Source organism: Xenopus tropicalis, chromosome 3 (genome assembly GCF_000004195.4).
Source record: "Xenopus tropicalis strain Nigerian chromosome 3, UCB_Xtro_10.0, whole genome shotgun sequence".
NCBI lineage: Eukaryota > Metazoa > Chordata > Amphibia > Anura > Pipidae > Xenopus > Xenopus tropicalis.
This window is the reverse complement of record NC_030679.2, coordinates 151,970,402-152,031,349: the sequence shown is the minus strand read 5'-3', so window position 1 is coordinate 152,031,349 and position 60,948 is coordinate 151,970,402. Positions and strand designations below refer to the sequence as shown.

Here is a 60,948-nt window from a genome sequence, read left to right as displayed (position 1 = left end):
CAGATACTCAGCAGTACTATATGGGAGCAGTATATATACAGATACTCAGCAGTACTATATGGGAGCAGTATATATACAGATACTCAGCAGTACTATATGGGAGCAGTATATATACAGATACTCAGCAGTACTATATGGGAGCAGTATATATACAGATACTCAGCAGTACTATATGGGAGCAGTATATATACAGATACTCAGCAGTACTATATGGGAGAAGTATATATATACAGATACTCAGCAGTACTATATGGGAGCAGTATATATACAGATACTCAGCAGTACTATATGGGAGCAGTATATATACAGATACTCAGCAGTACTATATGGGAGCAGTATATATACAGATACTCAGCAGTACTATATGGGAGCAGTATATATACAGATACTCAGCAGTACTATATGGGAGCAGTATATATACAGACCTGGGTACAGTAATGAGTAGAATGGAAGAGCAGGGAAGGGGGCGGGGCGTGGGTCACATGACAGTCACATGAATAGGAAGTAGAGAGGAGACTGAGGAGAGAAACACAGAGCCGGGAGCGGCAGTGAGTTACAATGAAATCCTTATATACTGTCAGTGGGGGTATCTATATACTGTCAGTGGGGGTATCTATATACTGTCAGTGGGGGTATCTATATACTGTCAGTGGGGGTATCTATATACTGTCAGTGGGGGTATCTATATACTGTCAGTGGGGTATCTATATACTGTCAGTGGGGGTATCTATATACTGTCAGTGGGGGTATCTATATACTGTCAGTGGGGGTATCTATATACTGTCAGTGGGGTATCTATATACTGTCAGTGGGGGTATCTATATACTGTCAGTGGGGGTATCTATATACTGTCAGTGGGGTATCTATATACTGTCAGTGGGGGTATCTATATACTGTCAGTGGGGGTATCTATATACTGTCAGTGGGGGTATCTATATACTGTCAGTGGGGGTATCTATATACTGTCAGTGGGGGTATCTATATACTGTCAGTGGGGTATCTATATACTGTCAGTGGGGGTATCTATAATACTGTCAGTGGGGGTATCTATATACTGTCAGTGGGGGTATCTATATACTGTCAGTGGGGGTATCTATATACTGTCAGTGGGGGTATCTATATACTGTCAGTGGGGGTATCTATATACTGTCAGTGGGGGTATCTATATACTGTCAGTGGGGGTATCTATATACTGTCAGTGGGGTATCTATATACTGTCAGTGGGGGTATCTATATACTGTCAGTGGGGTATCTATATACTGTCAGTGGGGGTATCTATATACTGTCAGTGGGGGTATCTATATACTGTCAGTGGGGGTATCTATATACTGTCAGTGGGGTATCTATATACTGTCAGTGGGGTATCTATATACTTGTCAGTGGGGTATCTATATACTGTCAGTGGGGTATCTATATACTGTCAGTGGGGGTATCTATATACTGTCAGTGGGGTATCTATATACTGTCAGTGGGGGTAATCTATATACTGTCAGTGGGGTATCTAATACTGTCAGTGGGGGTATCTATATACTGTCAGTGGGGTATATACTGGGGGTATCTATATACTGTCAGTGGGGGTATCTATATACTGTCAGTGGGGGTATCTATATAACTGTCAGTGGGGGTATCTATATACTGTCAGTGGGGGTATATACTGGGGGTATCTATATACTGTCAGTGGGGGTATCTATATACTGTCAGTGGGGGTATCTATATACTGTCAGTGGGGGTATAACTGGGGTATCTAATATACTGTCAGTGGGGGTATCTATATACTGTCAGTGGGGGTATCTATATACTGTCAGTGGGGGTATCTATATACTGTCAGTGGGGGTATATACTGGGGGTATCTATATACTGTCAGTGGGGGTATCTATATACTGTCAGTGGGGTATCTATATACTGTCAGTGGGGGTATATACTGGGGGTATCTATATACTGTCAGTGGGGGTATCTATATACTGTCAGTGGGGGTATCTATATACTGTCAGTGGGGGTATCTATAATACTGTCAGTGGGGGTATCTATATATTGTCAGTGGGGGTATCTAATACTGTCAGTGGGGGTATCTATATACTGTCAGTGGGGGTATCTATATACTGTCAGTGGGGGTATATACTGGGGGTATCTATATACTGTCAGTGGGGGTATATACTTGGGGTATCTATATACTGTCAGTGGGGGTATCTATATACTGTCAGTGGGGGTATCTATATACTGTCAGTGGGGGTATCTATATACTGTCAGTGGGGGTATCTATATACTGTCAGTGGGGGTATCTATATACTGTCAGTGGGGTATCTATATACTGTCAGTGGGGGTTATCCTATATACTGTCAGTGGGGTATCTATATACTGTCAGTGGGGTATCTATATACTGTCAGTGGGGGTATCTTACCTATACTGTCAGTGGGGTATCTATATACTGTCAGTGGGGTATCTATATACTGTCAGTGGGGTATCTATATACTGTCAGTGGGGGTATCTATATACTGTCAGTGGGGTATCTATATACTGTCAGTGGGGTTATCTATATACTGTCAGTGGGGTATCTATATACTGTCAGTGGGGGTATCTATATACTGTCAGTGGGGGTAATACTGGGGGTATCTATATACTGTCAGTGGGGGTATCTATATACTGTCAGTGGGGGTATCTATATACTGTCAGTGGGGGTATCTATATACTGTCGTGGGTATACTGGGGTATTAACTGTCAGTGGGGGTATCTATATACTGTCAGTGGGGGTATCTATATACTGTCAGTGGGGGTATATACTGGGGGTATCTATATACTGTCAGTGGGGGTATCTATATACTGTCAGTGGGGGTATCTATATACTGTCAGTGGGGGTATCTATATACTGTCAGTGGGGGTATATACTGGGGGTATCTATATACTGTCAGTGGGGGTATCTATATACTGTCAGTGGGGTATCTATATACTGTCAGTGGGGGTATATACTGGGGGTATCTATATACTGTCAGTGGGGGTATCTATATACTGTCAGTGGGGGTATCTATATACTGTCAGTGGGGGTATCTATATACTGTCAGTGGGGGTATCTATATATTGTCAGTGGGGGTATCTATATACTGTCAGTGGGGGTATCTATATACTGTCAGTGGGGGTATCTATATACTGTCAGTGGGGGTATATACTGGGGGTATCTATATACTGTCAGTGGGGGTATATACTTGGGTATCTATATACTGTCAGTGGGGGTATCTATATACTGTCAGTGGGGGTATCTATATACTTGTCAGTGGGGGGTATCTATATACTGTCAGTGGGGGTATCTATATACTGTCAGTGGGGGTATCTATATACTGTCAGTGGGGGTATCTATATACTGTCAGTGGGGGTATCTATATACTGTCAGTGGGGGTATCTATATACTGTCAGTGGGGGTATCTATATACTGTCAGTGGGGTATCTATATACTGTCAGTGGGGGTATCTATATACTGTCAGTGGGGGTATATACTGGGGGTATCTATATACTGTCAGTGGGGGTATCTATATACTGTCAGTGGGGGTATCTATATACTGTCAGTGGGGGTATATACTGGGGTATCTATATACTGTCAGTGGGGGTATATACTTGGGTATCTATATACTGTCGGTGGGGGTATATACTGGGGGTGTCTATATATTGTCAGTGGGGGTATATACTGGGGTATCTATATACTGTCAGTGGGGGTATATACTGGGGGTATCTATATACTGTCAGTGGGGTATATACTGGGGGTATCTATATACTGTCAGTGGGGGTATATACTGGGGGTATCTATATACTGTCAGTGGGGGTATATACTGGGGGTATCTATATACTGTCAGTGGGGGTATATACTGGGGGTATCTATATACTGTCAGTGGGGGTATATACTGGGGGTATCTATAAACTGTCAGTGGGGGTATATACTGGGGGTATCTATATACTGTCAGTGGGGGTATATACTGGGGGTATCTATATACTGTCAGTGGGGGGTATATACTGGGGGTATCTATATACTGTCAGTGGGGGTATATACTGGGGGTATCTATATACTGTCAGTGGGGGTATATACTGGGGGTATCTATATACTGTCAGTGGGGGTATATACTGGGGGTATCTATAAACTGTCAGTGGGGGTATATACTGGGGGTATCTATATACTGTCAGTGGGGGTATATACTTGGGTATCTATATACTGTCAGTGGGGGTATCTATATACTGTCAGTGGGGGTATCTATATACTGTCAGTGGGGGTATCTATATACTGTCAGTGGGGGTATCTATATACTGTCAGTGGGGGTATCTATATACTGTCAGTGGGGGTATCTATATACTGTCAGTGGGGGTATCTATATACTGTCAGTGGGGGTATCTATATACTGTCAGTGGGGGTATCTATATACTGTCAGTGGGGGTATCTATATACTGTCAGTGGGGGTATCTATATACTGTCAGTGGGGTATCCTATATACTGTCAGTGGGGGTATCTATATACTGTCAGTGGGGGTATCTATATACCTGTCAGTGGGGGTATATACTGGGGGTATCTATATACTGTCAGTGGGGGTATATACTTGGGTATCTATATACTGTCGGTGGGGGTATATACTGGGGGTGTCTATATATTGTCAGTGGGGGTATATACTGGGGTATCTATATACTGTCAGTGGGGGTATATACTGGGGGTATCTATATACTGTCAGTGGGGGTATATACTGGGGGTATCTATATACTGTCAGTGGGGGTATATACTGGGGGTATCTATATACTGTCAGTGGGGGTATATACTGGGGGTATCTATATACTGTCAGTGGGGGTATATACTGGGGGTATCTATATACTGTCAGTGGGGGTATATACTGGGGGTATCTATAAACTGTCAGTGGGGGTATATACTGGGGTATCTATATACTGTCAGTGGGGGTATATACTGGGGGTATCTATATACTGTCAGTGGGGGTATATACTGGGGGTATCTATATACTGTCAGTGGGGGTATATACTGGGGGTATCTATATACTGTCAGTGGGGGTATATACTGGGGGTATCTATATACTGTCAGTGGGGGTATATACTGGGGGTATCTATAAACTGTCAGTGGGGGTATATACTGGGGGTATCTATATACTGTCAGTGGGGGTATATACTGGGGGTAAAACCCTCTCTCCTCTTTCCCTTTAGTGATGACCTCAGAAAGTTCCCCGCTGCTGCATTACCGGCTGTTTAGTGTGTCGGATGGGGCTCTGGGCCCCCCGGATTCCTCCCCCTGTGGGACTGATGCTGTTGCCGTGGGGACTGGGACCAACCCACGCAAACTCTCCACGTTTTTTGGAGTTGTTGTTCCCACTGTCTTGTCCATGTTTAGCATTGTGGTCTTTATGAGAATAGGTGAGCCCCCCACCCCTGCTCTCTCTTTGCTTGTCTGTTACCCCCACAAAAGCCTTCTCCCCCACTTGGCCTCCTTCCTCTGGCCTCTACCTTCTCACCTACCCTCCCCCAGGTTCCTTCACTCACTCACCCCCAGCATGGCCAGTCCTACACTCACTCACCCCCGGTCTGGCCAGTCCTACACTCACTCACCCCCGGTCTGGCCAGTCCTACACTCACTCACCCCCGGTCTGGCCAGTCCTACACTCACTCACCCCCAGCATGGCCAGTCCTACACTCACTCACCCCCGGTCTGGCCAGTCCTACACTCACTCACCCCCGGTCTGGCCAGTCCTACACTCACTCACCCCCGGTCTGGCCTGTCCTACACTCACTCACCCTCAGCATGGCCAGTCCTACACTCACTCACCCCCGGTCTGGCCAGTCCTACACTCACTCACCCCCAGTCTGGCCTGTCCTAACACTCACTCACCCCCGGTCTGGCCAGTCCTACACTCACTCACCCCCGGTCTGGCCAGTCCTACACTCACTCACCCCCGGTCTGGCCTGTCCTACACTCACTCACCCCCCGGTCTGGCCAGTCCTACACTCACTCACCCCCGGTCTGGCCAGTCCTACACTCACTCACCCCCGGTCTGGCCAGTCCTACACTCACTCACCCCCGGTCTGGCCAGTCCTACACTCACTCACCCTCGGTCTGGCCTGTCCTACACTCACTCACCCCCAGCATGGCCAGTCCTACACTCACTCACCCCCGGTCTAGCCAGTCCTACACTCACTCACCCCGGTCTGGCCAGTCCTACACTCACTCACCCTCGGTCTGGCCTGTCCTACACTCACTCACCCTCGGTCTGGCCAGTCCTACACTCACTCACCCTTGGTCTGGCCTGTCCTACACTCACTCACCCCCGGTCTGGCCTGTCCTACACTCACTCACCCCCGGTCTGGCCAGTCCTACACTCACTCACTCTCGGTCTGGCCTGTCCTACGCTCACTCACCCCCGGTCCTGGCCAGTCCTACACTCACTCACCCTCGGTCTGGCCAGTCCTACACTCACTCACCCCCGGTCTGGCCAGTCCTACACTCACTCACCCCCGGTCTGGCCAGTCCTACACTCACTCACCCCCGGTCTGGCCAGTCCTACATTCACTCACCCCTGGTCTGGCCAGTCCTGTCCTACACTCACTCACCCCTGGTCTGGCCAGTCCTACACTCACTCACCCTCGGTCTGGCCTGTCCTACACTCACTCACCCCCGGTCTGGCCAGTCCTACACTCACTCACCCCCGGTCTGGCCAGTCCTACACTCACTCACCCCCGGTCTGGCCAGTCCTACATTCACTCACCCCTGGTCTGGCCAGTCCTTTCCTACACTCACTCACCCCCGGTCTGGCCAGTCCTACATTCACTCACCCCCGGTCTGGCCAGTCCTACATTCACTCACCCCTGGTCTGGCCAGTCCTTTCCTACACTCACTCACCCCCGGTCTGGCCAGTCCTACATTCACTCACCCCTGGTCTGGCCAGTCCTTTCCTACACTCACTCACCCCCGGTCTGGCCAGTCCTACATTCACTCACCCCTGGTCTGGCCAGTCCTGTCCTACACTCACTCACCCCTGGTCTGGCCAGTCCTACACTCACTCACCCCCGGTCTGGCCAGTCCTACACTCACTCACCCCCGGTCTGGCCAGTCCTACACTCACTCACCCACAGACTCTGCCCTTTCCTTGCCCATTGCCAGATTCTGCCCTTTCCTTGCCCATTGCCAGATTCTGCCCTTTCCTTGTCCATTGCCAGATTCTGCCCTTTCCTTTCCCATTGCCAGACTCTGCCCTATCCTTGCCTGTGGCCAGACTCTGCCCTTTCCTTGCCCGTTGCCAGACTCTGCCCATTCCTTGCCCATGGCCAGACTCTGCCCTTTCCTTGCCCATGGCCAGACTCTGCCCTTCCTTGCCCATGGCCAGACTCTGCCCTTTCCTTGCCCATTGCCAGACTCTGCCCTTTCCTTGCCCATTGCCAGACTCTGCCCTTTCCTTGCCCATTGCCAGACTCTGCCCTTTCCTGCCCATTGCCAGACTCTGCCCTTTCCTTGCCATTGCCAGACTCTGCCCTTTCCTTGCCCATGGCCAGACTCTGCCCTTTCCTTGCCCATGGCCAGACTCTGCCCTTTCCTTGCCCATGGCCAGACTCTGCCCTTTCCTTGCCCATGGCCAGACTCTGCCCTTTCCTTGCCCATGGCCAGACTCTGCCCTTTCCTTGCCATGGCCAGACTCTGCCCTTTCCTTGCCCATGGCCAGACTCTGCCCTTTTCCTTGCCCATGGCCAGACTCTGCCCTTTCCTTGCCCATGGCCAGACTCTGCCCTTTCCTTGCCCATGGCCAGACTCTGCCCTTTCCTTGCCCATGGCCAGACTCTGCCCTTTCCTTGCCCATGGCCAGACTCTGCCCTTTCCTTGCCCATGGCCAGACCTCTGCCCTTTCCTTGCCCATGGCCAGACTCTGCCCTTTCCTTGCCATGGGCCAGACTCTGCCCTTTCCTTGCCCATGGCCAGACTCTGCCCTTTCCTTGCCCATGGCCAGACTCTGCCCTTTCCTTGCCCATGGCCAGACTCTGCCCTTTCCTTGCCCATGGCCAGACTCTGCCCTTTCCTTGCCCATGGCCAGGACTCTGCCCTTTCCTTGCCCATTGGCCCAGACCTGCCTTTGCCCTGGCCCTTCCCATTCCTTGCCCATTGCCAGACTCTGCCTTTCCTTGCCCATGGCCAGACTCTGCCCTTTCCTTGCCCATGGCCAGACTCTGCCCTTTCCTTGCCCATGGCCAGACTCTGCCCTTTCCTTGCCCATGGCCAGGCTCTGCCCTTTCCTGCCCATTGCCAGGCTCTGCCCTTTCCTTGCCCATTGCCAGACTCTGCCCTTTCCTTGCCCATGGCCAGACTCTGCCCTTTCCTTGCCCATGGCCAGACTCTGCCCTTTCCTTGCCCATTGCCAGACTCTGCCCTTTCCTTGCCCATGGCCAGACTCTGCCCTTTCCTTGCCCATGGCCAGACTCTGCCCTTTCCTTGCCCATTGCCAGACTCTGCCCTTTCCTTGCCCATGGCCAGACTCTGCCCTTTCCTTGCCCATGGCCAGACTCTGCCCTTTCCTTGCCCATGGCCAGACTCTGCCCTTTCCTTGCCCATGGCCAGACTCTGCCCTTTCCTTGCCCATGGCCAGACTCTGCCCTTTCCTTGCCCATGGCCAGACTCTGCCCTTTCCTTGCCCATGGCCAGACTCTGCCCTTTCCCTTGCCCATTGCCAGACTCTGCCCTTTCCTTGCCCATTGCCAGACTCTGCCCTTTCCTTGCCCATGGCCAGACTCTGCCCTTTCCTTGCCCATGGCCAGACTCTGCCCTTTCCTTGCCCATTGCCAGACTCTGCCCTTTCCTTGCCCATTGCCAGACTCTGCCCTTTCCTTGCCCATGGCCAGACTCTGCCCTTTCCTTGCCCATTGCCAGACTCTGCCCTTTCCTTGCCCATGGCCAGACTCTGCCCTTTCCTTGCCCATGGCCAGACTCTGCCCTTTCCTTGCCCATGGCCAGACTCTGCCCTTTCCTTGCCCATGGCCAGCCAAGTGAGTCTTTCTGTGTCTGTTGCAGGATTTGTGGTGGGACACGCCGGGCTCCTTCAGTCGCTTGTGATGCTCTTTGTGGCTTACGCTATTATCTGGCTCACTGTGCTCAGTGTCTGTGCCATATCGACCAATGGAGCTGTCCAGGGGGGTGGAGCCTACTGTATCCTATTGGTATGTGACGAGGATGAGACAGGGAATGTGTAAGGCAGAGAATGAGACCATTGGGACTGGTTCCTATTTAGACCAGTGTTGTTTGCCCCTGCCCCGTCCCTCCCTACCCCTGACCCCTCCCTCCCTACCCCAACCCTCCCTCCCTACCCCATCCCTCCTCCCTACCCCATCCCTCCCTACCCCTGCCCCCTCCCTCCCTACCCCTGACCCCTCCCTCCCTACCCCATCCCTCCCTCCCTACCCCATCCCTCCCTGCCCCCTCCCTCCCTACCCCTGACCCCTCCCTACCCCATCCCTCCCTGCCCCGTCCCTCCATACCCCTGCCCCGTCCCTCCCTGCCCCATCCCTCCCTACCCCATCCCTCCCTGCCCCGTCCCTCCCTACCCCAGCCCCATCCCTCCCTACCCCATCCCTCCCTACCCCAGCCCCATCCCTCCCTACCCCATCCCCTCCCTACCCCATCCCTCCCTACCCCAGCCCCATCCCTCCCCTACCCCATCCCTCCCTACCCCAGCCCCATCCCTCCCTACCCCTGCCCCGTCCCTCCCTACCCCATCCCTCCCTACCCCATCCCTCCCTACCCCATCCCTCCCTACCCCAGCCCCATCCCTCCCTACCCCATCCCTCCCTACCCCAGCCCCATCCCTCCCTACCCCAGCCCCATCCCTCCCTACCCCAGCCCCATCCCTCCCTACCCCTACCCCATCCCTCCCTACCCCATCCCTCCCTACCCCAGCCCCATCCCTCCCTACCCCAGCCCCATCCCTCCCTACCCCATCCCTCCCTACCCCAGCCCCGTCCCTCCCTACCCCTGCCCCGTCCCTCCCTGCCCCGTCCCTCCCAGCCCCGTCCCTCCCTACCCCAGCCCCGTCCCTCCCTACCCCATCCCTCCCTACCCCATCCCTCCCTACCCCTTGCCCCGTCCCTCCCTGCCCCATCCCTCCCTACCCCATCCCTCCCTACCCCTTGCTGCTTTTTCTCCTTGACCAAAGGCCAGTCATGATCTCGCGCACCCTGGGGCCGGAGTTTGGAGGCAGCATCGGACTCATGTTCTACCTGGCCAATGTGTTTGCCTGTGGGGTGTATGTCCTGGGGCTGGTAGAAGCAGTGCTGGATGTGTTTGGGAGAGGTAAGTGTGTCCTCACAAACTGCTTTTATATTATTTTCTATTAGTAATATGCCTCCCTCCTTTCCCTCTGCCTCTAACCCTTCCTTCCCTCTTTACTCTACCCCAATATCCCCCGTGTCTCTCTTACCCTTCCTTTCCTCATTCCTGTACCCCAATATCCCCCCTGTGTCTCTCTTACCCTTCCTTTCCTCATTCCTGTACCCCAATATCCCCACGTGTGCCTCTCGCCCTTCCTTTCCTCATTCCTGTACCCCAGTATCCCCACGTGTGCCTCTTGCCCTTCCTTCCCTCTTTCCTGTACCCCAATATCCCCACGTGTGCCTCTCGCCCTTCCTTCCCTCTTTCCTGTACCCCAATATCCCCACATGTGCCTCTCGCCCTTCCTTCCCTCTTTCCTGTACCCCAATATCCCCACGTGTGCCTCTCACCCTTCCTTCCCTCTTTCCTGTACCCCAATATCCCCACATGTGCCTCTCACCCTTCCTTCCCTCTTTCCTGTACCCCAATATCCCCACATGTGCCTCTCGCCCTTCCTTCCCTCTTTCATGTACCCCAGTATCCCCACATGTGCCTCTCACCCTTACATGCTTTCTCTTTTCCCAAATACATCCCTTGTCTCTTTCCCTGTAGGTGTCCCTTATGTACCTCTCTCCCTCCAGCCGTTCCTACACTCTTCTGCTGTCTCTTCCCAGTGCCCCCATGTTGCTTTCCCAATCACTATTCATATTCACTCTGTTTTTTCCTCTATCCGAATTCTCCTGCACCATCAGCCTTACTTTCTCCTATCCTTTTCCCATCACTACCCCCCCCACATTAGACTTGCCCCAATATCCCCTCCCCCCACATTAGACTTTCCCCATTACCCCACCCCCCATATAACACTTGCCCCCACATCCTCTCCCCCCATATAACACTTGCCCCATCATCCTCTCCCCCCATATAACACTTGCCCCGTCATCCTCTCCCCCCATATAACACTTGCCCCGTCATCCTCTCCCCCCATATAACACTTGCCCCGTCATCCTCTCCCCCCATATAACACTTGCCCCGTCATCCTCTCCCCCCATATAACACTTGCCCCGTCATCCTCTCCCCCCATATAACACTTGCCCCGTCATCCTCTCCCCCCATATAACACTTGCCCCATCCTCCTCTCCTTGTCTTACTCTTCTCATTCCATTTCTCTTCCTTCTCTCGTCTCCCCTAATCCTTTCGGTGTTGTTCCTTTGCCTCAGACCCGTCGGGCCCTACGGACTCTCTGCGCTCCCTCCCTCAGGGTTACGGTTACAACTTCCTGTACGCCAGCATCATCCTCCTCCTCTGTATGGCCATCTGTCTGGTTGGGGCCTCCATTTACTCCCAGGCCTCATTTTTCATCTTCTTGTTGGTTTTCGTGGTTCTTCTGACAATTTTGATCAGTTTTCTGGCAGTGAGGCCCCTCACTGTGACCATCCGGCATGGGGGGAATGTGACCTTCACAGGGGTGTACACAGGGATTAACAGCAGCACTCTCCATGATAACCTGCAGGGTAAGTGCCTTATTTCTGCCTCATTAGCTCAGGATTCCCGCTCTCTGTCCCTTCCGTTATCATCTGCCATTTTGCTTTCCTCTCATGTTTTCCTTATGGAGGCTGCCATTATGTGCATCAGAGATAAAGTGGGAGGAGCCTGTACACATTTCTGCAATATGTAATATAAATAATGACTAGCTAATTTCTGTTCGCCTTCCTACATATACATGCCTGAATGGTTTGTGCGCAGTCCCACACTTGTGCGACAGTGAAAGTCAATGGAATTTTAGCATTCTTAATGTCACATGCTCTGCAGGTGATCATGTGACTCGCAACTTTCTCTCTCTCCCACTCTCATTAGCTGATTATTCTCTGGATTATACCACTGGCAACCTCATGAACTTCGCTACTGTCTTTGCTGTAATGTTTAATGGCTGCACTGGCATCATGGCGGGGTGTAACTTGTCTGGTAAGTTATTGTCTCCCCATATATCCCATTTATACTATAGTTACATAGTTACATAGGTTTGAAAAAAGACCACTGTCCATCAAGTTCAACCCATCCAAGTAAACCCAGCACACCTAACCCACACCTACCAATCTATACACTCACATACATAAACTATAAATACACCCACTAGTACTAACTGTAGGTATTAGTATCACAATAGCCTTGGATATTCTGATTGATCAAGAACTCATCCAGGCCCCTCTTATAGGCATTAACAGAATCTGCCATTACCCCATCACTAGGGGCATTCCCCAACCCCCTCACTGCCCTCACCGTGAGGAACCCCCTACCCAACATCCCCCGGCAGGGCATTCCCCAACCCCCTCACTGCCCTCACCGTGAGGAACCCCCTACCCAACATCCCCCGGCAGGGCATTCCCCAACCCCCTCACTGCCCTCACCGTGAGGAACCCCCTACCCAACATCCCCCGGCAGGGCATTCCCCAACCCCTCACTGCCCTCACCGTGAGGAACCCCCTACCCAACATCCCCCGGCAGGGCATTCCCCAACCCCCTCACTGCCCTCACCGTGAGGAACCCCCTACCCAACATCCCCCGGCAGGGCATTCCCCAACCCCCTCACTGCCCTCACCGTGAGGAACCCCCTACCCAACATCCCCCGGCAGGGCATTCCCCCACCCCCTCACTGCCCTCACCATGAGGAACCCCCTACCCAACATCCCCCGGCAGGGCATTCCCCAACCCCCTCACTGCCCTCACCGTGAGGAACCCCCTACCCAACATCCCCCGGCAGGGCATTCCCCCACCCCCTCACTGCCCTCACCGTGAGGAACCCCCTACCCAACATCCCCCGGCAGGGCATTCCCCAACCCCCTCACTGCCCTCACCGTGAGAAACCCCCTACCCAACATCCCCCGGCAGGGCATTCCCCAACCCCCTCACTGCCCTCACCGTGAGGAACCCCCTACCCAACATCCCCCGGCAGGGCATTCCCCAACCCCCTCACTGCCCTCACCGTGAGGAACCCCCTACCCAACATCCCCCGGCAGGGCATTCCCCATCCCCCTCACTGCCCTCACCGTGAGGAACCCCCTACCCAACATCCCCCGGCAGGGCATTCCCCAACCCCCTCACTGCCCTCACCGTGAGGAACCCCCTACCCAACATCCCCCGGCAGGGCATTCCCCAACCCCCTCACTGCCCTCACCGTGAGGAACCCCCTACCCAACATCCCCCGGCAGGGCATTCCCCAACCCCCTCACTGCCCTCACCGTGAGGAACCCCCTACCCAACATCCCCCGGCAGGGCATTCCCCAACCCCCTCACTGCCCTCACCGTGAGGAACCCCCTACCCAACACCCCCCGGCAGGGCATTCCCCAACCCCCTCACTGCCCTCACCGTGAGGAACCCCCTACCCAACACCCCCGGCAGGGCATTCCCCAACCCCCTCACTGCCCTCACCGTGAGGAACCCCCTACCCAACATCCCCCGGCAGGGCATTCCCCAACCCCCTCACTGCCCTCACCGTGAGGAACCCCCTACCCAACATCCCCCGGCAGGGCATTCCCCAACCCCCTCACTGCCCTCACCGTGAGGAACCCCCTACCCAACATCCCCCGGCAGGGTATTCCCCAACCCCCTCACTGCCCTCACCGTGAGGAACCCCCTACCCAACATCCCCCGGCAGGGCATTCCCCAACCCCCTCACTGCCCTCACCGTGAGGAACCCCCTACCCAACATCCCCCGGCAGGGCATTCCCCAACCCCCTCACTGCCCTCACCGTGAGGAACCCCCTACCCAACATCCCCCGGTAGGGCATTCCCCAACCCCCTCACTGCCCTCACCGTGAGGAACCCCCTACCCAACAACCCCCGGCAGGGCATTCCCCAACCCCCTCACTGCCCTCACCGTGAGGAACCCCCTACCCAACATCCCCCGGCAGGGCATTCCCCAACCCCCTCACTGCCCTCACCGTGAGGAACCCCCTACCCAACATCCCCCGGCAGGGCATTCCCCAACCCCCTCACTGCCCTCACCGTGAGGAACCCCCTACCCAACATCCCCCGGCAGGGCATTCCCCAACCCCCTCACTGCCCTCACCGTGAGGAACCCCCTACCCAACATCCCCCGGCAGGGCATTCCCCAGCCCCCTCACTGCCCTCACCGTGAGGAACCCCCTACCCAACATCCCCCGGCAGGGCATTCCCCAACCCCCTCACTGCCCTCACCGTGAGGAACCCCCTACCCAACATCCCCCGGCAGGGCATTCCCCAGCCCCCTCACTGCCCTCACCGTGAGGAACCCCCTACCCAACATCCCCCGGCAGGGCATTCCCCAACCCCCTCACTGCCCTCACCGTGAGGAACCCCCTACCCAACATCCCCCGGCAGGGCATTCCCCAACCCCCTCACTGCCCTCACCGTGAGGAACCCCCTACCCAACATCCCCCGGCAGGGCATTCCCCAACCCCCTCACTGCCCTCACCGTGAGGAACCCCCTACCCAACATCCCCCGGCAGGGCATTCCCCAACCCCCTCACTGCCCTCACCGTGAGGAACCCCCTACCCAACACCCCCCGGCAGGGCATTCCCCAACCCCCTCACTGCCCTCACCGTGAGGAACCCCCTACCCAACATCCCCCGGCAGGGCATTCCCCCACCCCCTCACTGCCCTCACCGTGAGGAACCCCCTACCCAACATCCCCCGGCAGGGCATTCCCCAACCCCCTCACTGCCCTCACCGTGAGAAACCCCCTACCCAACATCCCCTGGCAGGGCATTCCCCAACCCCCTCACTGCCCTCACCGTGAGGAACCCCCTACCCAACATCCCCCGGCAGGGCATTCCCCAACCCCCTCACCGTGAGGAACCCCCTACCCAACATCCCCCGGCAGGCATTCCCCAGCCCCCTCACTGCCCTCACCGTGAGGAACCCCCTACCCAACATCCCCCGGCAGGGCATTCCCCAACCCCCTCACTGCCCTCACCGTGAGGAACCCCCTACCCAACATCCCCCGGCAGGGCATTCCCAACCCCCTCACTGCCCTCACCGTGAGGAACCCCCTACCCAACATCCCCCGGCAGGGCATTCCCCAACCCCCTCACTGCCCTCACCGTGAGGAACCCCCTACCCAACATCCCCCGGCAGGGCATTCCCCAACCCCCTCACTGCCCTCACCGTGAGGAACCCCCTACCCAACATCCCCCGGCAGGGCATTCCCCAGCCCCCTCACTGCCCTCACCGTGAGGAACCCCCTACCCAACATCCCCCGGCAGGGCATTCCCCAACCCCCTCACTGCCCTCACCGTGAGGAACCCCCTACCCAACATCCCCCGGCAGGGCATTCCCAACCCCCTCACTGCCCTCACCGTGAGGAACCCCCTACCCAACACCCCCCGGCAGGGCATTCCCAACCCCCTCACTGCCCTCACCGTGAGGAACCCCCTACCCAACATCCCCCGGCAGGGCATTCCCCAACCCCCTCACTGCCCTCACCGTGAGGAACCCCCTACCCAACATCCCCCGGCAGGGCATTCCCCAACCCCCTCACTGCCCTCACCGTGAGGAACCCCCTACGCTGCTTCAAATGGAAGCTCTGTTCCTCTAATCTATAGGGGGGGCCTCTGGTGCGCTGATTGTTTTTATGGGAAAAAAGAACATCCCCCAACTGCCTATAATCCCCTCTAATGTACTTGTACAGAGTAATCATGTCCCCTCGCAAGCGCCTCTTTTCCAGAGAAAACAACCCCAACCCTGACAGTCTCACCTCATAGTTTAACCCTTCCATCCCCTTAACCAGTTTAGTTGCAGTCTCTGCACTCTCTCCAGCTCATTAATATCCTTCTTAAGGACTGGAGCCCAAAACTGCCCCCCATACTCACTGTTACTGCCCCCCATACTCACTGTTACTGCCCCCCATACTCACTGTTACTGCCCCCCATACTCACTGTCACTGCCCCCCATACTCAAGGTGAGGCCTTACCAGGGACCTATAAAGGGGCAAAATTATGTTCTCATCCCTTGAGTCAATGCCCTTTTTTATACAAGACAGCACTTTATTTGCTTTAGTAGCCACAGAATGACACTGCCTGGAATTAGACAACTTGTTATCAACAAAAACCCCTAGATCCTTCTCCATTAAGGAAACCCCCAACTCACTCCCATTCAGTAGATAGTTTGCGTTTATATTATTTCTACCAAAGGGCATAACTTTGCACTTATCAACATTGAACCTCATTTCCCAGTTTGCTGCCCAGTTATCTAATTTTGTCAAATCGCTCTGCAAAGCGGCACATCCTGCATGGAACTTATAGTTTTGCACAATTTTGTGTCATCAGAAAAAATAGAAACAGTACTGTCTATGCCCCCCCCCAGGTCATTAATAAACAAGTTAAAAAGCAAAGGACCAAGGACTGACCCCTGCGGTACCCACTAACCACACTGGTCCAATTAGAAAATGTTCCATTTCCCCCCACTCTTTGTACTCTATCCTCTATCCAATTACATACTATAGGGCAGTTATAGGGTGTGTGTGTGTCAGTGTATAGGGCACAGTCCCCCCATATATCCCATTTATACTATAGGGCAGTTATAGGGTGTGTGTGTGTCAGTGTATAGGGCACAGTCCCCCCATATATCCCATTTATACTATAGGGCAGTTATAGGGTGTGTGTGTGTCAGTGTATAGGGCACAGTCCCCCCATATATCCCATTTATACTATAGGGCAGTTATAGGGTGTGTGTGTGTCAGTGTATAGGGCACAGTCCCCCCATATATCCCATTTATACTATAGGGCAGTTATAGGGTGTGTGTGTCAGTGTATAGGGCACAATCCCCCCATATATCCCATTTATACTATAGGGCAGTTATAGGGTGTGTGTGTCAGTGTTTAGGGCACAGTCCCCCCCATATATCCCATTTATACTATAGGGCAGTTATAGGGTGTGTGTGTCAGTGTTTAGGGCACAGTCCCCCCCATATATCCCATTTATACTATAGGGCAGTTATAGGGTGTGTGTGTCAGTGTATAGGGCACAATCCCCCCATATATCCCATTTATACTATAGGGCAGTTATAGGGTGTGTGTGTCAGTGTATAGGGCACAGTCCCCCCATATATCCCATTTATACTATAGGGCAGTTATAGGGTGTGTGTGTCAGTGTATAGGGCACAGTCCCCCCATATATCCCATTTATACTATAGGGCAGTTATAGGGTGTGTGTGTGTCAGTGTATAGGGCACAGTCCTCCCATATATCCCATTTATACTATAGGGCAGTTATAGGGTGTGTGTGTGTCAGTGTATAGGGCACAGCCCCCCCATATATCCCATTTATACTAAAGGGCAGTTATAGGGTGTGTGTGTCAGTGTATAGGGCACAGCCCCCCCATATATCCCATTTATACTATAGGGCACTTATAGGGTGTGTGTGTGTGTCAGTGTATAGGGCACAGTCCCCCCATATATCCCATTTATACTATAGGGCAGTTATAGGGTGTGTGTGTGTCAGTGTATAGGGCACAGTCCCCCCATATATCCCATTTATACTATAGGGCAGTTATAGGGTGTGTGTGTGTCAGTGTATAGGGCACAGTCCCCCCATATATCCCATTTATACTATAGGGCAGTTATAGGGTGTGTGTGTGTCAGTGTATAGGGCACAGTCCCCCCATATATCCCATTTATACTATAGGGCAGTTATAGGGTGTGTGTGTGTCAGTGTATAGGGCACAGTCCCCCCATATATCCCATTTATACTATAGGGCAGTTATAGGGTGTGTGTGTGTCAGTGTATAGGGCACAGTCCCCCCATATATCCCATTTATACTATAGGGCAGTTATAGGGTGTGTGTGTGTCAGTGTATAGGGCACAGTCCCCCCATATATCCCATTTATACTATAGGGCAGTTATAGGGTGTGTGTGTCAGTGTATAGGGCACAATCCCCCCATATATCCCATTTATACTATAGGGCAGTTATAGGGTGTGTGTGTCAGTGTTTAGGGCACAGTCCCCCCCATATATCCCATTTATACTATAGGGCAGTTATAGGGTGTGTGTGTCAGTGTTTAGGGCACAGTCCCCCCCATATATCCCATTTATACTATAGGGCAGTTATAGGGTGTGTGTGTCAGTGTATAGGGCACAATCCCCCCATATATCCCATTTATACTATAGGGCAGTTATAGGGTGTGTGTGTCAGTGTATAGGGCACAGTCCCCCATATATCCCATTTATACTATAGGGCAGTTATAGGGTGTGTGTGTCAGTGTATAGGGCACAGTCCCCCCATATATCCCATTTATACTATAGGGCAGTTATAGGGTGTGTGTGTGTCAGTGTATAGGGCACAGTCCTCCCATATATCCCATTTATACTATAGGGCAGTTATAGGGTGTGTGTGTGTCAGTGTATAGGGCACAGCCCCCCCATATATCCCATTTATACTAAAGGGCAGTTATAGGGTGTGTGTGTCAGTGTATAGGGCACAGCCCCCCCATATATCCCATTTATACTATAGGGCACTTATAGGGTGTGTGTGTGTGTCAGTGTATAGGGCACAGTCCCCCCATATATCCCATTTATACTATAGGGCAGTTATAGGGTGTGTGTGTCAGTGTATAGGGCACAGCCCCCCCATATATCCCATTTATACTATAGGGCAGTTATAGGGTGTGTGTGTGTCAGTGTATAGGGCACAGCCCCCCCATATATCCCATTTATACTATAGGGCAGTTATAGGGTGTGTGTGTGTGTGTGTGTGTCAGTGTATAGGGCACAGCCCCCCCATATATCCCATTTATACTATAGGGCAGTTATAGGGTGTGTGTGTGTCAGTGTTTAGGGCACAGCCCCCCCATATATCCCATTTATACTATAGGGCAGTTATAGGGTGTGTGTGTGTGTGTGTCAGTGTATAGGGCACAGTCCCCCCATATATCCCATTTATACTATAGGGCAGTTATAGGGTGTGTGTGTCAGTGTATAGGGCACAGTCTCCCCATATATCCCATTTATACTATAGGGCAGTTATAGGGTGTGTGTGTCAGTGTATAGGGCACAGTCCCCCCATATATCCCATTTATACTATAGGGCAGTTATAGGGTGTGTGTGTGTATGTGTGTGTGTGTGTGTCAGTGTATAGGGCACAGTCCCCCCATATATCCCATTGATACTATAGGGCAGTTATAGGGTGTGTGTGTCAGTGTATAGGGCACAGTCTCCCCATATATCCCATTTATACTATAGGGCAGTTATAGGGTGTGTGTGTCAGTGTATAGGGCACAGTCCCCCCATATATCCCATTTATACTATAGGGCAGTTATAGGGTGTGTGTGTGTGTCAGTGTATAGGGCACAGTCCCCCCCATATATCCCATTTATACTATAGGGCAGTTATAGGGTGTGTGTGTGTGTCAGTGTATAGGGCACAGTCCCCCCCATATATCCCATTTATACTATAGGGCAGTTATAGGGTGTGTGTGTCAGTGTATAGGGCACAGTCCCCCCATATATCCCATTGATACTATAGGGCAGTTATAGGGTGTGTGTGTCAGTGTATAGGGCACAGCCCCCCCATATATCCCATTTATACTATAGGGCAGTTATAGGGTGTGTGTGTGTCAGTGTTTAGGGCACAGCCCCCCCATATATCCCATTTATACTATAGGGCAGTTATAGGGTGTGTGTGTGTGTGTGTCAGTGTATAGGGCACAGTCCCCCCATATATCCCATTTATACTATAGGGCAGTTATAGGGTGTGTGTGTCAGTGTATAGGGCACAGTCTCCCCATATATCCCATTTATACTATAGGGCAGTTATAGGGTGTGTGTGTCAGTGTATAGGGCACAGTCCCCCCATATATCCCATTTATACTATAGGGCAGTTATAGGGTGTGTGTGTGTATGTGTGTGTGTGTGTGTGTCAGTGTATAGGGCACAGTCCCCCCATATATCCCATTGATACTATAGGGCAGTTATAGGGTGTGTGTGTCAGTGTATAGGGCACAGTCTCCCCATATATCCCATTTATACTATAGGGCAGTTATAGGGTGTGTGTGTCAGTGTATAGGGCACAGTCCCCCCATATATCCCATTTATACTATAGGGCAGTTATAGGGTGTGTGTGTGTCAGTGTATAGGGCACAGTCCCCCCCATATATCCCATTGATACTATAGGGCAGTTATAGGGTGTGTGTGTCAGTGTATAGGGCACAGTCTCCCCATATATCCCATTGATACTATAGGGCAGTTATAGGGTGTGTGTGTGTCAGTGTATAGGGCACAGTCCCCCCCATATATCCCATTTATACTATAGGGCAGTTATAGGGTGTGTGTGTGTCAGTGTATAGGGCACAGTCCCCCCCATATATCCCATTTATACTATAGGGCAGTTATAGGGTGTGTGTGTCAGTGTATAGGGCACAGTCCCCCCCATATATTCCCATTTATACTATAGGGCAGTTATAGGGTGTGTGTGTCAGTGTATAGGGCACAGTCCCCCCATATATCCCATTGATACTATAGGGCAGTTATAGGGTGTGTGTGTCAGTGTATAGGGCACAGTCTCCCCATATATCCCATTGATACTATAGGGCAGTTATAGGGTGTGTGTGTCAGTGTATAGGGCACAGTCCCCCCATATATCCCATTTATACTATAGGGCAGTTATAGGGTGTGTGTGTGTGTCAGTGTATAGGGCACAGTCCCCCCCATATATCCCATTTATACTATAGGGCAGTTATAGGGTGTGTGTGTCAGTGTATAGGGCACAGTCCCCCCATATATCCCATTTATACTTTAGGGCAGTTATAGGGTGTGTGTGTGTGTCAGTGTATAGGGCACAGTCTCCCCATATATCCCATTTATACTATAGGGCAGTTATAGGGTGTGTGTGTGTCAGTGTATAGGGCACAGTCCCCCCATATATCCCATTTATACTATAGGGCAGTTATAGGGTGTGTGTGTCAGTGTATAGGGCACAGCCCCCCCATATATCCAATTTATACTATAGGGCAGTTATAGGGTGTGTGTGTGTCAGTGTTTAGGGCACAGTCCCCCCATATATCCCATTTATACTATAGGGCAGTTATAGGGTGTGTGTGTCAGTGTATAGGGCACAGTCCCCCCATATATCCCATTTATACTATAGGGCAGTTATAGGGTGTGTGTGTCAGTGTATAGGGCACAGTCCCCCCATATATCCCATTTATACTATAGGGCAGTTATAGGGTGTGTGTGTCAGTGTATAGGGCACAGTCCCCCCATATATCCCATTTATACTATAGGGCAGTTATAGGGTGTGTGTGTGTCAGTGTATAGGGCACAGTCCCCCCATATATCCCATTTATACTATAGGGCAGTTATAGGGTGTGTGTGTGTCAGTGTATAGGGCACAGCCCCCCCATATATCCCATTTATACTAAAGGGCAGTTATAGGGTGTGTGTGTCAGTGTATAGGGCACAGCCCCCCCATATATCCCATTTATACTATAGGGCACTTATAGGGTGTGTGTGTGTGTGTCAGTGTATAGGGCACAGTCCCCCCATATATCCCATTTATACTATAGGGCAGTTATAGGGTGTGTGTGTGTGTCAGTGTATAGGGCACAGTCCCCCCCATATATCCCATTTATACTATAGGGCAGTTATAGGGTGTGTGTGTGTCAGTGTATAGGGCACAGTCTCCCCATATATCCCATTTATACTATAGGGCAGTTATAGGGTGTGTGTGTGTCAGTGTATAGGGTACAGTCCCCCCATATATCCCATTTATACTATAGGGCAGTTATAGGGTGTGTGTGTGTCAGTGTATAGGGCACAGTCCCCCCCATATATCCCATTTATACTATAGGGCAGTTATAGGGTGTGTGTGTCAGTGTATAGGGCACAGTCCCCCCATATATCCCATTTATACTATAGGGCAGTTATAGGGTGTGTGTGTGTCAGTGTATAGGGCACAGTCCCCCCATATATCCCATTTATACTATAGGGCAGTTATAGGGTGTGTGTGTGTCAGTGTATAGGGCACAGTCCCCCCATATATCCCATTTATACTATAGGGCAGTTATAGGGTGTGTGTGTCAGTGTATAGGGCACAGTCCCCCCCATATATCCCATTTATACTATAGGGCAGTTATAGGGTGTGTGTGTGTCAGTGTATAGGGCACAGTCCCCCCATATATCCCATTTATACTATAGGGCAGTTATAGGGTGATAGTGTATTGGGTACAGTCCCAATTTATACCAGCAGGGGGCAGTGTATCTAGATGAGTTACAGCAGTATGAAGAAATGTTGATTGTAAGTTCTGATGACACCTTCCCATACACTTTCCTGTGGACCATGATATAATTATGTTCCTACTGCTCTGATTTGACAGAACCTTTTCTCCTTACTCCTTGTGCCTATTACAGGGGAGCTGAAGCAGCCCAGTCGTTCCATCCCTATAGGAACCATTATTGCCGTTATTATCACCTTCTTTGTCTACCTGATACTCTTCATCTTCACTGCTCTGACCTGTGACAGGTAAGAGAGGGGTTCTGGTCCTTAGTCGGTTGGTCTGTCTGAAATGTTCTTTCCTTAGTGGCGCCTGTGGGGATGGAAATTCTCTGGCTCAGCCTTTGTCCAAAGGTCAGAACCACCGGTGAAGGAGAAGCCTCTATTATTTGTGGCAGGCAGTCTTGCATTCAAATCACTTCCTGGTTGCTAGGGTAAATACCACCTTAGCAACCAGCTACTGAAATACCAAACTGGTGAACTGTTGAACAAAAAGTTAATTAACTGAAAAACTACAGAAATTTTTTTAAAATAAACTGATGGTGCTTAACTGCATCACCCAGCCCATTGGGTTTAATAAGGATCCTTACAGCCACTGATTTCACCATTTCTCTTCCAGGACGCTGCTCAGGGAGGATTATGGGTTCTTCCGGCCCATAAACATCTGGCCTCCATTTGTTCTGATTGGGGTGTACGCCACGTCTCTCTCTGCCTCCATGAGCACTCTCATTGGAGCCTCTCGCATCTTGCACGCTTTAGCTAAGGATGATCTCTTCGGTGAGTGCGCACTCCCTTTCAAACTGGCAACTGACCCCCCCGGCCTCCTGCCTGCTCCCCACACACTGCCCCCCGGCCTCCTGCCTGTTCCCCACACCATGCCCCCACCGGCCTCCTGCCTGCTCACCACACCATGCCCCCCCCCTGGCCTCCTGCCTGCTCCCAACACCATGCCCCCCCCCCCCTGGCCTCCTGCCTGCTCCCCACACACTGCCCCCCCCCCCCGGCCTGCTGCCCACACCATGACCCCCCCCGGCCTCCTGCCTGCTCCCAACACCATGCCCCCCCCCCTGGCCTCTCCCCACACACTGCCCCCCCCCTGGCCTGCTGCCCACACCATGACCCCCCCCCCCCCGGCCTCCTGCCTGCTCCCAACACCATGCCCCCCCCCCCTGGCCTCCTGCCTGCTCCCCACACACTGCCCCCCCCCCTGGCCTGCTGCCCACACCATGACCCCCCCCCCGGCCTCCTGCCTGCTCACCATGCCCCCCCGGCCTCCTGCCTGCTCCCCACACCATGCCCCCACCCCCGGCCTCCTGCCTGCTGCCCACACCATGCCCCCCCGACTTCACTAGTGATCTCTGTGTTTCTATCCTGCGGTTTCTAGGGGTCCTACTGGCTCCGGCCAAACTAGTGTCCAAAGGAGGAAATCCCTGGGGAGCGGTGATCTACACCTGGGCCTTGGTGCAGGTCAGATATACAGTAGATTGTTACTTTTCATCCTCTCTATTAAACCAGCGTCCATATTCTCTCCCAGAAATGCACAGTTTCATCTTAACCTGCAGGGGGAGCTCTGCAACAGGAACATAAAGACAATTGGGTTTCATTTACGCCCACAAGTGCCCTGAGCAAAGTGCCGTTCTGAGCACAATCGTCATGTTCATACAATTCCAGTGTCACTGAGCGCACAAACAGGCGATTCTCTGCAGGCTTGGTCTAACTCACCAAAAATGGACGCAACTGCATGCGCACTTTGTTTCAACTCAGGCGCAGTTAATTACTAATGCAAGAAGCCTGACTGGTACAGTGTAAAAATAAAGTAAATATAGGGGGCTATATAAAGGAAGAAGTGATGGGGGGAAATGAGCCGCTTAAGCTTTGTGGGCGGAGCTTTTCACAGACTGTAATCAGCAGATTAATGGTAGGGGCAGCTATAGACCTCCTAATGTAAGTGAGGAAGAGGCTCAGCTCCTGTTGTAATTAAAAAAAGCTGTTAGTTTGGGGCATGTGATGATATAGAGTTTAATTACTGGAGTAACGGTACTGCCGGGGCAGTTAATGGGAACAAGTTTGTAAATCGGCAATCAGGTAGGCAAAAACAGAAAATGAGGAGCTGATTGCTGCACAGATTAAGACTAACCCCAAAAAGGTTTAACAGTAAATAATGGAAATAATGTGGAAATAACAGCTATTTGTACGTGGGTAGGAAACTGGCACAGAGGGGGGTGTCACTGGTACTGTCTCTACTGGGAGTAGGGTTCTTAGTGGGGTCCCACATGGTTCTGTATTGGGGCCACTAATTCATTAATGACATGGGGGGCACTGTTAGTAATGCATCAGTGTTTGCAGATGGCACAGAACTCTGCCGCCCAATTTATACCCCCCAAGGTGTGGCACCTTACAGCAGGCTCTGGGCAACCTGGCACTCTGGGCGGCTAAGTGGCACATGGGATTCAGTGTGGGTAAATGCACCCGGGGGTAACAATCTTCCCTCACTTATACCCTTAATGGGACTGCACTGGGCAAATCCATAATGGAGAAGGAGCCGGGAGTACTTGCGGGTAATAAACTAGACTGTAGCAAGCAATGGGTTAATGAAAATAGCTCTTAGTACAAGGTGACCCAGGGACTGGTCCAGTTGCATCTTGGAGTCAGGAGGGAATTTTCCCCCCTCTGAGGCAAATTAGAGAGGGTTTAGAAGGGGTATTTGGGCCCCTCTGGATCAGTAGCAGTTGGGCAACTGTAATTGTCTTTCCCTCGGAAATGATGTAGAACCTCCCACATTGGCTGGCTCATTGGTTGCTAGGGTCACCAACGCCAGTAACTAAGCACTGGTCTAACATGGTACAACCCACCTTGGCACTCGCGCTGGGATTTGGCATTTCTGTATTTGTCTTTCAGCTGGTGCTGCTGGCAGGGAAACTGAACACCATTGCCGGCATCGTCACCGTCTTCTACCTCATTGCCTACGCGGCAATAGACTTGGCTTGCCTGGCACTGGAGTGGGCATCGGCACCCAACTTCCGGTACGTGGTAAGAGCCCACCCATACAGGCACCCATACAGAGACCTATACAGACACCTATACAGGCACCCATACAGACACCTATACAGACACATATACAGACACCCATACAGACACCTATACAGGCACCCATACAGACACCTATACAGACACATATACAGACACATATACAGGCACCTATACAGACACCTATACAGGCACCTATACAGACACCCATACGGACGCCCATACAGACACCCATACGGACACATATACAGACACCCATACGGACACATATACAGACACCCATACAGGCACCCGTACAGACACCCATACGAACACATATACAGGCACCTATACAGGCACCCATACAGGCACCTATACAGACACATATACAGACACCCATACGGACGCCCATACGGACACATATACAGGCACCCGTACAGACACATATACAGACACCCATACAGACACATATACAGACACATATACAGGCACCCATACGGACGCCCATACAGAAACCCATACGGACACATATACAGGCACCCATACAGACACATATACAGACACCCATATGAACACATATACAGGCACCTATACAGACACATATACAGACACCCATACGGACGCCCATACAGACACCCATACGGACACATATACAGGCACCCGTACAGACACATATACAGACCCCCATACAGACACATATACAGGCACCCATACGGACGCCCATACGGACACATATACAGACACATATACAGGCACCCATACGGACGCCCATACAGAAACCCATACGGACACCCATACAGACACCCATACAGACACATATACAGACACCTATACAGGCACCTATACAGACACATATACAGACACCCATACGGACGCCCATACAGACACCCATACGGACACATATACAGGCACCCGTACAGACACATATACAGACACCCATACAGACACATATACAGGCACCCATACGGACGCCCATACGGACACATATACAGGCACCCATACGGACGCCCATACAGAAACCCATACGGACACATATACAGGCACCCGTACAGACACATATACAGGCACCCATATGGACGCCCATACGGACACATATATGGGCACCCATACAGACACATATACAGGCACCCATACGGACGCCCATACAGACGCCCATACAGACACATATACGGACACGTACACAGGCACCCATATGGACGCCCATACGGACACATATACGGGCACCCATACAGACACATATACAGGCACCCATACAGACGCCCATACGGACACATATACGGAAACCCATACAGACACGTATACAGACACATATACAGACACCCATACAGGCGCCCATACGGACACATATACGGAAACCCATACAGACACGTATACAGACACATATACAGGCACCCATACAGACGCCCATACGGACACATATACGGAAACCCATACAGACACGTATACAGACACATATACAGACACCCATACAGGCGCCCATACGGATACATGTACGGACACATATATACAGACAACCATACAGGCACCCATACGGACACATATACAGACACCCATACAAACACCCATACGGACACATATACGGACCCCCATACGGACACATATACGGACCCCCATACGGACACATATACGGACACCCATACAGACACATATACAGACGCCCATACAGACACCCATACAGACACGGGGTGACGGCCGTAACAATGACTTCTACCAATATGCCCCCCCCCCAGGCCCACCTTCCGGCTCTTCTCCTGGCACACCTGCCTACTGGGAATCCTAAGCTGCCTGGTGATGATGTTCCTGATTAACCCCGCCTATGCCTCGGGAAGCATCGTCCTCCTCCTCCTCCTGCTCGGCTCCATTCACTTCCGGAGCTCAAGTAGCAGCTGGGGGTACATAAGTCAGGCTCTGATCTTCCATCAGGTAAGTGCTTTGGGTACCTGAGACTGAGCAGGGCAAAGCTATGGGCAATATAACCCTTACAGTTACTGAACTGGGGGTCTCTCAGACTCTATAAAGGCCCTTACACAGGGGTGTTACCCGTGTAATGAACTCTTCCTTATCTCACAGCCTGCAGCTGGGGGAAGAACTCCAAGCACTGCTAATGTATGCAGATTATGCTGGCTACAAAGGGAATGTCACTTGTGATTTAGGAGGGCAGTGGGACTTAAGGAGACAAAATATAACCGAGTATTGGGGTGGAATGTGCAGTAGAATTGGGGTGCCAGTGCGGGATCGGGGTGCCAACTCCAAATAAGTTATTTGGCCCCTGTGCTAACTAAAGGGGCCCTCCCTTCTTGATTCTTTCGTTGGATGGGAAATCTCATTGGTGGATTCTGCCCCCCCCAGGTGCGTAAGTACCTCCTCCTGCTGGATGTGCGCAAAGACCACGTGAAGTTCTGGCGGCCGCAGATCCTGCTCATGGTGTCCAACCCTCGCACCTCCTGCCAACTCATCAAGTTTGTCAATGACCTGAAGAAGGGCGGCCTGTATATCCTGGGGCACGTGGAGACGGGGGACCTGGGTGAGCTTTCTCTTGCTGATATGTGGGTAACTGCCCCAGGGCCCCCCCTGCATTGTCACTGTCCCCCCCTTTCTCCGCAGACACCCTCCCCTCTGACCCGGTGCAGACCCATTACAGCTTTTGGCTCAGTCTGGTGGATAAGCTGAACGTCAAGGCCTTTGTGGATCTGACTCTGTGCCCGTCTGTCCGGCAAGGAGCTCAGCATCTCCTGCGCATCACCGGCCTGGGTAGGTTTCCTCTTCTTCTGCCCCAGCCCTTGTTGCCCCCCGGCATTGGCATTACTCACGTTCCACCTGTTCAGTTCTATTCTCCCCACACTCAATGGGTCGCATTATTATTCCTGCTACTTTTATTATGTTATAGAATGGCCTATTCCTAGCAACTTTGCAATTGGTCTTCATTATTTATCTTTTATCGTTTTTTAACTATTTACCTTCTTCTTCTAACTCTCTGCAGCTTTCAAATGGGGGTCACTGACCCCGGCAGCCAAACCCTATTGCTCTGTGAGGCTCCAGTTTTATTGTTATTGTTACTTTTTATTCCTTATCTTTCTATTCAGCCCCTCTCTATTCATATTCCCATCTCTTGCTCAAACCACTGCCTAGTTGTTAGGGTAAATAAGACCCTAGCAACCAGATAGCTGCTAAAATATCAAATGGGAAACCATCAAAAATTAAGAAATGAAGACCAATTGCAGATTGCCTCAAATTATCGATGTATGCATCATGTAATGTAAAGGGGAACTAGCCCTGTAATACCCCCCTTTTGCCCTCTCCACTCCCTATATAAATGCTTTGCCCCATCTTTTATACAGGGGGCATGAAGCCCAACACATTGGTCCTTGGTTTCTATGACGACGCCTCCCCGGATGACTACTTCCTGCAGGACCAGTTGTTCAGCCCGAGCCTGTCCCCTAAGGACGACGCATTTGGAGTGGACGCCACATCATTGCAGGCTCACTTCCCCCCGGCCCGGGACCCGGAGACCCCGCGCCTCCTTCCGGCCAATGATTACGTGGCCATGATCTGCGACGCTCTGAAGATGCACAAGAACATTGTTCTGGCCCGGAACTTCCCTCTCTTAGTGCGACCCGAAGCCTCAAGCCCCGCCATGTACATCGACGTGTGGCCCCTGGACCTGCTTCGGCCCCAGGCTTCGGCCTACGTCGACGTCTGCAGCCTTTTCCTCCTACAAATGGCGTGTATTCTGAACATGGCCGCCTCGTGGCGCCGCTTCCAGCTGCGGGTCTTTCTGTGCGTGGAGTCCAGAGGCGGAGGCGGCAGCGACGGGGCGAGCGGCTGGATCGCGGCCGAGGCCAAGTTCCGGGAGCTGCTGAGCAAGCTGCGGATTCGGGCGCTGATCCGAGTGGTGGCCTGGGACAGGGTCGCGGCGCTCCGTGGGCCCAATGCTGAAGGGCAGGCCCTGAACCGCGAGCCCATCTCGTGTGAATACCTCAAGGCGGCCAACCGCGCGGTGGAGGAGGAAGGAGGGGCGGAGACAGGGGTGCGGTTCCTCTATCTGCCCCGGCCCCCGGCCGACCCCGCCCTGCACCAACGGTACCTGGAGGAACTGGACACCCTGACGGGCGGACTGGGCCCGACGTTACTCATTCACGGCCTGACTCCCGTTACCTGCACCGAGCTCTAACGGCCCCCCTGTGGCGCTCAGACTGCTACGTTACTATGGCAACCCCAACTAACCTCAGTCACCCCCCCCCCCCACCTTGTTCTGCACTCAGACTTGCACCCCTCTAGGGCATTATTAACCACTAATGTTCCGCACTGCTCCGCCGCGTCCTCCATTGGGCCACACTTCCAGCACCATTCCCAGAATCCTTTGCCACACTCCACCAATCGGTGCCAAGGTTTGCTTCCTTTTTGGGTAATGCACTCGTCACATTCCCAGAATCCTTTGGGACCCTCGTTTATTTCCTTTTTTTTCCACCAATGAATGAGCTGAATGTGTCGCTGCTTTTGCATTTAAACACAAACGGATGGCCTTTGTGCCCCCCCACCTTCCCAGAATCCTTTGGGGGGGGCATCTTACTAACACTTTACTGCTCTCCTAACGAAGTTCCATAATGTAGCGAGAAGGGCAAATGAGTTTCTAATTGACATGTTTTATTATTCAGCGATATCCTTATGTTATATAGAAGGGGTTGTGGGGCCAATACTGTGCTTTTTGCTGTTATTTATTAACAAGTTGGAGTTCCCATTAACCAATTGCCCCGTGTTTGGCACACGATGCCCCTCCCTGGGGCAGAAAGCTCTTCCTATGTGCGGAGGGAAATGCCCGGCCTTTATTATAAGGATCACTGGGGGGATATTTATTTAGTAAATAATATAACGAGTAGATAACAATAACCCCTCCCTCACTCACACTCACTCCCTCACTCACACTCACTATGGAACTGGTGACTATAGAGAGGTTGATGTTGTAGAAGATTCCGCCAGGTTGCTTTGTATCCACTTGTTCTTCCGGTACCTTCTCCCTCCCAGGGGCACAAGCTTCTCTAGGGGGGGGCGGGGCCTGCGGCCAAAAGAAGGTTCCTCATTGGTCCTTATCCTCCCTCCTGCGGGAGCTGCACTTTAGCCGTTGCTATGGGATTTGCCTTATACATTGCGCCTGTGGGAGGGTCGCCAATGATCTTCTCGTGACTGTTACGTTCTTTTATGTCTCGCGTTTCTCTTTTAAATGCTTTTTTTTAATATGTAAGATTTGGACACTTAATAAAAGGAATAAACCGCCCAAGTGGTGATGTCTGTGCGTTGGCTGCGCGGCGCTGCCCGACTGAACCAGAACCAGACAGGAACCAGCTGCAGCCTCAGTCCCACCTCAATAACCTTCCCCTCCACTCTCAGCCATCAGAGTTCTCCAGTCCCACCCACTGCGTGAGTCAGACTCCCTGCCCCTCCCCCTGTAAGCTTCCATCAGAGTGCTCCAGTCCCACCCACTGCGTGAGTCACAGACTCCCTGCCCCTCCCCTATAAGCTTCCATCAGAGTGCTCCAGTCCCACCCACTGCGTGAGTCACAGACTCCCTGCCCCTCCCCTATAAGCTTCCATCAGAGTGCTCCAGGCCCACCCACTGCGTGAGTCAGACTCCCTGCCCCTCCCCCTGTAAGCTTCCATCAGAGTGTTCTAGTCCCACCCGCTGCTTGAGCCACAAACTCCCTGCCCCTCCCCTATAAGCTGCCATCAGAGTGTTCTAGTCCCACCCACTGCCTGAGTCACAGACTCCCTGCCCCTCCCCTATAAGCTGCCATCAGAGTGCTCCAGTCCCACCCACTGCTTGAGTCACAGACTCCCTGCCCTTCCCCCTATAAGCTGCCATCAGAGTGCTCCAGGCCCACCCACTGCTTGAGCCACAAACTCCCTGCCCCTCCCCTATAAGCTGCCATCAGAGTGTTCCATTCCCACCCACTGCTTGAGCCACAAACTCCCTTCCCCTCCCCTATAAGCTGCCATCAGTGTGTTCTAGTCCCACCCACTGCTTGAGCCACAGACTCCCTGCCCCTCCCCCCTATAAGCTTCCATCAGAGTGCTCCTGTCCCACCCACTGCGTGAGTCACAGACTCCCTGCCCCTCCCCTATAAGCTTCCATCAGAGTGCTCCAGTCCCACCCGCTGCTTGAGCCACAGACTCCCTGCCCCTCCCCCTATAACTGCCATCAAAGTGCTCCAGTCCCACCCACTGCTTGAGTCACAGACTCCCTGCCCCTCCCCCTATAAGCTGCCATCAGTGTGTTCTAGTCCCACACACTGCTTGAAACACACACTCCCTGCCCCTCCCCCTGTAAGCTGCCATCAGAGTGCTCCAGTCCCACCCACTGCCTGAGTCACAGACTCCCTGCCCCTCCCCTATAAGCTGCCATCAGTGTGTTCTAGTCCCACCCACTGCTTGAGCCACACACTCCATGCCCCTCCCCCTATAAGCTGCCATCAGAGTGTTCTAGTTCCACCAACTGCTTGAGTTACACACTTCCTGCCCCTCCCACTATAAGCTGCCATCAGAGTGTTCCAGTCCCACCCATTGCTTGAGTCACAGACTCCCTGCCCCTCCCTCCTCTAAGCTGCCATCAGACTGTTCTAGTCCCACCCAATGCTTGAGTCACAGACTCCCTGCCCCTCCCCCTATAAGCTGCCATCAGAGTGTTCTAGTCCCACCCACTGCGTGAGTCACAGACTCCCTGCCCCTCCCCCTATAAGCTGCCATTGAGTGTTCTAGTCCCCCCAACTGCTTGAGTCACAGACTCCCTTCCCCTCCCCCTATAAGCTGCCATCAGAGTGTTCTAGTCCCACCCACTGCTTGAGCCACAGACTCCCTGCCCCTCCCCTATAAGCTGCCATCAGTGTGTTCTAGTCCCACCCACTGCGTGAGTCACAGATTCCCTGCCCCTCCCCTATAAGCTGCCATCAGTGTGTTCTAGTCCCACCCACTGCTTGAGCCACACACTCCATGCCCCTCCCCCTATAAGCTGCCATCAGAGTGTTCTAGTCCCACCAACTGCTTAAGCCTCAGACTCCCTGCCCCTCCCCCTGTAAGCTGCCATCAGAGTGCTCCAGTCCCACCCACTGCGTGAGTCACAGACTCCCTGCCCCTCCCCCTATAAACTGCCATCAGAGTGTTCTAGTTCCACCAACTGCTTGAGTTACACACTTCCTGCCCCTCCCACTATAAGCTGCCATCAGAGTGTTCCAGTCCCACCCATTGCTTGAGCCACAGACTCCCTGCCCCTCCCTCCTCTAAGCTGCCATCAGACTGTTCTAGTCCCACCCAATGCTTGAGTCACAGACTCCCTGCCCCTCCCCCTATAAGCTGCCATCAGAGTGTTCTAGTTCCACCAACTGCTTGAGTTACACACTTCCTGCCCCTCCCACTATAAGCTGCCATCAGAGTGTTCCAGTCCCACCCATTGCTTGAGTCACAGACTCCCTGCCCCTCCCTCCTCTAAGCTGCCATCAGACTGTTCTAGTCCCACCCAATGCTTGAGTCACAGACTCCCTGCCCCTCCCCCTATAAGCTGCCATCAGAGTGTTCTAGTCCCACCCACTGGTTGAGCCACAGACTCCCTGCCCCTCCCCCTATAAGCTGCCATCAGAGTGTTCTAGTCCCACCCACTGCGTGAGTCACAGACTCCCTGCCCCTCCCCCTATAAGCTGCCATTGAGTGTTCTAGTCCCCCCAACTGCTTGAGTCACAGACTCCCTTCCCCTCCCCCTATAAGCTGCCATCAGAGTGTTCTAGTCCCACCCACTGCTTGAGCCACAGACTCCCTGCCCCTCCCCCTATAAGCTGCCATCAGAGTGTTCTAGTCCCACCCATTGCTTGAGCCACAGACTCCCTGCCCCTCCCCCTATAAGCTGCCATCAGAGTGTTCTAGTCCCACCCACTGTGTGAGCCACAGACTCCCTGCCCCTCCCCCTATAAACTTCCATCAGAGTGTTCCAGTCCCACCCACTGTGTGAGCCACAGACTCCCTGCCCCTCCCCCTATAAACTGCCATCAGAGTGTTCCAGTCCCACCCACTGTGTGAGCCACAGACTCCCTGCCCCTCCCCCTATAAACTGCCATCAGAGTGTTCCAGTCCCACCCACTGTGTAAGCCACAGACTCCCTGCCCCTCCCCCTATAAACTGCCATCAGAGTGTTCCAGTCCCACCCACTGTGTGAGCCACAGACTCCCTGCCCCTCCCCCTATAAACTGCCATCAGACTGTTCTAGTCCCACCCACTGCGTGAGCCACAGACTCCCTGCCCCTCCCCCTATAAACTGCCATCAGAGTGTTCCAGTCCCACCCACTGCGTGAGCCACAGACTCCCTGCCCCTCCCCCTATAAACTGCCATTAGAGTGTTCCAGTCCCACCCACTGTGTGAGCCACAGGCTCCCTGCCCCTCCCCCTATAAACTGCCATCAGAGTGTTCCAGTCCCACCCACTGTGTGAGCCACAGACTCCCTGCCCCTCCCCTATAAACTGCCATCAGAGTGTTCCAGTCCCACCCACTGCGTGAGCCACAGACTCCCTGCCCCTCCCCCTATAAACTGCCATCAGACTGTTCTAGTCCCACCCACTGCGTGAGCCACAGACTCCCTGCCCCTCCCCCTATAAACTGCCATCAGAGTGTTCCAGTCCCACCCACTGTGTGAGCCACAGACTCCCTGCCCCTCCCCCTATAAACCGCCATCAGAGTGTTCCAGTCCCACCCACTGTGTGAGCCACAGACTCCCTGCCCCCTCCCCCTATAAACTGCCATCAGACTGTTCTAGTCCCACCCACTGCGTGAGCCACAGACTCCCTGCCCCTCCCCCTATAAACTGCCATCAGACTGTTCCAGTCCCACCCACTGCGTGAGCCACAGACTCCCTGCCCCTCCCCCTATAAACTGCCATCAGAGTTTTCTAGTCCCACCCACTGCGTGAGCCACAGACTCCCTGCCCCTCCCCCTATAAACTGCCATCAGAGTGTTCCAGTCCCACCCACTGCGTGAGCCACAGACTCCCTGCCCCTCCCCCTATAAACTGCCATCAGACTGTTCTAGTCCCACCCACTGCGTGAGCCACAGACTCCCTGCCCCTCCCCCTATAAACTGCCATCAGAGTGTTCCAGTCCCACCCACTGCGTGAGCCACAGACTCCCTGCCCCTCCCCCTATAAACTGCCATCAGAGTTTTCTAGTCCCACCCACTGCGTGAGCCACAGACTCCCTGCCCCTCCCCCTATAAACTGCCATCAGAGTGTTCTAGTCCCACCCACTGCGTGAGCCACAGACTCCCTGCCCCTCCCCCTATAAACTGCCATCAGAGTTTTCTAGTCCCACCCACTGCGTGAGCCACAGACTCCCTGCCCCTCCCCCTATAAACTGCCATCAGAGTGTTCTAGTCCCACCCACTGCGTGAGCCACAGACTCCCTGCCCCTCTGGGGCATTTGGGCCGTTACGCACCAGGCTTCAGGCTGACAGCTGCTCCTGCCCATTTGCTTTACTTTTCTTTTTTTCTTTATAAAGGTTTCCGTTTTATGTGTCTGTGGCTTCCTGTTGTGTCGGGGGGGGCGGGGGGGGGAGGGGAAGTTCTTGTGGGTTCTGGGTGTAAGGGGTCCGGCTGCTCAGGTCAGTACATTCTCTCTATTCGCTGTGTTGCCTTAGATCAGATAATATACTGTATGTTTCCGGGCCTGTTATACTCGGTACCGGAAGGTTCCTATTGGATAATATACAGTATGTTTCCGGGCCTGTTATACTCGGTACCGGATGGTTCCTATTGGATAATATACAGTATGTTTCCGGGCCTGTTATACTCGGTACCGGATGGTTCCTATTGGATAATATACAGTATGTTTCCGGGCCTGTTATACTCGGTACCGGATGGTTCCTATTGGATAATATACAGTATGTTTCCGGGCATGTTATACTCGGTACCGGATGGTTCTTATTGGATAATATACAGTATGTTTCCGGGCCTGTTATACTCGGTACCGGATGGTTCCTATTGGATAATATACAGTATGTTTCCGGGCATGTTATACTCGGTACCGGATGGTTCTTATTGGATAATATACAGTATGTTTCCGGGCCTGTTATACTCGGTACCGGATGGTTCCTATTGGATAATATACAGTATGTTTCCGGGCCTGTTATACTCGGTACCGGATGGTTCTTATTGGATAATATACAGTATGTTTCCGGGCCTGTTATACTCGGTACCGGATGGTTCTTATTGGATAATATACAGTATGTTTCCGGCCTGTTATACTCGGTACCGGATGGTTCTTATTGGATAATATACAGTATGTTTCCGGCCTGTTATACTCGGTACCGGATGGTTCTTATTGGATAATATACAGTATGTTTCCGGCCTGTTATACTCGGTACCGGATGGTTCTTATTGGATAATATACAGTATGTTTCCGGGCCTGTTATACTCGGTACCGGATGGTTCTTATTGGATAATATACAGTATGTTTCCGGCCTGTTATACTCGGTACCGGATGGTTCTTATTGGATAATATACAGTATGTTTCCGGGCCTGTTATACTCGTTTCCGGATGGTTCTTATTGGATAATATACAGTATGTTTCCGGGCCTGTTATACTCGGTACCGGATGGTTCCTATTGGATAATATACAGTATGTTTCTGGGCCTGTTATACTCGGTACCGGATGGTTCTTATTGGATAATATACAGTATGTTTCTGGGCCTGTTATACTCGGTACCGGATGGTTCTTATTGGATAATATACAGTATGTTTCCGGGCCTGTTATACTCGGTACCGTATGGTTCCTATTGGATAATATACAGTATGTTTCTGGGCCTGTTATACTTGGTACCGGATGGTTCTTATTGGATAATATACAGTATGTTTCCGGGCCTGTTATACTCGGTACCGGATGGTTCCTATTGGATAATATACAGTATGTTTCTGGGCCTGTTATACTCGGTACCGGATGGTTCCTATTGGATAATATACAGTATGTTTCTGGGCCTGTTATACTCGGTACCGGATGGTTCCTATTGGATAATATACAGTATGTTTCTGGGCCTGTTATACTCGGTACCGGATGGTTCCTATTGGATAATATACAGTATGTTTCCGGGCCTGTTATACTCGGTACCGGATGGTTCTTATTGGATAATATACAGTATGTTTCCGGGCCTGTTATACTTGGTACCGGATGGTTCTTATTGGATAATATACAGTATGTTTCCGGGCCTGTTATACTTGGTACCGGATGGTTCTTATTGGATAATATACAGTATGTTTCCGGGCCTGTTATACTTGGTACTGGATGGTTCTTATTGGATAATACATAGTATGTTTCTGGGCCTGTTATAATTGGTACCGGATGGTTCCTATTGGATAATATACAGTATGTTTCTGGGCCTGTTATACTCGGTACCGGATGGTTCCTATTGGATAATATACAGTATGTTTCCGGGCCTGTTATACTCGGTACCGGATGGTTCTTATTGGATAATATACAGTATGTTTCCGGGCCTGTTATACTTGGTACCGGATGGTTCTTATTGGATAATATACAGTATGTTTCCGGGCCTGTTATACTTGGTACCGGATGGTTCTTATTGGATAATATACAGTATGTTTCCGGGCCTGTTATACTTGGTACTGGATGGTTCTTATTGGATAATACATAGTATGTTTCTGGGCCTGTTATAATTGGTACCGGATGGTTCCTATTGGATAATATACAGTATGTTTCCGGGCATGTTATACTCAGTACCGGATGGTTCCTATTGGATAATATACAGTATGTTTCCGGGCCTGTTATACTCAGTACCGGATGGTTCCAATTGGATAATACATAGTATGTTTCTGGGCCTGTTATACTTGGTACCGGATGGTTCCTATTGGATAATATACAGTATGTTTCCGGGCCTGTTATACTCGGTACCGGATGGTTCCTATTGGATAATATACAGTATGTTTCAGGGCCTGTTATACTCGGTACCGGATGGTTCCTATTGGATAATATACAGTATGTTTCCGGGCCTGTTATACTCGGTACCGGATGGTTCTTATTGGATAATATACAGTATGTTTCTGGGCCTGTTATACTCGGTACCGGATGGTTCCTATTGGATAATATACAGTATGTTTCCGGGCCTGTCATACTCGGTACCGGATGGTTCCTATTGGATAATATACAGTATGTTTCCGGGCCTGTTATACTCGGTACCAGATGGTTCTTATTGGATAATATACAGTATGTTTCAGGGCCTCTTATACTCGGTACCGGATGGTTCCTATTGGATAATATACTGTATGTTTCCGGGCCTGTTATACTCGGTACCGGATGGTTCCTATTGGATAATATACAGTATGTTTCCGGGCCTGTTATACTCGGTACCGGATGGTTCTTATTGGATAATACACAGTATGTTTCCGGGCCTGTTATACTCGGTACCAGAAGCTTCTTATTGGATAATATACAGTATGTTTCCGGGACTGTTATACTCGGTACCGGAGGGTTCCTATTGGGTAATATATAGTATGTTTCCGGGCCTGTTATACTCGGTACCGGAAGGTTCTTATTGGATAATATACAGTATGTTTCCGGGCCTGTTATACTCGGTACCGGAAGGTTCTTATTGGATAATATACTGTATGTTTCCGGGCCTGTTATACTCGGTACCGGAAGGTTCTTATTGGATAATATACAGTATGTTTCCGGGCCTGTTATACTTGGTACCGAATGGTTCCTATTGGATAATATACAGTATGTTTCTGGACCTGTTATACTTGGTACTGGATGGTTCTTATTGGATAATATACAGTATGTTTCCGGGCCTGTTATACTCGGTACCGGATGGTTCCTATTGGATAATATACAGTATGTTTCCGGGCCTGCTATACTCGGTACCGGAGGGTTCCTATTGGATAATATATAGTATGTTTCCGGGCCTGTTATACTCGGTACCGGAAGGTTCTTATTGGATAATATACAGTATGTTTCCGGGCCTGTTATACTCGGTACCGGAAGGTTCTTATTGGATAATATACAGTATGTTTCCGGGCCTGTTATACTCGGTACCGGAAGGTTCTTATTGGATAATATACAGTATGTTTCCGGGCCTGCTATACTCGGTACCGGATGGTTCCTATTGGATAATATACAGTATGTTTCCGGGCCTGTTATACTCGGTACCGGAAGGTTCTTATTGGATAATATACAGTATGTTTCCGGGCCTGCTATACTCGGTACCGGATGGTTCCTATTGGATAATATACAGTATGTTTCCGGGCCTGTTATACTCGGTACCGGAAGGTTCTTATTGGATAATATACAGTATGTTTCCGGGCCTGTTATACTCGGTACCGGAAGGTTCTTATTGGATAATATACAGTATGTTTCCGGGCCTGTTATACTCGGTACCGGAAGGTTCTTATTGGATAATATACAGTATGTTTCCGGGCCTGTTATACTCGGTACCGGATGGTTCTTATTGGATAATATACAGTATGTTTCCGGGCCTGTTATACTCGGTACCGGAAGGTTCTTATTGGATAATATACAGTATGTTTCCGGGCCTGTTATACTCGGTACCGGATGGTTCCTATTGGATAATATATAGTATGTTTCCGGGCCTGTTATACTCGGTACCGGATGGTTCTTATTGGATAATATACAGTATGTTTCCGGGCCTGTTATACTCGGTACCGGATGGTTCCTATTGGATAATATACAGTATGTTTCCGGGCCTGCTATACTCGGTACCGGAAGGTTCTTATTGGATAATATACAGAATGTTCCGTTATATACAGAAGCCTTGGATAACCCTTCACTTGCCTGAAACTGACACTGTCGGATTTTGGTTGCACAGGGGGAATCTATTTCCTGGAACGTGCGAGTGTGTGTGACCATTTCCTGTTTCCTGCCTGACTCACTGTATGGGGGTTTTAGTGCCTGTAGGGGCGGGGGCTTGGGCTGCTGTATTCCTGCCCACAAAGGGGCAACGTGACATTAAACAGATGCCCAGTGTAAGCCAATGTGGCTAACCTACCCTGCAGCCATTGGCGGGAGGAGAAGGCATGAGAGCCAATAGAAATAGCCGCAAGCTGTGCAGGAAATGCAATGGGGGCTCATTTATCAACACTGGGCACATTTATACACATTTCCCACCCCCACAAACCAACTGATCAGATGGGGCTGATAAGAACCACACCCGGCCCCTGTAGCCAACGTACTGCCCCACTGCCATATGGAGATTTGGCTTCGGGTGTGACTTGCACAACTGGTATTTAATAATCTGTACAACTCCCCCGTGTGTGGCACACACAGGCAGCATAGGGCAGGCAGAGTATGGCACACACAGGCAGCATAGGGCAGGCAGAGTATGGCACACACAGGCAGCATAGGGCAGGCAGAATATGGCACACACAGGCAGCATAGGACAGGTAGAGTATGGTACACACAGGCAGCATAGGGCAGGCAGAGTATGGCACACACAGGCAGGGTAGGGCAGGCAGAGTATGGCACACACAGGCAGCATAGGGCAGGCAGAGTATGGCACACACAGGCAGCATAGGGCAGGCAGAGTATTGTACACACAGGCAGCATAGGCCAGGCAGAGTATGGCACACACAGGCAGCATAGGGCAGGCAGAGTATGGCACACACAGGCAGCATAGGGCAGGCAGAGTATGGCACACACAGGCAGCGTAGGGCTGGCAGAGTATGGCACACACAGGCAGCATAGGGCAGGCAGAGTATGGCACACACAGGCAGGGTAGGGCAGGCAGAGTATGGCACACACAGGCAGGGTAGGGCAGGCAGAGTGTGGCACACACAGGCAGGGTAGGGCAGGCAGTGTATGGCACACACAGGCAGCATAGGGCAGGCACTGTATGGCACACACAGGTAGCATAGGACAGGTAGAGTATGGTACACACAGGCAGCATAGGGCAGGCAGAGTATGGCACACACAGGCAGCATAGGGCAGGCAGAGTTTGGCACACACAGGCAGCATAGGGCAGGCAGTGTATGGCACACACAGGCAGCATAGGACAGGTAGAGTATGGTACACACAGGCAGCATAGGGCAGGCAGAGTATGGCACACACACGCAGGGTAGGGAAAGCAGAGTATGGCACACACAGGCAGGGTAGGGCAGGCAGAGTATGGCACACACAGGCAGCGTAGGACAGGAAGAGTATGGCACACACAGACAGGGTAGGGAAGGGAGAGTATGGCACACACAGGCAGCATAGGGCAGGCAGAGTATGGCACACACAGGCAGCATAGGGCAGGCAGTGTATGGCACACACAGGCAGCATAGGTCAGGCAATGTATGGCACACACAGGCAGGGTAGGGAAGGCAGAGTAAGCCACACACAGGCAGCGTAGGGCAGGCAGAGTATGGCACACACAGGCAGGGTAGGGCAGGCAGAGTATGGCACACACAGGCAAGGTAGGGCAGGCAGAGTATGGCACACACAGGCAGCATAGGGCAGGCAGAGTATGGCACACACAGGCAGGGTAGGGCAGGTAGAGTATGGCACACACAGGCAGGGTAGGGCAGGCAGAGTATGGCACACACAGGCAGGGTAGGGCAGGTAGAGTATGGCACACACAGGCACCATAGAGCAGGCAGTGTATGGCACACACAGGCAGCATAGGGCAGGGAGAGTATGGCACACACAGACAGCATAGGACAGGCAGAGTATGGCACACACAGGCAGAGTTGGGCAGGCAGAGTATGGCACACACAGGCAGGGTAGGGCAGGAAGAGTATGGCACACACAGGCAGGGTAGGGCAGGAAGAGTATGGCACACACAGGCAGGGTAGGGCAGGCAGAGTATGGCACACACAGGCAGCATAGGGCAGGCAGGGTATGGCACACACAGGCAGGGTAGGGCAGGCAGAGTATGGCCCACACAGGTAGGGTAGGGCAGGCAGAGTATGGCACACACAGGCAGGGTAGGGCAGGCAGAGTATGGCACACACAGGCAGCATAGGGCAGGTAGAGTATGGCACAAACAGGCAGCATAGGGCAGGCAGAGTATGGCACACACAGGCAGCATAGGGCAGGCAGTGTATGGCACACACAGGCAGCATAGGGCAGGCAGAGTATGGCACACACAGACAGCATAGGGCAGGCAGAGTATGGCACACACAGGCAGCATAGGGCAGGCAGAATATGGCACACACAGGCAGCATAGGACAGGTAGAGTATGGTACACACAGGCAGCATAGGGCAGGCAGAGTATGGCACACACAGGCAGCATAGGGCAGGCAGAGTATGGCACACACAGGCAGCATAGGGCAGGCAGAGTATGGCACACACAGGCAGCATAGGGCAGGCAGAGTATGGTACACACAGGCAGCATAGGCCAGGCAGAGTATGGCACACACAGGCAGCATAGGGCAGGCAGAGTATGGTACACACAGGCAGCATAGGGCAGGCAGAGTATGGTACACACAGGCAGCATAGGCCAGGCAGAGTATGGCACACACAGGCAGCGTATGGCACACACAGGCAGGGTAAGGCAGGCAGAGTATGGCACACACAGGCAGGGTAAAGCAGGCAGAGTATGGCACACACAGGCAGCATAGGGCAGGCAGAGTATGGTACACACAGGCAGCATAGGCCAGGCAGAGTATGGCACACACAGGCAGCGTATGGCACACACAGGCAGGGTAAGGCAGGCAGAGTATGGCACACACAGGCAGGGTAAAGCAGGCAGAGTATGGCACACACAGGCAGCATAGGGCAGGCAGAGTATGGCACACACAGGCAGGGTAGTGCAGGAAGAGTATGGCACACACAGGCAGGGTAGGGCAGGCAGAGTATGGCACACACAGGCAGGGTAGGGCAGGCAGAGTATGGCACACACAGGCAGGGTAGGGCAGGCAGAGTATGGCACACACAGGCAGGGTAGGGCAGGCCAGGCAGAGTATTGCACACACAGGCAGCATAGGGCAGGCAGAGTGTGGCACACACAGGCAGGGTAGGGCAGGCAGAGTATTGCACACACAGGCAGCATAGGGCAGGCAGAGTATGGCACACACAGGCAGCATAGGGCAGGCAGAGTATGGCACACACAGGCAGGGTAGGGCAGGCCTGTAACTATATGTGAAGACTTACACCCCCCTCCATTCCCAAGAACCTCCTCTCCAGATCATTATTTGCATAGTGTTTATTCCTTCTGAAGCTGTCCTGACCACTAGGGGGCATTGATTCAGTCAGGGGACATGACAGCAACCGGCCTGTCAGTAAAGTACATATTTCAGTCACAATCTAAATAATATGGTGGGTTACATAAATGTTGGGGGCTGTAACTCATAGAGTGCCGGTGTGTGCAGGTGCTTAAGTGCCATCTGTGGAAGTGGGCAAGTAACCCACATTGGCATAGGACTCCTTGTTGCCCAGTGCTACCAGCATGCAGAGGATGGGGCAGAATCGCAGCACATTATAGGCTGCTAAGAGGGTGTAGAGAAGGGCAATAAGATGAGAGAGAGGGAATGGAAGTGGGCACAGCGCTGGAAGTGTGCCAATGGCAATGCCAATGGGCTCAGTGATGATTAGTAATGGCTTTGTACCTGTAAGAGGAACACTGTGACCATGGCGATGGCACTGACCCAACAGAACAGGTGGGTACTGGGCCATTGTAGTGTTCTGCTCTGTGCTTGACCCATTGTTTCACGGGGCTTTGCCTGGGCTTGTTTGTACATTGGGCACAATGGGTGCTGGGGTGGGGGGCAAATATTTGGGCAGTGACGCTTCAATAGTTACATCTGAGATCAAGATGACACTTAGTGCTTCTGACAGAACCAAGTGCCGACACGTGCGATACTGTATCTATTGGTGCCACAATGTATCGGGGGGTGCCACAATGTATCGGGGGGTGCCACACTGTATCGGGGGGTGCCACACTGTATCGGGGGATGCCACACTGTATCGGGGGGTGCCACACTGTATCGGGGGTGCCACACTGTATCGGGGGATGCCACACTGTATCGGGGGGTGCCACACTGTATCGGGGGTGCCACACTGTATCGGGGGGTGCCACACTGTATCGGGGGTGCCACACTGTATCGGGGGATGCCACACTGTATCGGGGGGTGCCACACTGTATCGGGGGATGCCACACTGTATCGGAGGATGCCACACTGTATCGGGGGGTGCCACAATGTATCGGGGGTAGCTACACTGTATCGGGGGTGCCACACTGTATCGGGGGGTGCCACACTGTATCGGGGGGTGCCACACTGCATCGGGGGGTGCCACACTGTATCGGGGGGTGCCACACTGTATCGGGGGGTGCCACACTGTATCGGGGGGTGCCACACTGTATCGGGGGTGCCACACTGTATCGGGGGATGCCACACTGTATCGGGGGGCGCCACACTGTATCGGGGGGTGCCACACTGTATCGGGGGATGCCACACTGTATCGGGGGGTGCCACACTGTATCGGGGGTGCCACACTGTATCGGGGGGTGCCACACTGTATCGGGGGGTGCCACACTGTATCGGGGGGTGCCACACTGTATCGGGGGATGCCACACTGTATCGGGGGGTGCCACACTGTATCGGGGGGTGCCACACTGTATCGGGGGGTGCCACAATGTATCGGGGGGTGCCACACTGTATCGGGGGGTGCCACACTGTATCGGGGGGTGCCACACTGTATCGGGGGATGCCACACTGTATCGGGGGGTGCCACACTGTATCGGGGGGTGCCACACTGTATCGGGGGGTGCCACACTGTATCGGGGGGTGCCACACTGTATCGGGGGGTGCCACACTGTATCGGGGGTGCCACACTGTATCGGGGGGTGCCACACTGTATCGGGGGGTGCCACACTGTATCGGGGGTGCCACACTGTATCGGGGGGTGCCACAATGTATCGGGGGGTGCCACACTGTATCAGGGGGTTTGGTGCAGGGGGCAACATGGCAGAACATCCTTTGCTTCTTGTTTGCTCAGGTCTAGTAACCCCTAGCAACCAATCTGAACTTTGCTTTTAAGCTGATATAACCAAAGATGCTGGTTGCTAGGGGTTACCCTATAGATACAGTAGCCGTGACATCTCTGTTCCTGGGAAAACTTTTGTACATTTCATGTCGGGTCCAATTAATTAGTTCCCATTTGGTTAGTGGTTCTGTACAGCCGGTTTCCATAGAAACGGGTCACACAGTCCTGCCTGTATGTAATGTTCTGTTTCCCCTTGTCATCCCGTGTTTGCTGATAGGCCAACTGGCCAACAGCCTGTAATTGGTCACTTATTAGCCTATTAGCTGCCTATTAGCTGCACAGCCACGCCTTCTGCTTCCTCTCTGTGAGGATTTATATACAGGACATTACCCGGGTCAGTACCAGTCAGCTGACTCAGCTAATCAGCCAATCACTGACTGCGTCCTACATTCCCTCCGTATTTCCATTGTCTCCATCTCTGCAGCAACACTTACCTGCCTCTACCTACCTACTCACCCCCACCCACAGGCCCACCTACTCCCACTCCCATAACCTGACTGCCCTTACAGTAAGGAACCCCTTCCTATGCTGATGGTGAGATCCCCTTTCCTCCCCCCCCCCAATGTATCACTCATTCCCCCTCTCTGGGTAGGGAACCCCATAACCTGACTGCCCTTACAGTAAGGAACCCCTTCCTATGCTGATGGTGAGATCTCCTTTCCTCCCCACCCCCAATGTATCACTCATTCCCCCTCTCTGGGTAGGGAACCCCATAACCTGACTGCCCTTACAGTAAGGAACCCCTTCCTATGCTGATGGTGAGATCCCCTTTCCCCCCCCCCACCCCCAATGTATCACTCATTCCCCCTCTCTTGGTAGGGAATCCCATAACCTGACTGCCCTTACAGTAAGGAACCCCTTCCTATGCTGATGGTGAGATCCCCTTTCCTCTCCACCCCCAATGTATCACTCATTCCCCCTCTCTGGGTAGGGAACCCCATAACCTGACTGCCCTTACAGTAAGGAACCCCTTCCTATGCTGATGGTGAGATCCCCTTTCCTCCCCCCCCCCAATGTATCACTCATTCCCCCTCTCTGGGTAGGGAACCCCATAACCTGACTGCCCTTACAGTAAGGAACCCCTTCCTATGCTGATGGTGAGATCCCCTTTCCCCCCCCCCCCCCCAATGTATCACTCATTCCCCCTCTCTGGGTAGGGAACCCCATAACCTGACTGCCCTTACAGTAAGGAACCCCTTCCTATGCTGATGGTGAGATCCCCTTTCCTCTCCACCCCCAATGTATCACTCATTCCCCCTCTCTGGGTAGGGAACCCCATAACCTGACTGCCCTTACAGTAAGGAACCCCTTCCTATGCTGATGGTGAGATCCCCTTTCCTCCCCCCCCCAATGTATCACTCATTCCCCCTCTCTGGGTAGGGAACCCCATAACCTGACTGCCCTTACAGTAAGGAACCCCTTCCTATGCTGATGGTGAGATCCCCTTTCCCCCCCCCCCCCCCAATGTATCACTCATTCCCCCTCTCTGGGTAGGGAACCCCATAACCTGACTGCCCTTACAGTAAGGAACCCCTTCCTATGCTGATGGTGAGATACCCTTTCCTCTCCATGCCTAATGAATTACTCACTGTGCTTTTGCTTGCCGTGCTCCCTATAGTTACTGCCCCGGGGACTCTCATTGCGCAGAGCTTGTCCTGCCCTACCCACCTACCTATACACAAGGATACAGTTATCTGCTCGTTGGAGGAAATTGGCTTGACTGGTAAATACACATTACAAAGGTCAGACTTCATGAGTGCAATTAAAACACCATTGCATGGCTATTGGTTACAGCCTAAACCAATGAGCCTTATCTCCAAAGAGGATCTGATATCTCTTGTATCACTTATATCTCTTATATCACTCATGTATTATAAGGGATAATGTACCCCCTACTGTAAATGATAAGGATATTAGCAGTCACTGAGGGGTTCTGTGCCCCCCATATAAAGGCACAAGGCTGCAGGCTGAGTTATACAGGGAACTCTGAGTATCACTCATGTATTATAAGGGATAATGTACCCCCTACTGTAAATGATAAGGATATTAGCAGTCACTGAGGGGTTCTGTGCCCATATAAAGGCACAAGGCTGCAGGCTGAGTTATACAGGGAACTCTGAGTATCACTCATGTATTATAAGGGATAATGTACCCCCTACTGTAAATGATAAGGATATTAGCAGTCACTGAGGGGTTCTGTGCCCCCCATATAAAGGCACAAGGCTGCAGGCTGAGTTATACAGGGAACTCTGAGTATCACTCATGTATTATAAGGGATACTGTACCCCCTACTGTAAATGATAAGGATATTAGCAGTCACTGAGGGGTTCTGTGCCCCCCATATAAAGGCACAAGGCTGCAGGCTGAGTTATACAGGGAACTCTGAGTATCAATGGATGAGCTAGAGGAGGGGGTTATAGTTGCACTACACACAGGCAAAAGAGCTGGGAGAGAAACTCTACACAGATTCCTCCCTGGTATTGCAGGATCCCACAGGACCTGGGCCAATCAGTAGAGGGCAGTCCCTGGGAGGGCAGGAGTCCGGCTGGGGCAGTTTGGGCTCACAGACAGGGGCTGTTGTACTCGCTGCGCTGGAACTGCCTCTCCCTTTGCCTGAAAGTCTCGACCAGGAGCAGCCCCTGTCCCACGGAATCCCCCCGTCTCTCTGCCGGTAGGTCACTGTCTGTGAGTGTGTCTGTGAGTGTGTCTGTGAGTGTGCCTGTGAGTGTGCCTGTGAGTGTGTCTGTGAGTGTGTCTGTGAGTTTGAGTGTGCCTGTGAGTGTGTCTGTGAGTGTGCCTGTGAGTGTGTCTGTGAGTGTGTCTGTGAGTGTGTCTGTGAGCGTGTATGTGAGTGTGTCTGTGAGTTTGAGTGTGCCTGTGAGTGTGCCTGTGAGTGTGTCTGTGAGTGTGTCTGTGAGTGTGTCTGTGAGTGTGTCTGTGAGCGTGTCTGTGAGTGTGTCTGTGAGTTTGAGTGTGCCTGTGAGTGTGTCTGTGTCTGTGAGTGTGCCTGTGAGTGTGAGTGTGTCTGTGAGTGTGCCTGTGAGTGTGCCTGTGAGTGTGCCTGTGAGTGTGTCTGTGAGTGTGTCTGTGAGTGTGTCTGTGAGCGTGTCTGTGAGTGTGTCTGTGAGTTTGAGTGTGCCTGTGAGTGTGTCTGTGTCTGTGAGTGTGCCTGTGAGTGTGAGTGTGTCTGTGAGTGTGTCTGTGAGTGTGTCTGTGAGTGTGTCTGTGAGTGTGTCTGTGAGTGTGCCAGTGAGTGTGTCTGTGAGTGTGAGTGTGTCTGTGAGTGTGTCTGTGAGTGTGTCTGTGAGTGTGCCTGTGAGTGTGCCTGTGAGTGTGTCTGTGTCTGTGAGTGTGCCTGTGAGTGTGCCTGTGTCTGTGAGTGTGCCTGTGAGTGTGTCTGTGAGTGTGCCTGTGAGTGTGTCTATGAGTGTGTCTATGAGTGTGTATATGAGTGTGAGTGTGCCTGTGAGTGTATCTATGAGTGTGTATATGATTGTGAGTTTGCCTGTGAGTGTGCCTGTGAGTGTGTCTGTGAGTGTGTCTGTGAGTGTGCCTGTGAGTGTGCCTGTGAGTGTGTCTGTGAGTGTGTCTGTGAGTGTGTCTGTGAGTGTGTCTGTGAGTGTGTCTGTGAGTGTGCCTGTGAGTGTGTCTATGAGTGTGTATATGAGTGTGAGTGTGCCTGTGAGTGTATCTATGAGTGTGTATATGATTGTGAGTTTGCCTGTGAGTGTGCCTGTGAGTGTGTCTGTGAGTGTGTCTGTGAGTGTGCCTGTGAGTGTGCCTGTGAGTGTGTCTGTGAGTGTGTCTGTGAGTGTGTCTGTGAGCGTGTCTGTGAGTGTGTCTGTGAGTTTGAGTGTGCCTGTGAGTGTGTCTGTGTCTGTGAGTGTGCCTGTGAGTGTGTCTGTGAGTGTGTCTGTGAGTGTGTCTGTGAGTGTGTCTGTGAGTGTGAGTGTGTCTGTGAGTGTGTCTGTGAGTGTGTCTGTGTCTGTGAGTGTGCCTGTGAGTGTGCCTGTGAGTGTGTCTGTGTCTGTGAGTGTGCCTGTGAGTGTGCCTGTGAGTGTGCCTGTGTCTGTGAGTGTGCCTGTGAGTGTGTCTGTGAGTGTGTCTGTGAGTGTGTCTGTGAGTGTGCCTGTGAGTGTGCCTGTGAGTGTGTCTGTGAGTGTGTCTGTGAGTGTGTCTGTGAGCGTGTCTGTGAGTGTGTCTGTGAGTTTGAGTGTGCCTGTGAGTGTGTCTGTGTCTGTGAGTGTGCCTGTGAGTGTGTCAGTGAGTGTGTCTGTGAGTGTGAGTGTGTCTGTGAGTGTGTCTGTGAGTGTGTCTGTGAGTGTGTCTGTGAGTGTGAGTGTGTCTGTGAGTGTGTCTGTGAGTGTGTCTGTGAGTGTGCCTGTGAGTGTGCCTGTGAGTGTGTCTGTGTCTGTGAGTGTGCCTGTGAGTGTGCCTGTGAGTGTGCCTGTGTCTGTGAGTGTGCCTGTGAGTGTGTCTGTGAGTGTGTCTGTGAGTGTGCCTGTGAGTGTGCCTGTGAGTGTGCCTGTGAGTGTGTCTGTGAGTGTGTCTGTAAGTGTGTCTGTGAGCGTGTCTGTGAGTGTGTCTGTGAGTTTGAGTGTGCCTGTGAGTGTGTCTGTGAGTGTGCCTGTGAGTGTGAGTCTGTCTGTGAGTGTGTCTGTGAGTGTGTCTGTGAGCGTGTCTGTGAGTGTGTCTGTGAGTTTGAGTGTGCCTGTGAGTGTGTCTGTGTCTGTGAGTGTGCCTGTGAGTGTGAGTGTGTCTGTGAGTGTGCCTGTGAGTGTGTCTGTGAGTGTGTCTGTGAGCGTGTCTGTGAGTGTGTCTGTGAGTTTGAGTGTGCCTGTGAGTGTGTCTGTGTCTGTGAGTGTGCCTGTGAGTGTGAGTGTGTCTGTGAGTGTGTCTGTGAGTGTGTCTGTGAGTGTGTCTGTGAGTGTGCCAGTGAGTGTGTCTGTGAGTGTGAGTGTGTCTGTGAGTGTGTCTGTGAGTGTGTCTGTGAGTGTGTCTGTGAGTGTGCCAGTGAGTGTGCCTGTGAGTGTGTCTGTGTCTGTGAGTGTGCCTGTGAGTGTGCCTGTGAGTGTGCCTGTGTCTGTGAGTGTGCCTGTGAGTGTGTCTGTGAGTGTGTCTGTGAGTGTGCCTGTGAGTGTGTCTATGAGTGTGTATATGAGTGTGAGTGTGCCTGTGAGTGTATCTATGAGTGTGTATATGATTGTGAGTTTGCCTGTGAGTGTGCCTGTGAGTGTGTCTGTGAGTGTGTCTGTGAGTGTGCCTGTGAGTGTGCCTGTGAGTGTGTCTGTGAGTGTGTCTGTGAGTGTGTCTGTGAGCGTGTCTGTGAGTGTGTCTGTGAGTTTGAGTGTGCCTGTGAGTGTGTCTGTGTCTGTGAGTGTGCCTGTGAGTGTGTCTGTGAGTGTGTCTGTGAGTGTGTCTGTGAGTGTGAGTGTGTCTGTGAGTGTGTCTGTGAGTGTGTCTGTGAGTGTGCCAGTGAGTGTGCCTGTGAGTGTGTCTGTGTCTGTGAGTGTGCCTGTGAGTGTGCCTGTGAGTGTGCCTGTGTCTGTGAGTGTGTCTGTGAGTGTGCCTGTGAGTGTGTCTGTGAGTGTGTCTGTGAGTGTGTCTGTGAGTGTGCCTGTGAGTGTGTCTATGAGTGTGTATATGAGTGTGAGTGTGCCCGTGAGTGTATCTATGAGTGTGTATATGATTGTGAGTTTGCCTGTGAGTGTGCCTGTGAGTGTGTCTGTGAGTGTGTCTGTGAGTGTGCCTGTGAGTGTGTCTGTGAGTGTGTCTATGAGTGTGCCTGTGAGTGTGCCTGTGAGTGTGTCTGTGAGTGTGTCTGTGAGTGTGTCTGTGAGTGTGCCTGTGAGTGTGCCTGTGAGTGTGTCTGTGAGTGTGTCTGTGAGTGTGCCTGTGAGTGTGTCTGTGAGTGTGAGTGTGTCTGTGAGTGTGCCTGTGAGTGTGTCTGTGAGTGTGCCTGTGAGTGTGTCTATGAGTGTGTCTATGAGTGTGTCTGTGAGTGTGCCTGTGAGTGTGTCTGTGAGTGTGAGTGTGTCTGTGAGTGTGCCTGTGAGTGTGTCTGTGAGTGTGTCTGTGAGTGTGCCTGTGAGTGTGCCTGTGAGTGTGCCTGTGAGTGTGTCTGTGAGTGTGCCTGTGAGTGTGTCTATGAGTGTGTATATGAGTGTGAGTGTGTCTGTGAGTGTGTCTGTGAGTGTGCCTGTGAGTGTGTCTGTGAGTGTGCCTGTGAGTGTGTCTATGAGTGTGTATATGAGTGTGAGTGTGTCTGTGAGTGTGTCTGTGAGTGTGCCTGTGAGTGTGCCTGTGAGTGTGTCTGTGAGTGTGTCTGTGTGTGTGAGTGTGTCTGTGAGTGTGCTTGTGAGTGTGTCTGTGAGTGTGAGTGTGTCTGTGAGTGTGTCTGTGAGTGTGTCTGTGTGTGTGAGTGTGTCTGTGAGTGTGTCTGTGAGTGTGAGTGTGTCTGTGAGTGTGCCTGTGAGTGTGCCTGTGAGTGTGTCTGTGAGTGTGAGTGTGTCTGTGAGTGTGTGTGTGTCTGTGAGTGTGGTGTGTGTCTGTGAGTGTGTGTGTGAGTGTGTCTGTGAGTGTGTGTGTCTGTGAGTGTGTGTGTGTCTGTGAGTGTGTCTGTGAGTGTGAGTGTGTCTGTGAGTGTGTGTGTGTGTGTCTGTGAGTGTGTGTGTGTGTCTGTGAGTGTGAGTGTGCCTGTGAGTGTGCCTGTGAGTGTGTCTGTGAGTGTATCTGTGTGTGTGAGTGTGCCTGTGAGTGTGTCTGTGAGTGTGAGTGTGCCTGTGAGTGTGTCTGTGAGTGTATCTGTGTGTGTGAGTGTGCCTGTGAGTGTGTCTGTGAGTGTGAGTGTGTCTGTGAGTGTGAGTGTGCCTGTGAGTGTGTCTGTGAGTGTATCTGTGTGTGTGAGTGTGCCTGTGAGTGTGAGTGTGCCTGTGAGTGTGTCTGTGAGTGTATCTGTGTGTGTGAGTGTGTCTGTGAGTGTGAGTGTGTCTATGAGTGTGCCTGTGAGTGTGTCTGTGAGTGTGTCTGTGAGTGTGCCTGTGAGTGTGCCTGTGAGTGTGTCTGTGAGTGTGTCTGTGAGTGTGTCTGTGAGTGTGCCTGTGAGTGTGTCTGTGAGTGTGAGTGTGTCTGTGAGTGTGCCTGTGAGTGTGTCTGTGAGTGTGCCTGTGAGTGTGTCTATGAGTGTGTCTATGAGTGTGTCTGTGAGTGTGCCTGTGAGTGTGTCTGTGAGTGTGAGTGTGTCTGTGAGTGTGCCTGTGAGTGTGTCTGTGAGTGTGTCTGTGAGTGTGCCTGTGAGTGTGCCTGTGAGTGTGCCTGTGAGTGTGTCTGTGAGTGTGCCTGTGAGTGTGTCTATGAGTGTGTATATGAGTGTGAGTGTGTCTGTGAGTGTGTCTGTGAGTGTGCCTGTGAGTGTGCCTGTGAGTGTGTCTGTGAGTGTGCCTGTGAGTGTGTCTATGAGTGTGTATGTGAGTGTGAGTGTGTCTGTGAGTGTGTCTGTGAGTGTGCCTGTGAGTGTGTCTGTGAGTGTGTCTGTGAGTGTGTCTGTGTGTGTGAGTGTGTCTGTGAGTGTGCTTGTGAGTGTGTCTGTGAGTGTGAGTGTGTCTGTGAGTGTGTCTGGGAGTGTGTCTGTGTGTGTGAGTGTGTCTGTGAGTGTGTCTGTGAGTGTGAGTGTGTCTGTGAGTGTGCCTGTGAGTGTGCCTGTGAGTGTGTCTGTGAGTGTGAGTGTGTCTGTGAGTGTGTGTGTGTCTGTGAGTGTGTGTGTGTCTGTGAGTGTGTGTGTGAGTGTGTCTGTGAGTGTGTGTGTCTGTGAGTGTGTGTGTGTCTGTGAGTGTGTCTGTGAGTGTGAGTGTGTCTGTGAGTGTGTGTGTGTGTGTGTCTGTGAGTGTGTGTGTGTCTGTGAGTGTGAGTGTGCCTGTGAGTGTGCCTGTGAGTGTGAGTGTGCCTGTGAGTGTGAGTGTGCCTGTGAGTGTGTCTGTGAGTGTATCTGTGTGTGTGAGTGTGCCTGTGAGTGTGTCTGTGAGTGTGAGTGTGTCTGTGAGTGTGAGTGTGCCTGTGAGTGTGTCTGTGAGTGTATCTGTGTGTGTGAGTGTGCCTGTGAGTGTGTCTGTGAGTGTGCCTGTGAGTGTGTCTGTGAGTGTATCTGTGTGTGTGAGTGTGTCTGTGAGTGTGTCTGTGAGTGTGTCTGTGAGTGTGAGTGTGTCTGTGAGTGTATATATATATATATATGGGCACTTGGGTTCCCACTTGTATCTGTGTGAGTATTTGCACAGGTGAGTGTGTCTGTGAGTGTGAGTGTGTCTGTGAGTGTGTATATATATATATATGGGCACTTGGGTTCCCACTTGTATCTGTGTGAGTATTTGCACAGGTGAGTGTGAGTGTGAGTGCAAATGATAGAAGTGGGAGACAATTAAAGGGGAACTATCCCTGCATGTTTGGATATAAAATTAAAGCCATATTGGGGCAATTGATGGCGCTGGGGGGGGGGGGGGGTGCCAGGAGAAAGGGGCTTTGATCCCTCTATTTATACCCCTAGGATTTCCTATGAAGTGATATTTGCCCTTTAAACTCTTAGTCCAATAATTATGTGTCTCCACTGTGTCCTGGGGCCGAACTCCTCCCACTGTAATGTGATTGGCTCCCAGACTCACAAAGGGATTGTGCCCCCCTCCCTCCCCCCGGGGCAAATAAAGGGACAATTAGATCTGAATTTCACTCATTTCTCTGCATCAGTTTGTCTCTCTGCTTCCCCTCTCCCCCCATTTGTCTCTCTACTCCCCGAACCCCCTTTCCCTTCCCCTCTCCCCCCATTTGTCTCTCTACTCCCCGAACCCCCTTTCCCTTCCCCTCTCCCCCCATTTGTCTCTCTACTCCCCGAACCCCCTTTCCCTTCCCCTCTCCCCCCATTTGTCTCTCTACTCCCCGAACCCCCTTTCCCTTCCCCTCTCCCCCCATTTGTCTCTCTACTCCCCGAACCCCCTTTCCCTTCCCCTCTCCCCCCATTTGTCTCTCTACTCCCCGAACCCCCTTTCCCTTCCCCTCTCCCCCATTTGTCTCTCTACTCCCTGAACCCCCTTTCCCTTCCCCTCTCCCCCCATTTGTCTCTCTACTCCCTGAACCCTCCCTTCCCTTCCCCCCTTTCCCTTCCCTCTCCCCATTTGTCTCTCTACTCCCCGAACCCCCCTTTCCCTTCCCCTCTCCCCCATTTGTCTCTCTACTCCCCGAACCCCCTTTCCCTTCCCCTCTCCCCCCATTTGTCTCTCTACTCCCCGAACCCCCTTTCCCTTCCCCTCTCCCCCATTTGTCTCTCTACTCCCCGAACCCCCTTTCCCTTCCCCTCTCCCCCATTTGTCTCTCTACTCCCCGAACCCCCTTTCCCTTCCCCTCTCCCCCATTTGTCTCTCTACTCCCCGAACCCCCTTTCCCTTCCCCTCTCCCCCCATTTGTCTCTCTACTCCCCGAACCCCCTTTCCCTTCCCCTCTCCCCCCATTTGTCTCTCTACTCCCCGAACCCCCTTTCCCTTCCCCTCTCCCCCCATTTGTCTCTCTACTCCCCGAACCCCCTTTCCCTTCCCCTCTCCCCCCATTTGTCTCTCTACTCCCCGAACCCCCTTTCCCTTCCCCTCTTCCCCCATTTGTCTCTCTACTCCCCGAACCCCCTTTCCCTTCCCCTCTCCCCCCATTTGTCTCTCTACTCCCCGAACCCCCTTTCCCTTCCCCTCTCCCCCATTTGTCTCTCTGCTCCCCTCTCCCCCTTTCCCTTCCCCTCTCCCCCCATTTGTCTCTCTACTCCCCAAACCCCCTTTCCCTTCCCCTCTCCCCCCATTTGTCTCTCTACTCCCCGAACCCCCTTTCTCTTCCCCTCTCCCCCCATTTGTCTCTCTACTCCCCGAACCCCCTTTCCCTTCCCCTCTCCCCCCATTTGTCTCTCTACTCCCCAAACCCCCTTTCCCTTCCCCTCTCCCCCCATTTGTCTCTCTACTCCCCAAACCCCCTTTCCCTTCCCCTCTCCCCCCATTTGTCTCTCTACTCCCCGAACCCCCTTTCCCTTCCCCTCTCCCCCCATTTGTCTCTCTACTCCCCAAACCCCCTTTCCCTTCCCCTCTCCCCCATTTGTCTCTCTACTCCCCAAACCCCCTTTCCCTTCCCCTCTCCCCCCATTTGTCTCTCTACTCCCCGAACCCCCTTTCCCTTCCCCTCTCCCCCCATTTGTCTCTCTACTCCCTGAACCCCCTTTCCCTTCCCCTCTCCCCCATTTGTCTCTCTACTCCCCAAACCCCCTTTCCCTTCCCCTCTCCCCCCATTTGTCTCTCTACTCCCTGAACCCCCTTTCCCTTCCCCTCTCCCCCCATTTGTCTCTCTACTCCCCGAACCCCTTTTCCTTCCCCTCTCCCCCCATTTGTCTCTCTACTCCATGAACCCCCTTTCCCTTCCCCTCTCCCCCCATTAGTCTCTCTGCTCCCCAAACCCCCTTTCCCTTCCCCTCTCCCCCCATTAGTCTCTCTGCTCCCCAAAACCCCTTTCCCTTCCCCTCTCCCCCCATTTGTCTCTCTACTCCCTGAACCCCCTTTCCCTTCCCCTCTCCCCCCATTAGTCTCTCTGCTCCCCGAACCCCCTTTCCCTTCCCCTCTCCCCCCATTTGTCTCTCTACTCCCTGAACCCCCTTTCCCTTCCCCTCTCCCCCCATTAGTCTCTCTGCTCCCCGAACCCCCTTTCCCTTCCCCTCTCCCCCCATTTGTCTCTCTACTCCCTGAACCCCCTTTCCCTTCCCCTCTCCCCCCATTTGTCTCTCTACTCCCCGAACCCCCTTTCCCTTCCCCTCTCCCCCCATTTGTCTCTCTACTCCCCGAACCCCCTTTCCCTTCCCCTCTCCCCCCATTTGTCTCTCTACTCCCCGAACCCCCTTTCCCTTCCCCTCTCCCCCCATTTGTCTCTCTACTCCCCGAACCCCCTTTCCCTTCCCCTCTCTCCTTCTGTCTCTCATCCCCTCTCCTTTCCTTTTCTATTCCCCCCCCCAACTGTTTGGCCTTACTCCCCCCATCCTCCCTCTGCTCTCGTCCCCATGGGTATTGGGGAGTTGTATCAGGAGTCAGAACCAGCAGTGCAGGGAAGGGAAAGGGACAGACACAGTGACAGTTACACATAACTATAAACCCAGTGAGAATGAGGAATGAATGGATATTGGGGAGTTGTATCAGGAGTCAGAACCAGCAGTGCAGGGAAGGGAAAGGGACAGACACAGTGACAGTTACACATAACTATAAACCCAGTGAGAATGAGGGATGAATGGGTATTGGGGAGTTGTATCAGGAGTCAGAACCAGCAGTGCAGGGAAGGGAAAGGGACAGACACAGTGACAGTTACACATAACTATAAACCCAGTGAGAATGAGGGATGAATGGGTATTGGGGAGTTGTATCAGGAGTCGGAACCAGCAGTGCAGAGGATGAGGGGTGAGTGGGTATTGGGGAGTTGTATCAGGAGTCGGAACCAGCAGTGCAGAGGATGAGGGGTGAGTGGGTATTGGGGAGTTGTATCAGGAGTCGGAACCAGCAGTGCAGAGGATGAGGGGTGAGTGGGTGAAGCTGAGAGTGAGATACTTTTGTTACACAGTCAGTTTGGGTGGAGTTTCCCTGGGAAGTGGGCACTGAGGGTTCCGGGCAGATAAACTCTATGTTGCTGCACAGACAGGAGAGAGAAGGTTCTGGGAGTCGCTGGGTCGGTACATTGGGCCGGAGGCAGAGGTGGGTCAGTGGGGGCAGTTCTGTGCCCGGAGGGGGATTCCCCACGAGTTTATTGGATTTCAAAAATCAAATTCACAAACTCGGAACTGATTAATAAGCCCCTTAGTGCGGCGCCGAGAGGGACATTTGTGATTGGTCTTCATCTTTTATTATTTGTAGATTTTTAATGATTTCAATTTTTGTTCAGCAGCTCCCCAGTTATTGGAGTTTTAGCAACAGGCTGGTTGCTAGGGTCCAAATCACCTCAGCAACCGGTGAGTGTTTGGAACAAGAATCTGAAAGTACAGGGAAGAGCGACTAAGCTGATAAAGGGAATGGGCTCAGTTATGGGGAAAGGCTGGCCCAGTTGGGATTGGTTACACTGGGGGGGGGGGGGGGCAGTTAAGGGGGGGTCACTATATATAAATATATAAGGGGGGGCAGCAATGAAATAGAGAAAGTACAGGGAAGAGCGACTAAGCTGATAAAGGGAATGGGCTCAGTTATGGGGAAAGGCTGGCCCAGTTGGGATTGGTTACACTGGGGAAGGGGCAGTTAAGGGGGGGGTCACTATATATAAATATATAAGGGGGGGCAGTAATGAAATAGAGAAAGTACAGGGAAGAGCGACTAAGCTGATAAAGGGAATGGGCTCAGTTACGGGGAAAGGCTGGCCCGGTTGGGATTGGTTACACTGGGGGGGGGGGGCAGTTAAGGGGGGGGTCACTATATATAAATATATAAGGGGGGGGCAGTAATGAAATAGAGAAAGTACAGGGAAGAGCGACTAAGCTGATAAAGGGAATGGGCTCAGTTATGGGGAAAGGCTGGCCCAGTTGGGATTGGTTACACTGGGGGGGGGGGGCAGTTAAGGGGGGGGTCACTATATATAAATATATAAGGGGGGGGCAGTAATGAAATAGAGAAAGTACAGGGAAGAGCGACTAAGCTGATAAAGGGAATGGGCTCAGTTATGGGGAAAGGCTGGCCCAGTTGGGATTGGTTACACTGGGGGGGGGGGGGCAGTTAAGGGGGGGGCACTATATATAAATATATAAGGGGGGGCAGTAATGAAATAGAGAAAGTACAGGGAAGAGCGACTAAGCTGATAAAGGGAATGGGCTCAGTTATGGGGAAAGGCTGGCCCAGTTGGGATTGGTTACACTGGGGGGGGGGGCAGTTAAGGGGGGGGGTCACTATATATAAATATATAAGGGGGGGCAGTAATGAAATAGAGAAAGTACAGGGAAGAGCGACTAAGCTGATAAAGGGAATGGGCTCAGTTATGGGGAAAGGCTGGCCCAGTTGGGATTGGTTACACTGGGGGGGGGGCAGTTAAGGGGGGGTCACTATATATAAATATATAAGGGGGGGCAGTAATGAAATAGAGAAAGTACAGGGAAGAGCGACTAAGCTGATAAAGGGAATGGGCTCAGTTATGGGGAAAGGCTGGCCCAGTTGGGATTGGTTACACTGGGGAAGGGGCAGTTAAGGGGGGGTCACTATATATAAATATATAAGGGGGGGGGGTATATATAAATATATAAGGGTACAGATAGAAGCGATTAAGTTAATAAAGGGAATGGTAACAATGACCAACCCGTAGGTGTTTATTTCACTTCAGCATACCTCCCAACATTTGAAAAATGAAAATAGGGACCCCCAATTGCCACACCCCATTTTTAAAATAGTTAAAATAGTGTCCACGATGGCCCAATAGACAGTACCCCCCCATACACAGTAGCCCTCCTTACACAGTGTCCCCCCATTGCCCCCATAGTGAGTACCTCCAATAGAAAATGCCCCCATACATAGCGGCCCCCATAGACTCCTTGGGCTCCGGCTCCTTATTGGGCCCCTCGTACGGCGGCGACAGGACCGTTTATAAGGTTGCGCCTGTGGGTGGGACGTCATGGGGTGCGACCATATAAAGGGCCTGTCGCCGCCGTACGAGGAGCCCAAGAAGAGCCGGAGCGCCTCCCGCTGGCCTGGATAGTGTAAGGAATGTTCTGTATTCCCGTAATGCGCGACATTCATAGAACAATCCGGAACAGCGGGACGCGCTGTAGAAAGCGGGACAGTTGGGGGGTATGTACTTCAGTCCCCAGAGTTCTGCTGCCCAGTAGCCCAGTGCTTTCCGGTTCCGGGAGAGGTGCCGTCCAGAACCGACAGTTGCCCCCGACCTATGTGAGTGGGGTTATATTCCCCCCCCCCCCCGGTACTGAGTGGGGATGATCCATAGATACAGAATGGACTCACTGACCCGAATGGGAATCTCATTGGATAAAGGGCAAATCCTACACCGGGGCGGGATATGAACAAACCCAGGGTGCTGTTGCCATGGCTCCCACTAGGGGGGCAATATGGGTGAAGACAGAAGGGTGGGTGCCAGGGTGATGTGGGTACTTTCTGGGCCCCCAGGGTACAATAAAAGTGGCAGTTTCAGAGGTGGGTTGGGACAGAGGGACTATGCAGGGGCAATTAGTCAGCCAGTCTCTCTAGTGGGGCAGTTCCAGGGGGTAGGGGGCAATGCCAGAAGTACAGAGCTATTAATTGCCCCATCCCTGTGCCCCCAGGTCGCCATGAAGCTCCGCCTCCGGACCCAGCTCCGCCTCCCGCTCTACGGATTCCTCATATTTTCCGTTTCGCTCATCATTTGGGACCCCGGAACCATGAAACATTTCCTTTACCCCCGGGATTCTGCCCCGGAACTGCCCCCCGCGGGGCTGCCAATAGCGAGGGGGTCGGCGACCCTGTATGACGGGCACTTCACTTTCCGGCTCAACCTGTCCCAGTTCCAGTGGGAGTTCCCCCACCTGCAGAGCTACCGCTGCTCCCTCGCCCTCGGCCCCCGGGGGGCGCTCTATAAGGAGATGCCCGAGAAGCTTCTGCTCTTGGCCATTAAGTCCCACCCAGGCTCAGGGGCACGGAGAGCGGCGCTGAGACAGACGTGGGCCTCGGAGAGGCTGATTGGCAGCTACAGGGTTAAACACCTTTTCCTTCTGGCAACTACCCCGGTGCGGGGGCAAATGGAGCTGGTGAGGCGGGAGAGCCAGGAGTTTGGGGACATCCTGCAATGGGACTTCACTGAGGGGCATCACAACCTGTCTCTGAAGGAGCGATGCTTCCTGGAGTGGCTCCACCTCCGGCTCCCCCATGTGGCCTTTGTGTTCAAGGGTCAGTTCCCCTTTAATTCTACTCATAAGCTCCTCCTACTTTATAGGAACGTATTCAGTGACACTTACAGGAACCATCCAATCAGTATGAGGTATCTCTGAGCCCAATGTATAGGGACCCTCCTAATCCCATCAGTAGGAGGGGCCACTGAATGTAGGGAACCCCATAACCTGACTGCCCTTACAGTAAGGAACCCCTTCCTATGCTGATGGTGAGATCCCCTCCCCACCCCCAATGTATCACTCATTCCCCCTCTCTGGGTAGGGAATCCCATAACCTGACTGCCCTTACAGTAAGGAACCCCTTCCTATGCTGATGGTGAGATCCCCTTTCCTCCCCACCCCCAATGTATCACTCATTCCCCCTCTCTGGGTAGGGAACCCCATAACCTGACTGCCCTTACAGTAAGGAACCCCTTCCTATGCTGATGGTGAGATCCCCTTTCCTCCCCACCCCCAATGTATCACTCATTCCCCCTCTCTGGGTAGGGAATCCCATAACCTGACTGCCCTTACAGTAAGGAACCCCTTCCTATGCTGATGGTGAGATCCCCTCCCCACCCCCAATGTATCACTCATTCCCCCTCTCTGGGTAGGGAACCCCATAACCTGACTGCCCTTACAGTAAGGAACCCCTTCCTATGCTGATGGTGAGATCCCCTTTCCCCCCCACCCCCAATGTATCACTCATTCCCCCTCTCTGGGTAGGGAACCCCATAACCTGACTGCCCTTACAGTAAGGAACCCCTTCCTATGCTGATGGTGAGATCCCCTTTCCCCCCCACCCCCAATGTATCACTCATTCCCCCTCTCTGGGTAGGGAACCCCATAACCTGACTGCCCTTACAGTAAGGAACCCCTTCCTATGCTGATGGTAAGATCCCCTTTCCCCCCCCAATGTATCACTCATTCCCCCTCTCTGGGTAGGGAACCCCATAACCTGACTGCCCTTACAGAAAGGAACCCCTTTCTATGCTGATGGTGAGATCTCCTTTCCTCCCCCCCCAATGTATCACTCATTCCCCCTCTCTTGGTAGGGAACCCCATAACCTGACTGCCCTTACAGTAAGGAACACCTTCCTATGCTGATGGTGAGATCCCCTTTCCTCCCCACCCCCAATGTATCACTCATTCCCCCTCTCTGGGTAGGGAATCCCATAACCTGACTGCCCTTACAGTAAGGAACCCCTTCCTATGCTGATGGTGAGATCCCCTTTCCTCCCCACCCCAATGTATCACTCATTCCCCCTCTCTGGGTAGGGAACCCCATAACCTGACTGCCCTTACAGTAAGGAACCCCTTCCTATTCTGATTGTGAGATCCCCTCCCCACCCCCAATGTATCACTCATTCCCCCTCTCTGGGTAGGGAACCCCATAACCTGACTGCCCTTACAGTAAGGAACCCCTTCCTATTCTGATTGTGAGATCCCCTCCCCACCCCCAATGTATCACTCATTCCCCCTCTCTTGGTAGG

At 52.4% G+C, this 60,948-nt stretch overlaps 2 protein-coding genes across 3 annotated transcripts in view; both read left to right on the top strand.

Annotated features, from left to right (window-relative positions):
• Window positions 1–461: 461 nt before the first annotated feature.
• slc12a9 (solute carrier family 12, member 9) lies at window positions 462–30,832 on the top strand. 2 transcript variants are annotated; one of them, XM_031899623.1, is made up of 14 exons: window positions 462–548; window positions 5,179–5,385; window positions 9,020–9,154; window positions 10,163–10,294; window positions 11,530–11,823; window positions 12,167–12,274; window positions 22,692–22,803; window positions 23,174–23,331; window positions 23,939–24,021; window positions 25,453–25,577; window positions 27,291–27,483; window positions 27,910–28,084; window positions 28,165–28,311; window positions 28,899–30,832. In XM_031899623.1, coding segments are annotated over exons 1-14 (2,703 nt in total). In that variant the 5' UTR covers window positions 462–547; the 3' UTR covers window positions 29,732–30,832. The 2 variants fall into 2 exon arrangements, with proteins under 2 accessions (XP_031755483.1, XP_031755484.1); XM_031899624.1 differs by lacking the exon at window positions 462–548 and adding an exon at window positions 558–576 and having other exon boundaries at window positions 28,899–29,731.
• Window positions 30,833–58,707: 27,875 nt separating this feature from the next.
• Window positions 58,708–60,948, top strand: part of LOC116409854 (acetylgalactosaminyl-O-glycosyl-glycoprotein beta-1,3-N-acetylglucosaminyltransferase-like) — a 19,931-nt gene continuing 17,690 nt past the window's right edge. The window contains exon 1 of the mRNA XM_031899622.1: window positions 58,708–59,474. Within this exon, the coding sequence (XP_031755482.1) occupies window positions 58,880–59,474 (595 nt within the window). The 5' untranslated portion in view covers window positions 58,708–58,879. The remainder of the gene's footprint in view (window positions 59,475–60,948) is intronic.

Excerpts from the sequence above, each read along its gene's own strand:
- slc12a9 (XM_031899623.1), top strand. Across the intron at positions 11,824-12,166 it reads TCTCCATGATAACCTGCAGG|CTGATTATTCTCTGGATTAT; the intron begins GTAAGTGCCTTA and ends CACTCTCATTAG. Across the intron at positions 28,085-28,164 it reads CGTGGAGACGGGGGACCTGG|ACACCCTCCCCTCTGACCCG; the intron begins GTGAGCTTTCTC and ends CTTTCTCCGCAG.